General features: G+C 38.5%; 2 protein-coding genes across 2 annotated transcripts; one reads left to right on the top strand and one right to left on the bottom strand.

Annotated features, from left to right (window-relative positions):
* Positions 1-1,920: 1,920 nt before the first annotated feature.
* On the bottom strand, positions 1,921-8,370 carry tdrd15 (tudor domain containing 15; the record flags this gene model as incomplete). Its single annotated transcript, XM_083934563.1, has 3 exons — positions 1,921-2,104; positions 2,447-8,113; positions 8,315-8,370. 3 exons carry the CDS (start codon positions 8,368-8,370, stop codon positions 1,921-1,923), a joined length of 5,907 nt encoding a protein of 1,968 aa, XP_083790689.1.
* A 2,934-nt stretch (positions 8,371-11,304) lies between these two features.
* Positions 11,305-25,584, top strand: rfx6 (regulatory factor X, 6; the record flags this gene model as incomplete). The annotated part of the gene is made up of 20 exons (XM_083934023.1): positions 11,305-11,461; positions 13,315-13,474; positions 15,538-15,661; positions 16,150-16,211; positions 16,360-16,437; positions 16,772-16,799; positions 17,126-17,233; positions 18,049-18,126; positions 18,208-18,321; positions 18,852-18,901; positions 19,780-19,939; positions 20,045-20,189; positions 20,799-20,908; positions 21,022-21,139; positions 22,871-22,993; positions 23,229-23,435; positions 23,804-24,113; positions 24,239-24,606; positions 24,956-25,156; positions 25,406-25,584. The coding sequence occupies 20 exons, from the start codon at positions 11,305-11,307 to the stop codon at positions 25,582-25,584; spliced, it is 2,880 nt and encodes a 959-aa protein (XP_083790149.1).
* Between the last annotated feature and the right edge of the window lie 35,364 nt (positions 25,585-60,948).

Genomic DNA, 60,948 nt, shown 5'->3' with positions numbered 1-60,948 from the left:
AGACAGTTGGTCTGGATTTATAATCCAATCAGCCACAAAAAGTTGACAGAGGTCTGCACTGCTTTGACAGCCTTTACTGTTCCTCGCACACTCAAACCACCCTGGCTCAACAGCACACTCTAGTGATGAATCGTGAACTGGAATTTCTATTTCATTTCAGGATTTTTCTGACAAGTTATGACAAGTTATTTTCTCCAATGAATTGCCTTTTTGGAAACTTTTTTTTATTACAAAAACTTACCAAACTTCACAAATAATTCAGGAGTGATGATAATATTCAACAGAAGGCACTAATTGCGAAAACGTTTTTTTTTAATCTGGAAAAATTATTTCCTCTCAAAAAGTCATTACAACTCAAAATGAACAAAATGGACGTAACTGAAAAGTAAAATCAAACAAAATGTCTGCTTGGCTACTTTATATTCAGTTCACCTTATTAAAACAAACACTACAGATTTTACTGACTGACAATATTTTTTATGTATATATACACATATATAAAACAAAAATACTCTGAAGAGTTTTAAATAGACATTGCGGAGAAGGCTAAATTTAAATCTTAATAAAGAAAATGAACAGTTCACTAGCTCAGATGACTTGTGCTTTTAGGGACATAATGCTGCTCACTTTTAAATCTTCCAAGGTGCTCAAACTAAGTCAACAGAACAAAATAAATCTGTTTCACCATGAATAAAAACAAGTAACGTAACATAATAACATAAATCAAAGTGCTGAGCCAAAACATCCAACAAGTAGCATCTAACTGGGATTAATTGTATGCAGAGTGACTTGGCACGGCTGTGATGTCATTGCTCATTTTAGAGAGAAGATCCAACCAGACCGCCTTCACATCACAAAACCTGCAACAGGAGAGTTTGATTGGTTTAAAGAAATGCAAACAAGCCACAGCGTTTTTGCCCCTCTATCCCAGAATCAGGGTGTGCAATTAACCAGGAACTACAACAGAAAACAGAAGTATTTGCTACTGGCTATTAGATGGAGTAAACATACTTGTAAATAGAAAAAATAATAATGAATAAAAATGAATCATTCAGAAAAAGAAAAATGTAGACGACACGTATGGAAAAAAATTGATGAATGAGTGATATGATTAGTTTCATATCTACAGGTGGGCTATGTTGCGTTAGTAAGATTGTTTTGATTTGTATATATTAGTATTTTTTATTTTAGAAAGTGAGATAATAGTCTGGAAACAACACAAACATTTTTCCATACTTTCCATACTGCATAGGAACCTGCAGAACGATGAGCCGGTGTAACTATATCAGGATCTACAGCGCTGTGGAGTATGGTCAGGACATACCTGTACATACACTATGACCTATTATATAGGTGTGTGTTAAAATATTTGGAGAATATCCCCGTGTTAAAAAAGTAGTGTATTCATATTACTGCGCTATACATATTTTTCCATATTGCTGCATATTTTCATACTGTTTCCTTACTGTATATTAGAATATTCATATCAAATTGCTCATAATGTTAAAACCATCTTAGCCCAGGGTTTCCTCCAGCGTACTGCAAGCCCAGCGACATGCCATGATCAAAGCATCGGGTTGTTGTTTTTTTTAAATGTGTTATTAGAGTTGTGAACTCGTTTAAGGAATAACAATGCGTAACATTAGCAAGTGTGCGGTCAAGAGAGAGCATGTGTGACGACGAGTATGAAGTCAGTAGAAACATTATGTCCGTGAAAGCAACAGTGCGGTGTGTGTGTAGTTTATTTGTTGGTGATGCAACAACTCCTTGATTGCTACCTGCGGATTAAAGTGAAAGTGGTTAGCGACAACTTCGGCACAGGCTCACTTAAGGTGAACTAACCTTAAAGTGGACCAGCTTTTCTCACTTAAGTGACAAGTAGTTCCCCTGAGTCAATAAACAAAATACTTTCTGATGTGTTTAGAATATTCTCTTACACTGCTTAGATCCAGACACAACAGTGAGTGACATCTTCCCCTTCGCTTCATCAGTAGCCTCAGCAGAGAGATCTGACTTCCTATCAGAGCCTTCATCTTCCTGGTCACACTCTTCTTCACTGTCAGGTCTCTGAGGAGCAGCTTTAACAGGGCTCTGGTTCTGGAACCTGAATAGATCAGAAATAAGGTTAGGTTTGATGCATTTTCCTTGAAGATTCCTGTGTTGGCAGCAAATGTGTGACTTTTTTCCCCCTTATATTACAGATTTATCTTGAAAAATACCTTACTTTAAAAAAAAAAGAGCTTAAACTGATTTCCAAAGGGAATGACAAGTGATTGTTCAAGTTTGGTTGTTCAAGACATCTCATTGTATGCTTGAGGTTAACCTGCTAAAGAACTATGTTTTCATCAACCATTTTTTTTCTCAGCTTTATCCTACTAAATTAATCGAAAAATGTGAAAAACATGAGCTGAAGGGATGACTCTTGGGATGAGTATTGAAGGCCTACCTCAGTCCGAGCATGACGTCTATATACTTGGCGTGTCCAGCATCCACCAGCTCCTTGGCAACATGGACGCCATCTGCCAGAATGTCCACCTTCCAGTGTGTGTTTGACACAAACTCTCTGAAGATGATCTGGAGGTTCTTCTGGTACAAACACTGCTGGAAGAAGACTGCCGCTTCGTCAGTCCACTGTCCATCCACTCCAACTGGCTTCACCCCTCTCAGGATGCAGGGGTATGTCACTTTTGGGAGGTTTGTTATCTCTTCTGGAAGCTTCTTCAGCTTGGAGCAGTCTTCGTATGGGATGCATTCACAATGGCCGTAATCCACCAGGTTTAGGACCGCTGTGGTGTCGGCGTGTACCATTTCTGCTCTGCACCACTTGTTCTTAGTTTCTGATTTCAACAGGCAGCAGCAGCCAGGGACGAGGTGGGCTTCAGGAAGAGGAGACATCTGCCCAGGGAGGTCGTCCAACATTATGGACACTTTGTTCATGACCAGAAGCACATCCTCAAGAACAATGCAGAAGTCAAAGGGATTTGTCACTGCAGCAGCAAAGCCAGAATATACTTTGTCTATGTCAATGGGAGCAAAGACGAGTTGCTGAGGAGCGCTTGTGTCCAAGTTGGATTCCCCTGCTTTAGTTTCAGCAGATGATGGGAGCCTCTCTTCATTCATTATGATTTGATTAATGAGAAACAATCCATCCGTGTCTATTTCAACCTTCCACAGTTTATCGGCTTCTGAATAACACACAAAGACCAGCTTGACTTCTTTGCCGATGATCTGTTTGAGACACCTCGATTTGTGAGCACCCTCTACCTCACTGAACCCAAGGCAGTTCACCGTACACAAAAGTGCAAGGATTGGGATTTTTGCCACCTCGCTACACTGTCGGCGTATTAAGACACTTGAAATTTCTTCTGTTATTCCATGATCCACAAGGAGGACCTGGCATTTCCCCTGGCTTACATCTTGAACAATAGCCCTGTGCCACTGCCTGTCCTTGTGCACCTGAACTAAGCACTCAAGGCCTTGTTTGAAATCCTCTTCAGTCACCATCTCACACTTGTGTAGGTTGTCAGCTATACTACTTTGCAGTGCATTGAGCAGGTCACTGGTCTTATCAAGTCTAGCGTAAAAATTGCTGTTATGTAGGACTGACAGGATTGTACCAGTCTCTGTGTCTTTAGCTTGAATAGTCAGAGGTATGATATCATTTGCACAATCCCTTTTCGCTTTGACAGAGGAGCATTGATTCTCCTTAGAATCACATTTGTTTCTGGTGGGTGTTCCTCTATGTTCTCCTACTTTAGGTGATAGTGTTGCAGGTGTTGGTTTGGGCGTTAAGTTTTCACCATCAATGGTAGTTGTTTCGGATTTTGTTTCATTCTCACTCACTGCTTTTCTCAAGTGGTTCTGCTCGCAGGAGCTCGCTTCCTCTTCTTTTTCAAATGCAGGGGTCTCCTCTTCCTTTTCAGTTCCAGTGCTACTTTTGACAGCTGCTTCAAGTGCCGCTGGAGGACCCACAGCTCCATCAAGGATTTCAACCTTGACTTTCCAATGAACTTCATCATGGCAGACAAATTCAACCATGAGAGGCTTCTCCATTAGAGCTTCAGTGAAAGAAGCATCATTTTTGTACATGCTTGAGTCCAACAAGGTGCATGAAATGCTAAATCTTGGCTGAGAGAGATACTTCTTTGGTATGGAGTAGATCTTCTCCTTCCCCACGACTGCTGAATTTCCAAAGTCCACAAACTCAACTTTTAAACAGGAACCTCCTTCACAGTCCTTTACAGCAGAACGATACAGAGCGCCGTCTTCTTCATACTCCGCCAGAACAAGATCACTGATTCTCAAAGATGTGATAGTCTTCAAGGAATCTCTGAAGATACTCGAGTTCAGATCCTCACCCATTTTCAAGATTGCAGGTTCATCCTCTGACAGCTGAAGGTAAAACCTGTTGGTGGAGTCGATGTGGGAGATGAAACACTTTGCCCTGAAACCAGCACTCACTTTCATGCCGGGCAAACATGAGAGCTGAGGGATCTCTGTTTTCTCTGTAGACTGTGGCTGTTCTGACTTTGTGTTTGTATCACAGTTCTTTTTTTGTTGTTTTACTTTTGTGTTCTTTTTCTGAGCTTTCCCATGAACATAGTTTTTTGAGTTTTCTTTCTTTTTGCAACGTGCACTCCCAGCACTAGTGCATTTGTAGGTAATCGATGTGGGGTACCTTGAAGACTGCGCCTTACATTGACTCCTGCTTGTAGTATTTGTGTTTCTAGTGCGGAGAGTTTTATGTTTTGTCTTTGTGCTGCTCACAACTGTCGTCGGTTTTGGTGAAAGATTTAGAATGAGCTCCTTTACCTTCTCATTGATGTTAACATCTCCATCAAACAGTTCAACATCAAATGAACCATCTTCACTGTTTCCAACTATGACAGCTTTCAATTGCTTGTTGAGGAGTGCGCCATCAAGCCATTCTTTGACATCTGCGTAGAGCTCTTCCTTAGACACTGAAGCCAGGTGGCATTTCACAGCCTGCATGGGTGTGTGCAGCAAATCAGTAGAGTCTCTGGGGATAAACATGACATGGGTTTTCTCAGATATGTTTGAGTTTCCATAATCCACAAAAAACACACCGAGATGAAGAGGCGACTGAACAGGATGCGCCAACCCCCTGTACCATTTGCCATCAAAGTATTTTGCCAGGCAGAGCTTTTTTATGACTGCTCTCGTACTGGCTTGCATCATTTTCTCACTCTCCTTTGAGATTTTCTTTTCGAGCTCTTCAATGGTTTCATTGTTTCTCTCAATGTGGCAGTAGACCTCCCACTTACTGCTGATGTGAGTGATGTAGACTTGTTCTTCATTTCCAGGACTAAGATCATATGAAGAGTAGACAAAAGACTCGGGAAACACTGTTGAGAGCTGCTTTGTTGAAATTCCTCTTGGCAGGCCGTTTTCCAAAAGCCAATTTGTTATGCTCTGTTGGGTTTGGGTGTTGTAGAGTTCCACAACATTGCACAGCCCTTCGTTTTCCACATTCAACTGAGAGACAACTTGACATCTCAGACCACTGGTGCTGTCAAGGACAAAATCTCTCAGCGACTTGCTCACCTCTGGACTCCAATCCTCACTGTTCTTGGGCTGAGCAGGTTCGATCAGGTTATAAATGCTGCACCTGAAGGCTTGTCGTTCCAAATAAACAAATTCTGGCATTATTGCCTGAAGGTTGTGCTCCTTGGTTTGGATAGTTAGCCCATAGTCAACTAACATCACTCTGGCATGACCTTTCTGTGTCTCTGTGATGAAAGCCCTGTACCATCTTCCATCTTGAGGTGACTTGGCGACACAACATGAATCTCCTGATTGGAGGGGAACTGTGTGAGTTGAGTAATATTGATTAACTTTATCCATCAGTTCCTCCAGAGCTGGAAACTTATCCAGAGACTGGCACCAGAAATCTGATGGAGACTTGATCAAAGAGCAACACACACCAAAATTACACCCAGGTTTGATGCTTAAGGCTTTAAAGCTAACAGGGGCTTGGGCCTTATTAGTTTGAATTTTGCAAGTTTTCCCTTCCTCCTCACACTCCTTTGATTGCTCTGTATTCCCATTGATGTCTGATGCTACAGTATGTGTTTGGCACCTTGTTTTTTCAGTCAGAACTGTTTTTTTCCGCATTACAGGCTCTATGGCAATGTTGTTCCAGTATTCAGCTTGTTTTGAAGAAATTAGGAACTCGGTGAAACTTTGATTGCTGTCACTTCCTATCTGATAGAGGTCGACAACACATTTGTTTTTCCTCATTTGGACAACATGGACTAACAGGGCATTGTTTGACACAGCTTGTCTGAAAAAGTCAGAGGTGGCGTTGGTCCAGACTTCATCCAAAGGAACAACATTAACAAGAGAACAACAGAAGGCAAACGCTGATTTGCTGGCAAATGTATCGGGTATCTTCTTGATCAACATGTGAGGCACTTTCTCAATGTTCCCAAAATCAATAAAAAGAACTTCAGCTCCATGTTCAAGAGTGTCTGTCACTACAGCCCTGTAGAAATGCATGTCTTTCTCATAGAGCGCACAACACAGTGTCCCAAGCTCAGGATTCAAAAGCACGTCTTCATCCAACTTCACTTGACTGAAATGATCTGTCAATTTCGTCATCATTTCTTCAAAGTCATCATTGCGTTTTTGTGTTCTGATCCAGAAGTGGTTTGGATTCTGGACATGCTCGACATAGCCTACAAAGACTGAGTCTTCAAGCACTTCTTCTGCTTCCAGTGTTTTATCTAATGCTTCGCCCATGATTGTCTCATAGAATAAATACCCACCCTTAGAGGACAATTCTCCTGTCTCAAAAACTGCCTCAGCCTTCTTTCTAGGAAGCTCTTGAATGGGTTCAGGTTCCTTCACATGATTTTCGTCAGTACCAATGACTGTGATAGAGTACCGGTGCTGTTCTTCATCAAAACTTCTGATCTCCACATCTAGCACTCTTCCAAGCAAGCCTACCTTGAGAAAACTCAACTGCTGAGTTTTGGCCGCCTCATCCTGATCGCTCAGGGAGGAGAGTGAGCATGGGAATGCCATGATGGGTGTTGAAAAGAATTCAGGTGGCAACCTGTGGACGTTCTCAACTTTGATAGATTCAAAGAATCCGTAGTCAACTAACAAAACTCTAAGTTGAGAGTTGACTGGGAGAAACTGCACAAAGCCTCTGTACCATTTTCCATCTTTGCCTTTGACTGAACACAGTAAACCCAGGTTTTCTGGAGTCTTTTGACTGTGTTCTTTCGTTCGGTACTCATTAACTGCAGCTAGCTTCTTTGACATTTCCCAAAGATCTGTTTCCATGCTGGTCATCTGACAGTAAAACAGCCCAGGGTTAACAGCAGCAGTTACATGCACTTTAGCATGTGTCCCACAACTCAATCTAGGCCCACAGAATGACAGAATTTTTTCGTATCCCTGCAAACCAGCTGGTCTGAAGCAATATTCTTGTCCTCTTGGCTTTTCAATAAGTAAGTCAGGAACTGGCTCTATGTTTTGTTTGAGTGACACTTCTGTTAGCATCCCAACCAAGAGGAGGAAAGTATCTGTGTCCACATGCCTTCCAAACCCATGTCTAACAAGGTCAATGTTAATATCAGGGGCTTCCAATAAGAGCACTTTGTGGGGCAGGAAGGCTTGGATGTAACCTGTGACATTTCTTCCGATCAGGTTTGAAAAGTACACCTCCACCACAGAATGAGAACAACCTTGAAGCAGCAGTACATTTGCAAGAAATCCACAAACTATCTTTGGAGGAAGGATGAACAGGTCGTTTGAACAAGAAGATATGTGGTCGATGTCAACACTCAAGACGTTGCCGTGATCTATGAGGAAAACATCAAACAAGTCCTCTTTTCGGTTCTGAACTCGTCCTCTGTACCAGCGGCCTGAACTCAAATCTTCCACGAGGCAAAACTCTCCAATATCCACTGCAGCTTTCTTCTTTGGTAAGTTCTGTATTTCCCCTTGCAAGATGTTATAGTCAAGTTCACATATGGTGAGGTACTGTCCCTGGAAGTGTATCAGGGTTGCCTCAGGGTTCCAGTCCAAGTGAGTTAATCTGAGGTCCACTGGCCAAAGGGCACATGGTGCAGATGGACCAAACCTGTAAATTTCAGTGACATATGTTATTTACAATACATGTAAATCATTTGAGGAATTTATGACTGCATTAATTCAAAAGAGAGACATTCAGAGTCTGTGGTGGGATTGCGTCATATGTTCTGCAGATGGCCCTTGCCTCAGATGTCACAAGCAAATATGGAGGAGTCAGCATCACTTTATTTTTTTAATATTGATTGCTTACTTTTGATGTTCGTAGCCCAGCACTGACTGCATGGCTGAATCATCAGCAACTGTCATATCCAACACAGAACCTGAAAGAAATATGTTGGAATTTACCTTCTCACTATCATTAAAAATACACCAACGCAAAAACAGCACTGACGCTGACCTACATACTAAGCCTTTATAAACTTAATATAAACACAATTTTAATTGTATCAATTTTTCTTGTTTAAAAAGGGGTTTATTTTGGAAAGTTTTTCTTATCTAAATGTAGGGTCTAATGAGAGGGTTGGACCAACCTTCAGGGCAAGTTTGTGATTTTGGTGGGGAATAAATAAAACACCTAGGTGAAAGCAAAAAAAACAAAAACTGTTACTGTTATTTGTATTAATTACAATTTCAATTAACATCATGCTGATTTGCCAGTGTGTCTTTACGATAAAGGGAGAATCATATTTTCATAGACCAAATTTAAATTCATATTTTGAACAATGTCAAATTTAAAATAGCTTAATAAAAAACTAAACAAAAACTATACATTCATGCAAATCAAAAACAAATCCGGTAAATCAATGTGTGTTCATGATTGTGTATCTTGAATATCTTATCTCTTGATTTTATATTATTGCACTTATGTCCTGTACTTTTTTGTTTGTGAATCCTGTTTCTTGTGCCAACATTTGAACAATTTGAATGTTTTGACAAGTGAATATAGACCTTTTTAATGGAATTCCTTTGCTAGGCAACAACCTTGATGCTAACAACCATTCTACATGTGTCCTAGTTTATTACCTGTTGCGGTGTATGTCAATGACAACAACTGACAGGAAGTTAACAAGGATTAAGGCTGTTGCCTAGCAATGGAATTTCGTAGAAAAGGTCTATACGTTAGAAAAACCGTTTAAAATAAAAAATATACTTCCCTATAAAATAATGCTACCGCGCCTGTGCAGAACCGCCAAGTAACACATCTCGACAGGGAGCACAAATTGACTGAACATCTGCTGTTAAATTAGCGTAAGAGTACACATTACTACATGAGAACACAAGAGTAACACAATGCGAAAGTCTTCCATAACAAAAGTTATTAATACTAAATATCCATATTATATTTTATTCGTCTTGGTAGCCTAGTGACTCAGCGGTTTTTCATGGCGGTGCGTGGGTTGACAGCTGGCTGACTGAAAAGATAACGTTAGCGCCAAAAACTAGCAGGGAGCTAACACTGCTAACGTTGGTTAGTTAATCGGCCTAACGGTCGTCACGTTCGGTTAGATTTCAAATGACCGCTAGTGACCGTTAGTTTCCTCACTAACGGTTTCCTACCTTTTCTGCAGCTTCATTCCTGCGACCTGTCGATAAAGTTGCCCAGGAGGCTAAAATCCAAAGATGGAGAAGATGATGATGAAGAAGAAGAAGAAGAAGAAGTGTCTGATCCCACTTCCGCTTTCTCCTCCACTAACTTCAGGTATGAGCGTTCTCTAAATCATTCCCTAACATTCTCAAAGTTCAGTTAAATGTGTACATGGATTTATTGGCTCTTTCATTTTTATTTTTTTCTCTCTCGCTCTCTCTATCTATCCATCTATCCATCTTTCCATCTATCTATATCTATATATTAGAGAGAGAGAGAGAGATTTTAATTAATTAATTAGTTTTTAAGTTTTATTTTGAACAAAAAAGAATAAACAAAAACTAAAATACAAGACACAAAAGTAGTTAACTATGAAAAAAGAATAAAATAAGTATATAATACATAAGTACTGTTAACGTTAACGTTAGATTCATTGGCCCTTGTAATGTGCACAGTGAGTTTACTGTTATTAACCGTTATTATTTTGACGCAAATACTTTTGTATTTTTACGTAAGGGTTTAAATGCATGACTTAAATTTCTAACGAAATATTTCTAAACCATAACATTGTTACTTTTACTCAGGTTAATTATCTGACTTCTCTTTAGATTTTTGTCTGGATGATTTCAATTATGGTTATTTTGAATGATATGGTATATAATGAAATGTCCAATAGGATTCATGTTTTAATAACAACATAATATATGCCCTTCTTATAGTGTGGTGTTGTGCTGAAACAATTAGTCCATTAAAGGTATTAGATTAATCATTTAAGTCAATCATAAAAAAAACTGTCAGACATTGTCTAGTTCCAGCTGTTTGATTATGATAAATTACTGCTGTGATCTCTACATATTGTTGTTCTTTTTTCTTTTCTACTGTTTGTCGGGCAAAACAAATATGATTATTTTCAATAATTAGAACTATTTTTAGACATTTTAAAAACCAAACAATTAATCCTTTAACAAAAAAACCAATGTACAGATGAATCAATAATGAAAAGAATAATAGTTTGCAGCTCTAGTGTGGTGGATGCAGCTGAAACAAGCTTTCTTTTCCTTGATTTAAACAGGTAAAAGTCTCACTGAGCTTAAAATGAACCCGTAAACATGCTTAACAGCTTCCACACGTCAATATCCAGGTAAAATGACTATATACTTTTCAAAACTATCTAAATAAAATGAAAGCAAACTGGACAGTTGCTTCTATACATATATACTTTGTTTAAAGGGCCAGCTGAGTGTTGGAGGCAGGATAGATGGATGGACAGATGGATCAGGGTTTTTCTGTTAATCATTAATAACCTGGATTAGCCCCAGTCTTCTGTAAATATGATGAATGCATCCACGGCTTCATTAGCTGTGCCTTCCCACAGCACGGCTTTATTAGTCTGAGGCTGCTCTCTCAGGTTTATCAACAGTTGTTTCCACTTTTCTTTAGCTTCAGATCAGTCGGTTTGGACAAAAAAAATGCTGGAAGTGGTGTTTATGACCTACTTTATCTTTTCCTGGATTTCTTCTGGGAATATGGGATTGAGAAACAGCGTTTAAAGATTCACAGTCTTCAGGATAAATGAGCTGCAGTGGACTGCTTTTGTTTTTTTCTGTTTTTTTCTTTGTATTTGGTTGATTCTCGACATTTCTTTTCATGTGACTATGCCGATGAAACGCAGCAGTGAGAGTTCAGCCAGGGATGAAGTGTTTCTTATTCACTCTCTAACCAAGACTTTGTGCAGCTCACCAGAAGAAACACGCACAGACTTTAACGGACAGACACATTTCCATCAGGAGGATGATTCTGGGATTAAATCAGGTAATGTCAATTAATTAATGCTTCTGGGAGTTCAGATCAACAAGGCTGAAACATTACTGTTTTAATATCTTTAATATGTCTGAACCATCATCCTTTCCTGTTTTCTTGAAATAATCTTCTCTCAGTCTTCACTTTAAATCTGAATTTGATTTTGTGGCTAGATTTCAAATGTGTTCAGGTAAAAAAAAAAAGACCTTAAGTGACCAGATGATGGTGCTACAACAACAAGATCTTCACTTTTTTTGGCCCCACACATGTGAATAAGGATTATGATGAAGACATAAACAGGAGGGAATTAAGATTTGTAGTACAGAGAATTTGTGAAGAAAGAAAAGTAATAATATGGTCAGGTAGTATTATGGTGGTTTTGTGAAATGCAGCTTTAAGTTCAGACGGATACATGTACAATGTAAAACTAGAAAAAAACACACATTTTGTGATTCAACAGGAATCCTCATTTAAACAGTTTTTTAATGTTTAAGTGTTTTAGTTAATGGCCAAAATTGAGCAGCTTTCACAATCTAAATAAGAGCTTTTCTTCTGGTTTTCAAAAAAGATGCAGATTTTGCAGAAATACTCCATATGCTTAACACAAGAGCTATTAAATATCACAAACACACTGCATTTAGGATACGTTTTTAACTTTTTCTAATAGCAATATCAGGCAGCATATCATCAAAAAATTTCCAACTCTTAAGAAGTGAAATTGTTCCACAACAATGAATTAAATGATTCATTGATTCATTTATTTGCTCCAAAGGCCTCAACCCCATGCACGTGTTAATTATTACATTATGATTAAAGTCATTCACTCTCCCCTTCCTTTAATTGAATTAATTTCAGTTGTGCTGCATTGTGTTGCCTCCCTATTGTTTCGTTATTTATTTATTCATTCATTCACAAAGTTCATAAAAATATATCAAAAATATTGTTGAGCTGCTATGACTCACATACAATCTTGTAATTTAGAAAAAAAGTAATCTACAAACTCAAATGTTCTGTTCCTGTCAGCTCCATTAGAGATTATTCCAATGGATTGACTTTGGGTATATGAGCACTTTATTAAATTAAGTGTTTCATTTACATGAATATTGGTAAATTTATCCTAATTAATTTGGCCTGTTAGATTGGTCAGAATTTCCTTCTTATGTAGGAATTATGTTTGTAGTTTGTGTCATTGTGACATGAAATAATTAGTGTTCATATTTGGCTCTTTTCTCACTTTGGAGTGTCCTTTGTGTTTGCGGCGAGATACATTCTCAAAAAACAAATCCCTGAAAAACTCTTTGAGACCAAAAAGCACTCAAAACATTCTCTTTAAACATAAGATGCAGTTATAGTTCATTTCTCAGCTGTTAGTACTACATAGTGGCCCGTTATTTGATTCTTTTCTGCATTGCTCATGAAATGTATCGTCAAAGTTAAGTAATAAATGAAAGTTTAAATCACTTTTTCAATCTCAGAAAACGCACACAAAAATAACTTAATGTTGAGAGACTTCAAACTAATTTCATGACGGTGTCTTCAGAGCTGATGTTTGGACTAAATAGAATAAAATAGAAACTGTAGATCTTACAAGGTGATACTTGAGGCATGTGAACAGTCATGGGAGATTAAGAAGAAACACTGAAACTGAAATAAATGTAAAATTAAGTAAGTTATTCAACATTTGAAGTGTAAACCAACAAATTAAAGTTAATTACTAGATTAATTATTGTGATTAATAGAATAAAATATAAATACTTTATTGAATCCAAGCTGGGAAATGGCAGTTTTTGGGGGGATTGGTTTGTTTTTGGAACAGAAATACTTTATGATGATGATTTATTCTGTATGTCTGTGTGTTTTCTCAGAAGCAGAAGACAGTAATGAGACCCCATCGTCTGAGGAAGACCAGGACCTGGTGGACTTCAACCCGGACATGACCATCAAACAGAGCATCTCGTCCTCCAGGAAGTCCATCAGTCAGATCATCAAGGACAAGAAGAAACAGACACAACTCACCCTGCAGTGGTGAGAGCACTGGCAGCTGTATACTGCATCAGTAGAGATACACTAATACTGTATTCACTGTCTCCAAACCTACATGTCAGCCAGGAAGCTTAAAAGTACTAATCCCAAACGGCATTAATGTCTTTGTTTCATTTTCCTGCCGCCGATATAGCTTGTGCTCATTTGAACACCTTTATATCCTGTTGGGTAGTTTAATCTACAGCAGATCATCATATGCTTGTAGCGCTGCTGTCCTGTGAGAACCACCAAAAAGTCAACTTTTCATGTTTCCAGCTTTTTAAAGATCATTTTCTTAACTCATAAAGCAACCCTTCATCCTTCTGTTTATCCCAAACATTCAACATCAGCACATCTGGAGATACGTGGTTTTCATTAATGCAGTGCTATAAAAAAAAAAAATACAATATTTCCCTCTGAGATGTAGTAGAGTAGAAGTATAAAACTGCATAAAATAGAAATGCTGAAGTGAGTACAGATACTTTCACTTTGTACTGGAGTGCAGTACTTATTGTACTTATTGTAATTAGAAGAAGAAGATTTAGAAGAATTACTTTATTTTTATCCCACACGGGGAAATTCAATTTTTTCACTCTTATTATTATACATGTTACACACACACAGGCCCGAAATACACACATGCACAAACAGGACCTATACATGCAATTAAGGAGAGATGTTAGAGCGAGGGGGCTGCCGTTGACCAGCGCCCCCAGCAATTAGTTACATTCCATCACTGCAAGATTAAATAGGCCCCATTATGCTAGTTTTCAGGGTCATATTTGTATTTTTCGGGTTAGCTACAATAGGTTTACATGCTTCCATCTTTAAAAAACACACTATATTTTTCATATTGCCCATTGCTGCAGCACCTCTGTGTGGCAGGCTCTGTCTGAGTTTATGCCCCTCCCCTCCCAAAAAGCCCAGTGGGCTCTGATTGGTCGGCTGGTCCACTCTGCTGTGATTGGTCAACTGTTTATGATGCGTGTCAAGAAATGTTACCCCCCTTACCATATACGGAATCTGTTATCTCAGCAGCTGAAAATACTGTCTATCCGGCTGTTATGTTGCCGAACATGTGAACAATTATGATCACCTCTTTTGTCAGTTAGACATCTTTTTCATCGATAAGAAAGAGGTAAAAATGACAATTATGTTGTTTTCAGATAAGTTTAAACAACGGGGAACACAGCGTTCGGTGTTGTAGAAATACAAGGCTCGGAACGGCTTGGACCCGGAAATCATATTTGAGAGGGCGTTACGTCACAATTTAACAGCCGGATTGTTAACTTCCTATCAGCTGATGTCATTCACATACACTGCAACAGGAAATAAACTAGGACTGTTTTGGAATGTTGATGTCTACATCTTTGAAAAGGTCTATATGGAAGCTACCCACGTTAGCCGTGCAACATGCTAACATTAGCTTTAATAGGTTAACCTCCAAAATAAACACCAAAAAAGCATAAAAGTGACCGACCAGCTTACAGTTTGAGCCTGTGTGTAGCAGCATGACCAATAGGGAAGTGCAGCTTCTTCTGAGTACAAAGCTACCGACACCCTAGCGTTCAGAGCTGAGCACAGCCAACCCAGACGGTCGGCAGGGCTCACGTCTAAATGCAAGTACTTCATTATTTGATGCTTTGGTATTATTTAACATGACTTCAAAACATTATAACAACATTTAAAGTTCAGAAAAGTCAGACAAGTAAAATAGGTCCTAACTAAAACACTGTGTGCCATCATGAAATGACTTTATGACATGAAATGACTGGAAAGCCAAAATGTCTGCAGGTCATTAACGCCTTTGAAGGGACATTTCCAAATGACTCCTAACAAAAAGTATTCTGTTGGCTGTCAAGTACAGCTTCTCCTCTGATTCTTAAACCAAACAAAAATGACTTCTTCCTCTCTCTTGTGTTTGTTTTTTCCTCTAAAACACAAAAGTGAGTCAGACAAATTAGTTTGGTCTTTGTTGTGAGTATTTGCACTGACTTTTTCCGTCGACCTCTCCTACATTATTGTAATAATTATATTAGTGTTTTCTCGCTGATTTGTCTCAACAGGCTGGAGGAGAATTATATAGTTTGTGAAGGAGTGTGTCTGCCTCGATGCATCCTCTACGCTCACTACCTGGACTTTTGCAGGAAGGAGAAACTAGAGCCCGCTTGTGCTGCTACATTTGGAAAGGTGTGTGTGTGTGTGTGTGTGTGTGTTTGCATAGAAAGCATCTTCATGTCTTGCGTAAAATCAGAAACAGGTATCTATCCGCAGACTTCTTATGTTCTATTATATTAGTTTTAAAACAAGTGACAGCCAAAAAAATGAAACTGATGCTAATAAGTTCCAAAAACTGCAGTTCCTCAAGTGGCCAGCAACCAGAATTCATTCATGTCCCCTTAGCTTTTAGGCAACAAATGAAAACTCATAAGTTAAAAAAGTTTGGGGTGAATAAGACACGACAACTTTGGACATAACGATCCTAAACAGTCATGTTCCTTTTCAGTTAAATATACGGTGCTTTCAGTTACGTGTCTCATTTGTTTTGAGTATGAGAGTTTATTTCAGGTAGTTTTAAAAATGACTTCTTTTTGGTATCATAGAACCTGCATATGCCCTCAAAAATGAATGAAAATGAATTGATGTAACCAGAACTTTATTTTTCCTTTTGTCATCAGACGATTCGACAGAAGTTTCCTCTTTTAACAACAAGAAGACTGGGCACCAGAGGACACTCCAAGTAAATAAATAAAAAAATCACTTTCAATCTCAATCTCTCATAGTTTCATGTAACCTGGAGCTCCAAAATGTTGTATTGTGTAATTTGATTATGAATTTTTATTTCTAATCGTTGCACTTTGTGATATTAATATCTTGGCATTACACAGATATCATTACTATGGAATTGGCATCAAGGAGAGCAGCGCTTACTATCACTCTGTGTACTCTGGAAAAGGTTTGACCAGGTAAAACATTTTTCCAACAGTTTTCTGATTTGTCTCAGTCTTTGCAGGTTAAATTTACGTGTTCTGTTAAAGTTTGCAGACTCATGTTAAATACTGAGTTCTTCTGTTTAGTGCATCAGGAATAAATCTGGAAATATTTTATACAAATTACACAAAACTGCAAATGCAAAACACATACATCAACATTTATATGACAACTATAAATGTTATTACTTTCTGTAATACTCTAAACACATGGCATTTACTGTAGCCCTGTACTGTTTACTTTCTCTTTTAACCATCTTCACAGCATATTTATATTATAAAAGATCAAATCTGTTTTTTTTTATCACAGATTTTCAGGTAGCAAGCTCAAGAACGAGGTGAGTGAAAATGGTAACTCTTACTGCAAGAATAACTGTGCAAAGAAAAATTATATCTTGTTAACATGCCTTTCCTAATCAATAGACTTTATGATCTACCATAAATATAGTTAGAAACAGAAATATATAATTTCTAGTGTTGTTTTAGATGCTCTGTAACCACACAAACAATGACCACACAAACAATGGTACACTTCAACATCACTGCAGCAAATTCAGAAGTTGAAAGTCTGGAGGTCATTATTTAAGTTAAGTTACTCTTCAAATACAGTGCAAAGATCACCTAAAGGGGAAAACAGCGCATGACATGGTTTTGTTTTTTTCAGGGAGGTTTTACCAGAAAATATTCTTTGAGCTCTAAAACTGGAACGTTGCTCCCAGACTTCCCTAACGCTCAGCATCTTCTCCTGCAGGGAAATGTCCCCAGAGAAAAGGTTGGTGATGAATATATTGCTCTGTATATATATGTTTGTTTACTGTAAATAGAGACAGCAGAGAAAAAAGTGCTTCTGTACGTAGGTAATATCTAACTATCTCAAGAACCTGTGGCACAAACATCCACTTTGAATCAAGGATGAACTAGGGCTGGGTGATCGTTTATGGTCTTTCAGTGGAATCGTATTTTGATGAAAAATATATCCAGATATTGTGATACATAATTATGTCATTAAATTGATAATAAAAAGCATGGCTTTACTTTACCATGTTGACTAGTAAGCTGAATTACCAGAGAACATGCTACATCGTGATATATATTGTTATCAATATTGGATAGAATATTTTGCCCATGATTTGATTGTTATTAGAGGCACGACAACTCAAATGAGTATTATGACACAATAATCCCGGAGGGTAGCACATTTCCAAAGTGGTCCCATCGTCCAGCCCTAGGATTCAGTGAATCAGCACCTTTTTGTCCATAACTCAAGAATTCCCACACTCTGGTTGGATACTGAATTAGTGACACTCATCTGATTGTTTAGCTCTGAAGGTGTGTTTGCATGAAGCATCAGTTTCACCAAAAAATACACCTAATACCTTTAAGTTCCTTCAAAGCCTTCACTAGATACATAATGTATGTCTGGACAGTTTAGATGTAAACTGCAACTGTACTGGTTGGTGGAGGCAAACCAAAATGTTTAATATAAAATGAAATGCTACTTATAGCTCAATGTATTTACTCTTAATACTATTTACAATAGTTTCCTCCTAATTTGTTTCATGTCAGATCTTCATTGTGTCTTTGCAGGTGGACACTCTGATCATGATGTATAAAACTCACTGCCAGTGCATCCTGGACAACGCCATCAATGTCAACTTTGAGGAGGTGATGATTTCTGTCATTACTGAAGGGGAAAACCAGCATCGACTCAAACTGGATGTAACTCTTCAAATGTTTTTGTTTTAGATCCAGAATTTTCTGCTCCATTTCTGGCAGGGAATGCCCGACCACCTGCTGCCGCTGCTCGAAAACCCCGTTATAGTAGACATCTTCTGCGTCTGTGACTCCATCCTCTATAAGGTTCTCATGAAATATTGGATTTTTTCATTTCTGCAGAATGACAGCAGGAGTCCAAAGTGTCCCAAACTCAGACATTTATAGCTTGAGTTCCTGATTGGGTTCATATCTCGTTTTAATAAGCCCATTATTAATATAACTGATAGAAACTGTATTTTTTTTTTTTTGCACTGGGGCAACCTGAAATCTTTCACTCTCAGATTTATCACATACCAACCTTTCTTTTTTTTTGGTGTTTCATAAAATGAGAAGTTTTCATTTTTAACTAGACTTGAAGTGCAATTTACCAACCTTTTTGAAGAGGTCAGAAGCAACAACTAACAGTGCTTGGTTCTTTGCTTCCTACCAGCACCGGGGTAACTTCTGAACCCTGTTACTTTGGCAGGGACAGATAATCCTAAATTTAACCAGGTGTAGAGAGCATTATCCTGCAGAATAGAGGTTAAAATCACATCCCTCTCTGCCTATTGCTGAGTGATATGAATGGATTAACAGTGCATATAATGACAATTTGTTCCTTTTTTTCCCCTCAGGTTTTAACTGATGTTCTGATTCCAGCTACAATGCAGGAGATGCCTGAAAGGTTTGTTACTCTATCTTCACTTCATGTGATACCGTGAGTTATGATGTTTATGGGATAGATACATCGTCATTTCCATTTTAATCCTGGAAAAAGATAAGCAAGTTGGCAATTTAAAAAAAAAAAAGTTATATATACTGTGTGTGTGTGTGTGTGCGTGTGTGTGCGTGTGTGTGTGTGTGTGTGTGTGTGTGTGTGTGTGTGTGTGTGTGTGTGTGTGTGTGTGTGTGTGCGTGTGTACAGTATATTTATAATAATTATTACTTTTTTATTTTTACTTCATTTCTTTGTTTATTTTCACTCATCACTCACTTATCTCCCACCGCTTATCCGGGGTCGGGTCAAGGGGGCAGCAGCTTTAGCATTGGACCCAAAACTGACCTTTCCCTTTTTTTATTATTATTATTCTGTTTTTAAGGTTTCAACGAAAACAGCAAGTAACAGGTTAACTCAGACGTGTGCAGAAGATAGAGAAAATGATAATGATACAATTCAAATAAATAAAAATAAATGTTATTAAAAGTACAGTAAAATAACCCAATAATAATAAGAGGATGACAGTCATATTTTGAGCTTTACATTAGATCTCAAGCAAGCACTATGAAAAATCAGCTCTCCGGCCCCATTGAAATGAGCAAGAAATGGAACCAAGATAACAGAACAGAAACTGTCGATTAAGTTATTTCAGAAAACCTGAGTCTTTCCATCTGCATGACTAGAATAATAACAGCCATCCATGTCTGAAAGGAAAGGAGAGGGGTTTGTGGATTATGAGCAAAGGAATGCTGTCATTTGAAACAACTATGATGTAAAAAGAGATCAAAAACTTTCATTTATCAATTGGGAATTAAGAAGAGGTCTGTGTAAATTTTTCTCACCAGTCTGTTGGCAGATATCCGCAACTTTGCCAAACACTGGGAGCACTGGTTGGCCTCCTCCCTGGAGAACCTCCCAGAATGCCTCGCAGCCAAGAAGCTCCCCATAGCACGCCACTTTGTTTCCTCCCTGAAGAGACAGACGTCATTCCTACACTTGGCACAGGTACATCATCTTTACTGGAGAGCGGAAGATAATACAGAGATTATACTCGATGTGATGTCTCAGAATAAATGTGATAATGATTTCTGAGCCCTTTGTTTTCCCCAGATAGCCCGTCCGGCGCTGTTCGACCAGGCTGTAGTCACCAGCATGGTGTTGGATATCGACAATGTGGATCTCAGCAGCATCAGCTCGCAGCCTCTGCTCAGCATAAACACTACCGGAGACCAGGACCCTGACATCTACTCTGAGTGTATGACATCTACTGATCACCAGGGCTTTTTTGTATTTATTTATTTCGAGCATGTAAAATACAACAGAAAAAGAACCAAAAACAAAGACAACAACAGTTGTTGAAAACATATCCAACACAATAGAAAAAAAGAGAATTTCATTAGCGATTTACCTCAATGTACATGTGCGGAAATGAGTAGGAAGAAGCATAAACTTAACTAATTATTAATACATTAATGTGTTTATCACTTTAATATTGCAGCTGGTAAACTGGGAGGTATTTCTATTATTTTTATGTTTCGTCAGGTAGTTTAATCCAAATTATTCATCATAATTTACTAGTTTTATGATATTTTGTTTTATTAGAAACATCTAAAACTAATGGAGCGACCTGTGAAGTACGAAATATTATATTGTCTTCCAAAAGTACTTCTACTCTGAGAATAAGTATAAAGTAGCATGAAATGCAAACAAATAAAGTAGAAGTACAGTACTTAAATTCAATTTTTTTTAAAAAAGCAATATTCAGTGATTTCTGTCAGAAAATCCACAAACCAACGTGACTCTAAAAGTACTGATGCTCTAATGATAATCTCTTGATAATGAAGAAACGTTTCTTTCTCTCCAGATGACTCCATCACCATCTTTCAGGAGCTGAAGGAGCTGCTAAGAAAGAACGCCACAGTGGAGTCCTTTATCGAGTGGCTGGACTCTGTCGTGGAGCACAAAGTCATCAAGGTAACAGCTGTTCCACCTGGTGCTGCTTTATGCAGACTTGCATTTGTCCTGCTGTGTTAATGTCCTGTTTTGCAACCAAGCAGTCTCTTTGTTTTTCCGTGTCTGATCATCAGCCGGGTAAGCAGAGTGGTCGATCAGTGAAGAAGCGAGCTCAGGATTTCCTCCTCAGGTGGAGTTTCTTTGGTGCTAGAGTGATGCACAACCTCACGCTCAACAACGCCTCCAGCTTTGGTGAGACAAAATTGAAATGTTACAAATTTGCTGGACGCACCCGCTTCCGTCACACATATATCCGGCGCATGTACTGACACAACGATTTGTTAGAAAATTCCAGAGTAGTGTCCGAAATCTCGTTTGGTCTTTCCCTATATAGTGCACTATTTGATAAACACTATATAGGGAATAGTGAGTGGGTAAATAATGAGGGAATGATTTAGAACACAGCTAATGATCTCGATGTTGATGGGCATAGATTTCTATGGACCAGGTTAAGTTTCTGAGACTTAAAGTTGTACTCCATAAGAATTGAGATATCTGGTTTCTAGCGGCCTCTTTGGCAGTAAGATGTAACTGCAGCGGGACTGTTCTTTTAGGGCCTCCACCTTCATGTTCACAGTCGCTAGATGTGTTGAATTTTTGTTTGCTCTTTTGTAAACTTTATTGAAACACATTCACCTCTCTACTTCCAGTCCGTCCTACATACACACACACATACACACAGACACACACACTCACACGTTCCTATTAAACTTCTGCCCTCAGAAGTTGAAAAGTCACGATTTTCAATTACACGTGAAGGCAGAATAACCGTGACGATCTGGGCCGACAGACCAACCGCTGTCAGCAGCGTCACTAACATGACAGCTTATTTACATCTAGGGAGGAAATGTCCCCACCGACACAGAGATTGGAATACTCAGCAAAAAGGCAATAAATGCTTTTATTAGTGGGTCATATGATTAATCACTCTTTGATGGGTAGGAGCTTAAAAGACAAAAGTTACAGTTCAAAAGTGACAGGTTGAAATGTAAAGTTTGTTGTTGTAGCGCCCCCATCTGGCAAAATTGCACCAAACGGCAATACATCTGGAAAGTGTAAAGTAGATTGGATCATTGGTTCTTGAGATATGACAGTTGAACACACAGAGAATCCTTGCTTTTAGAGTTAGATGCTCAACCGTACTTTTCTGTACTAAGCTAGGTTTATCCCCGATGTGAGGATGCACAAGCCAGAAAATGACATCATCATCATTGTATTTTGCGTTAAGCACGGAAGCTCAGTAGTCACGCCGGAGGGACACCAGACGTTCTTGCCAGAGAAAATGAAACGCAACACAACAAATGAAGCTTGCAGATTCGTTCAAAGATAGCAGAAAGTGGGACAGGAAGCAACAAAGTTTATGGGAAATATGTTCTAACTGGTGCTAACAAACAACTGTTAATCAGAAAATATTAAAACGCAATTTATAAAAGCTACTAACTCAACATAATGACAACATGCCACCCTATTATTTGTGAAATTAATAACTCAGCTAATGAATTCTGTGTTCCTTTCTTCTCCATCATTCAGTCTGCAGACTCACACAAACAAACACACACACACACGGCTAATACAAGCCAGCTCGGAGCAGATTGCTACAATAGCGCCATAAATTGTAATGGCCAGGGTTGCCTTGATTAAACAAAGGCTTATCTGCGGGGTCGCGTGCTCTCTGTTCAAACACATGCACACACACAGTCCGTGTACGAGAATAAACACTAACCATTTGGTCTTGAAGAGTTCCAGTGAAGCTCAAACACACACAGCAGGTTTTCAAAACGCTCCAGGTCAAACAAAGAGCAGCTTGATCCTAAAGGTCAAACTGTAGATAAAGAAGAAGCCAGGTAGTCAGATGGATAAACAAAGTATCACCTCTTCATTTTATTTGGGTATAATTCTCTTCTTTCTCATTGACATTTACAGGTTCCTTCCATCTGATCAGGATGCTGTTAGATGAATACATCCTGCTGGCTCTGGAGACTCAGTTCAATAACGACAAGGAGCAGGACCTGCAGAACCTGCTGGACAAATACATGAAAAATGCAGGTATCAAGCATCGAAATAGACACTGAAGTTCAGCGGCTGACACACTTGAACTCAACTCAAATCTGTTTTTTCTTTAATTATCAGGGGCATAATAAAGGGAAAGTCTTGGAGCATTGAATAATTGTATTTATACAACACTTTTACACAATAACACAATGACAATGACAATAAATCATCATCCACTTAACTCAGTTCCACCTGATGTCGTTGTTAAAAACGTGATTTTCACTTTCAGATGCGAGTAAAGCAGCGTTCATGGCCTCTCCCAGTTCCTGCTTCTTAGCTAATCGTAACAAGGCCAGCGCTGCTATCGACCAGTCAGTGAAGAATGAATCTCTGGGAGAACACGCCTACATGTCTCTGTCCACCAATCAGCAGCAAAATCTGGAAACAAACACCGTCATCTACCAGGGGACGGAGTCTGCTGGGTTCACAGTGTCAGGTAGAACAAAAACTAAGTTTTTTGCTCTGTTTTTGGTCTCTACCATCTCCTGGGGGAAAAAAAATCTAGCTCTTTAGCTGCTAAATGCTCCTCTATGTTCACCAGCTAGTCTCTAACTGTGTCTGCCTGCTGTTTTATACGAAGCAGGTAGTGTACAGTTGGGTTTTAGACCGTTTTTTGCCTAAAACCTGCTGGAAACAAGGCTGATGAGAGATAACCAAAACTATTGAATTCAACCAACTCTCTGAGCAGAACGACGCTACAATGCTTCATAGAGCTGCAGAGAATATTAATAACTGCAGCTTTAAATGAAACATTCCTGTAATGTGAAGACTTCCTGTCCCTCTGTGTTTTTTCTTCACACTCAGGTGGTCAGATGGACTTCTCTCAGGTCAGCGGCCCCCTCATGACACCCCCTATTTCTCCAGCGACGTTAGTACACCGAGGCTCCGTCATCAACCAGGGGCCCATGACGGGTAGACCCCTGACTACTACTACTTCTCCCTCCACCTGCCCCTCCTCTTCCTCATCCTGCCTGTCCTCTCTCAGCGCCATGACCCAGCCCAATCCTGGCTCTTCATACCCAGAGAGCCTGTACCACTGCTTACCTCAGACCAGCTCCAGTTTCTTCCCTCCAGCTGGCGGCTCCTCAGCCTCAAACTACCAGCCTGCACTCAGGTCAGCTTCTTTTACTTTTATGATCTACTTGGAGTGTTTATTTTTATATAAAAGAGCCAAAGAGTTGGGTACTGAGCTGTCAAGTTCCCATCCATGTCTAAAGATTTGTTTAATGTGTGTTTTAGGCCTCACACTCAGTGTCCAGCTTTGGTTCAGTCTCAGGCTTCATCGCTGGCCTACCACCTCTCTCGGTACCCCTCCTTCAATGACCAACACCTGACTAAAGACGTCTTCTACAGCCACCATCACCCTTCAGTCCATCACTCATCTAACAGCACTAACTGCTCCCTGACGACTTACGGCTCTGCGGTCCGAGCCACATCCGGCAGCTACAGTTCAGGCTCAGATCCGGTTCAGACTGAACAGGGACTTGACGCTCAAACAGCTGCTCAGATTCTGGACTCAGCAGAAGGGTTCGGCTTTGTCGGGGCTGGACTGAACCCTGCGAGCAGTGGGTGTCAGGGACAGACGTACTCTGCTGCAGGACACAGTGGTAAGGACGACTTAGACAGTGGATTTAATGTTGAAAGAAATGCTGGTCGATCCCAGGACTTTATTTTTAGACAGCTTGAATACTTCTGTTTGATGAGCTGAGTTGAAATTTGAGTATTTTACTCAGAGTAATTGAGGCTTCAATGAAGAGTCATAAGAAACAGATACATATTTTGTTTTGTCACATTGCTCTTCACCAATAAATAGCCAGGGAAAAAAGAGCTTGTTACCCATAAAAATGAAGCAATTTCTATTTCTGGCATGAGCTTCTTTTGTAAACAGAATCCAAGAATCCAACATTGATGTATAATGGCACCAAATCAGTAACAGGAAGTCTTCTCCTATGACAGGTTACTACGGCAACAGCAGTTACCTGGACAGCCAGCGCATGACATCACTAGTTGACCAGCACGTGTCCGTCATCAGTACCGTCGGCAGTCTGCGTCCATTCCCTTCAACTTACTCTGAAGTCCACGATCCACTCAACATCCTGGACGAACCAGGAAGGAAAACAACGGGAGCGTATTTCACTGAGGCCGAAACGGGAGCAGGTCAGCCGTAAAACATGCACCGCTGATGGTGTTTGGGGGTGTGGGTTGACTGCAGTCAGGTGTTGGTAGATGTTAAGGGTTGCTGCAGTTTCAAACTGCCAGACTGCACCTGACACTCAGTCTTTGTTGCAGGTTTTTATAATTCAAATTGTACAGCCTCATTCTCCAGTTGTCCCCGAGCTCTACGGATCATTAAAGCAGCTACGATTAATATTTTTCCGATAAGAAAGTCTGTTGTTTCCTCCACAGATCATTCCCACACCTCATCAGGATCTGCTCCCTGCATGTTTGGAGTTCCCTCTCCGTTCACCTCTCAGGATGCTTTGCTCTCTCAGCAGTGTGTGCCATCTTCTTCAGAGGTGCAGGACCTGGTTTCTTCGTTGCCTCCCATCAATACTGTCTTCATGGGAGCTGGAGGAGTACAATGATGGAAGAAAATACAAACTGTCCTGATGTTTGGATTCCAGTTTCCATCAGATCCAGAATGTATGCATGTAATGAGCACAGCCAGCCAAATTCAAACCCAGAACATCCAAACTGTAAGGTACAGTATGAACATAGACTCAGGACACTCCTGCATAAATATATATGTAATATATACCTGCCAATTGTTTTTATTCCCAACTGTATTATAAATCGGACAGAGGAGCAAAGTAAAGATATTTATTTGTATTTAAATATGATTATTGGCCTTTAAAACATACAAATTATTATTAAGTTATATCCATAACTGTGTTTTTTCAGTTTGGAAATGTATCACAAACTTCTGTTTTTGTTCCTAAATGATGCCTGAGGGCTTCCACTTCCGTGTGCAAATTGTTGTAAATAAATCTTTGTTAGACAGAATGGTCTTCTATATTTATTGTCAAGACAACCAGCGAAACACAGCCGGGCGGCACAGCTGTTAGATTTGCAATAAAGGCTTTACTGGCTGCAGAGTTTGTTCATTCAGAAAGGCTGCAGACACTTTTCTAACGTTTCTTTGCGTTTGGTATGAAGCTATATTACAATTTCCTTTCAAGGGCTTTTAGAAAAGTTATTTTCTACCTTTCTGAAATTTGGTTCAGACATTCATGTTCCCCAGAATGAATTGTAAGATAAAAAGTGACTGTTTTCAGTATACTGTACTATACTATGACTTCATCATACTAAAAAGCCACCTTTCTCTTTCCGGGTGAGATGTGTACACGATTTCCTGAATTGAGAGAAACGCCTTTATATAGGTCTCCAATCTTGTTCAGGTTCCCCTCCAGCTAGGACTTTCACTGGAGGATGGATTATTCCAGATAGAGGCATTATGTTGTCTGTACTGGGATATCCCAAGCATCTGAGGGAAATCCTCTGAGCCAAGTCATTTAAACATTCAGTTGAATAGTAACGGTTGTCATGGTGATATATTTAGAAAACACAGTAAGATATCTCAGCTCTTCCCATAGTTTGTTGAAAAAAATCAAGAAAAGTGTTTCTTAAGAATAATCAAAAAAAAAGTCATGGTATGTTCGAAAAGTTAAAAACAAAAAAAGTCAAAATATGTCCCAAAAATGCTTTAATCAGTCATAAGATAGCCTGTCTAATGCCGTTATGGCATCATTTGAAGTCATAGTAGAGTATGTTGAAAAAAGACAGAAAAAAGTCATAGTATAGTATGTCAAAAAAGTCATGAAAATTCATGGCATAGTCATAAACGATCATTCAAAAACTTGGGCACCTTACGTTAGCTAAAGTTAGTCATTTTGTTGGACAATGTGGTGTGAGATGGAAATTAATTTTGAGTTATGCTAGTTCCCTATAACGACTATCATGACTAAATTAGCAGCTCTACTGGCCACAGTAAATGTTACCATGTTTCTTCTGTTTATTTATTAGCTGTAGTAATGGTGAACAGAACAGGGGACAGTCTGTTTTTGCTTTGGTCTTATTGACTCCCAGTCAATAATACACCCCGATAGAGTCCTTATCTCGCCTGATTCAAAGACTCTGTGTCAAAGCGCCAAACACATGGCTTTTTAATGGTCGAACTCTGAGATTACAGGATGGAATCACAATTGAAGACTGCGGAACAAAGTTGGGAGCTTTTTATTTGTAATTATTTGCTTTCTCCGCTGCACAATGGAGGGGCGACATGAGTCAGATAAAGGCGTTTCTCAAAATGTTCCGAGAACCCACACGGACAGTGGAAGAGAGAGAAGGCTGGTGGATGAGACTAAAGCTGTTAATATCACACCATGATGACCTCAGTAAAACACGGGAACATGTCTCCTCTTGAGTTTGTCGGTGCTGCCTGCAGCAGATGGGACATCATAAAACCATAAGATCAAAGGAGGCTGGAACAGGACAGCTGCTTTCCTCTGACAAAATATACTTCAGCAAAACAAACTCTGAGCTTTTTCCAGAATTATCTCTTGAAGTCACCAAATGGAGAAGAAAATCCTTCAGTTTTGCTGAACTCAACTGTTTTAAATAACTGACGATAAACTGTATGTTAAAAATGTATATTTAATATATTAAAATTCAATTTTTAATATGAATTTCAAATACTGGATCTACTAACCATTAAGTTTATATTTCTTCTGTATTTAATTTATGGCATAAATTTCACTTTTAATTAAATAAGGCTTTATTTTATGAGGCTGGGATTTCCTAATCAAATCTAGAATATTTCCTAGAAAGAACAATGTACCGGTAATTTAATAGTAATTATAGAGAAAATATGTATTTCCTCAAGAGAAAAGCATAATTCAAACCCATTCAAATAATCTATTATGTGGCGATTACCATTTTATTAACTTAATCCTCCACATATGTTGAATTGTCTTTTGTTCCCTATATTTTGTACCAAACTACATTTTTCTTTAATTTAGTGTTACTCCACACATACATTCATACGTTGTTTTCAATGAACAGGATGAGTTCACTAGTTATGTCAGTTCAAATAAATTGAGTTAAAAATAAGATAAGTTAGTTAAGTTATGGAGAAGTGGAAGGACAAGATCAGTGATAACTTCTTCCTACTCTTTTATTCTATTATGTGATCTATTTTTGTTGTCCATGAGAATTTGTATATTGACTTTGCTATATGTGTTCTACATTATATTTGTTATTGTGTGTTTATTTCATTTAATTAATAAATGGTATTCTTACCTGTTGTTTGTACATTATTAGACAATGTCCTCTACAAATGATGTCCTCTACAAAAGATGCCTTGCTTTTATAGTGCATGTTTTACTTTATTGGACAATTATAGTTAATAGTTTGGCTTGAGTGAGTAATAACTGCTGGAAGTCAATATATGTAGAATTGATGTGTCATGTGAGATATTTATTTTTTTAATTAATATACAAAAATGTTGCTAATGACGCCAATTTAATCGTTTTATTGATATAAACTGTAGTTGATGTAACGAAAATACTCAATAAGAATGTGAAAATATATATAAACTTACATAGGCCTAAATATCAGGCTAATTAAAGTGTGTTCATGGATAAAGCTGACAGAGCACTATTTAATACATTTAATATAAACCTAATAAATAATCCCTGGCAGAGTCAGACTGTTTGAGATGAATGGCAGTGACGTGGTCGTCCTCCCTCCTCCCTTCTTGATTGGTTTTTATACGTTATCTACTCAGGAGGAAAAATCCATTTCAGGTGCTCATGCAGCGGCGCAGGGACAGATGGTGGCATATGTAATGATTACAGAATCCCCATGTTAAAATACTTTAATTACTAAGTCAATAATGGCTGCAACAATTGCCGGACCTTTAGTGTAAAAACAACAGAAGGCGGAAAGCAAACTTTGGGCCAATGTTTAACCAGAACTTTGCATTAGAGCAGATCGAGACAGCCTCCATATGTGCAACCTCCGCCCTGTTGTGTCTGCTGTAAGAATTAACATTATTTCCTATGTTATAGTTGCAACCCTCTTATGAAAATAAAATCTGAATGAAAAGGAGGAATGTACGAACAAAAATCAGGTTTTATTTACTTATTTATATCTTATTTGTTGGATTTTTGTCAGCCCACAAATGCTAAAGTCTGGTTTGCAAAGGAAAAATTGGAAACTAAATGTTAAAACACTTAAAGGAGGAGAAAGATCTTGCATAAAGGAATATATTAATATACAAATTGAATAACAAAAAGTAATATTTTTACATTACCTTGTTGAAATCTAATAAATATTAAATTTTAGAGTTTTAATGTGCCAACAAATGCAAATTATAGATTAATTAATTTAAAATTTCTTTTAAAAAATGTATTTCATAATAATCGAGTAAGATTAAAAACTGAAAATGTTTAGAATTATTCCAGTTGGTCTGCACTGTTATAATAATGAATCACGTTGTTTACACGAATTCAATTCAAGCCTTATAAATGAGCATATGGTGAATAATACCAACCATGTGTGCAAAGTGATAACATACTTACAGTAACTCTGGGCTTCATGTATAATAATCTCAGTGCTGTTTGAGTTTCCCAGGTGTCACCGCATCTGTGAAAACAAAGGTGGCATATGTTAAAAATTGAAGTTATCAAGGAAAAGAGGCCTGTTGTGTGACTTTTTTTGGCCACATTTGTCGTCTTCTTTGTATTTATTGTCGTGTTTTTGCGACCCTCTTGAGCTGTTCTCTCATTAAAAGGATACTTTAAGCTGGTTAAACATTGTATACGAATATATAGTGTAAGGCAGAAACTGAATATGCACAGAGATGGTAGTTTAACTCTTTGTCCCGTGTGAGAGAATATGGATCTTTCACCATTTACTCAAGTACTTAAACACAACTTCTAGGTACTTGTACTTTACTTGAGTTGTTCCCTTTATACAGTTTTAAACTACGACTCCACTACATTTGTCTGACAGCTCTAGTTCCTTTGCACATGACAGTTTTCGTGTCCTTCCTTTCCAGTGAAAACCGTGTATCTCCAGATGCGTTAAGTGTTTAATGTTTGTGATAAACTTAAGAATAAAGTGAGAAAATTCTCCTCCTTCTTCAGCTAAATAAAGTCTTTAAAAAGCCTCTTGGATCAGTTGAAAAATTCATCGTCACGAAAGAAAAATGAGAACAACCTTTCACATCTACAGCAGGAAAATGCAACAAAGACATGGATGCAGCAGGAATATTAATTTTACTTTTTGAGGTATGAATGCATGAACTATACATTAGAATTCTGACTTCTTGCCTCTCTCTGGTTTGTGTGTCTCATCAGAAGCATGGGAGAGAAGGTGTTGTGCTCCAGATGTCCGTTAGAGGGCAGCAAACTCCCATCTTAAATATGTTTTATGTACATTCAGTATGTTGAAGGCTGGCGTGAGAGGGAGGAGATCTGAACAAAAGTTGATTGATTTGCCTTTAATAAAAGTCTTTGAAAATGTCTTTGTGCAGAAAAGCCAAGGTCTCCATTCACAAAAAAAATAAAATAATTTATAGATTTTCAGTGAATCTGTTGTGCTGAGGTTTAGACTTGAAATGCTTCCTGAGAGATGTCACACACGTCTGACACTTAGGCACTAATTAAATCAACAAACAATTCAATAATATGTCATTAATATTCTGCAATGCTATGAGTCCAAGGCCGCTCTTAATATTGCTATACTATATGTGATAAAAATATACATTTAGCTTTTTAAAATAAAAATATTGAGTTAAGTCGATAAAACATTACATTCCAGATGTAACCTTAACACAAGATGTTTTAGAGCGGACTTTTAGGAAAACTGACAATAAATTGATTTTCATTTTACATATTAGTGTTTTGTAACAGGTTTTTATTGATATTTCAGATTTAAACAGGGTTGTCTCTGTCTCTAAAGAGTATTTTAAGCACTGTTTTAAATATGAATACAATAATTAATTAATTATTATGAAGACAAAATATTAAATAAACACAAGATAAGATAACATTACTCAAATCCATTCCCTCTGTCCTTTAATTCACTATTTACATACATTAGAAAGACTGAAAGTGTTAAAGCTGCACCTCTCGGCTCCTTAAGTGGTGGAAGAAGCACACAATTGATAACTAAAGTAAAAGTGCATCTGCTACAGTGTAAAAATATCCCATTACCCGAAAAAGTTCTGCGTTAAGTATTAGAATCATCAGCAAATTGTGTAAGTACAAGTAAAATACTTATAAACTGTACACACAGAAGGCCTTGTGACAGTATGACATTAAGATGAGGTGAGGCAAGACAAGACACGAGATAACACAAAGATACGATAAAGATACGACAAGACACAAGATAAGACAAAGATACGATAAAGATACGACAAGACACAAGATAAGACAAAGATACGATAAAGATACGACAAGACACAAGATAAGACAGAGATATAATAAAGATACGACAAGACACAAGATAAGACAAAGATACAATAAAGATACGACAAGACACGAGATAAGACAAAGATACGATAAAGATACGATAAGACACGAGATAAGTCAAAGATACGATAAAGATACGACAAGACACGAGATAAGACAAAGATACGATAAAGATACGACAAGACACGAGATAAGACAAAGATACGACAAGATACGAGATAAGACAAAGATACGATAAAGATACGACAAGACACGAGATAAGACAGAGATACGATAAAGATACGACAAGACACGAGATAAGACAGAGATACGATAAAGATACGACAAGACACAAGATAAGACAGAGATACAGTAAAGATACGACAAGACACAAGATAAGACAGAGATACGATAAAGATACGACAAGACACAAGATAAGACAAAGATTCAATAAAGATACGAAAGGACACAAGATAAGACAAAGATTCAATAAAGATACGACAAGACACAAGATAAGACAAAGATACAACAAGACACAAGATAAGACAAAGATACAATACAGATACGACAAGACACAAGATAAGACAAAGATACAACAAGACACAAGATATGACAAACATACGATAAAGATACGACAAGACACAAGATAAGACAAAGATACGATAAAGATACGACAAGACACGAGATAAGACAAAGATACGATAAAGATACGACAAGACACGAGATAAGACAGAGATACGATAAAGATACGACAAGACACGAGATAAGACAGAGATACAGTAAAGATACGACAAGACACAAGATAAGACAAAGATACAACAAGACACGACATAAGACAAAGATTCAATAAATATACGACAAGACACAAGATAAGACAAAGATACAACAAGACACAAGATAAGACAAAGATACGATAAAGATACGACAAGACACGAGATAAGACAAAGATACGATAAAGATATGACAAGACACAAGATAAGACAGAGATACGATAAAGATACGACAAGACACGAGATAAGACAGAGATACAGTAAAGATACGACAAGACACAAGATAAGACAAAGATTCAATAAAGATACGACAAGACACAAGATAAGACAAAGATTCAATAAAGATACGACAAGACACAAGATAAGACAAAGATACAAGACCACAAGATAAGACAAAGATACAATACAGATACGACAAGACACAAGATAAGACAAAGATACAACAAGACACAAGACAAGACAAAGATACAATAAAGATACGACAAGACACAAGATAAGACAAAGATACAACAAGACACGAGATAAGACAAAGATACAATACAGATACGACAAGACACAAGATAAGACAAAGATACAACAAGACACAAGACAAGACAAAGATACAATAAATATACGACAAGACACAAGATAAGACAAAGATACAATAAAGATACGACAAGACACAAGATAAGACAAAGATACAATAAAGATACGACAAGACACGAGATAAGACAAAGATACGATAAAGATACGACAAGACACGAGATAAGACAAAAATACGATAAAGATACGACAAGACACGAGATAAGACAAAGATACGATAAAGATACGACAAGACACAAGATAAGACAAAGATACGATAAAGATGCGACAAGACACGAGATAAGACAGAGATACGATAAAGATACGACAAGACACGAGATAAGACAGAGATACAGTAAAGATACGACAAGACACAAGATAAGACAGAGATACAACAAGACACAAGATAAGACAAAGATACGATAAAGATACGACAAGACACAAGATAAGACAAAGATACGATAAAGATACGACAAGACACAAGATAAGACAGAGATACAACAAGACACAAGATAAGACAGAGATACAACAAGACACAAGATAAGACAGAGATACGATAAAGATACGACAAGACACAAGATAAGACAAAGATTCAATAAAGATACGACAAGACACAAGATAAGACAAAGATTCAATAAAGATACGACAAGACACAAGATAAGACAAAGATACAATACAGATACGACAAGACACAAGATAAGACAAAGATACAATACAGATACGACAAGACACAAGATAAGACAAAGATACGATAAAGATACGACAAGACACAAGATAAGACAAAGATACAACAAGACACAAGATAAGACAAAGATACAATACAGATACGACAAGACACAAGATAAGACAAAGATACAACAAGACACAAGACAAGACAAAGATACAATAAAGATACGACAAGACACAAGATAAGACAAAGATACAACAAGACACGAGATAAGACAAAGATACAATACAGATACGACAAGACACAAGATAAGACAAAGATACAACAAGACACAAGATAAGACAAAGATACAACAAGACACAAGATAAGACAAAGATACAACAAGACACAAGACAAGACAAAGATACAATAAAGATACGTCAAGACACAAGATAAGACAAAGATACAATAAAGATACGACAAGACACAAGATAAGACAAAGATACAACAAGACACAAGACAAGACAAAGATACAATAAAGATACGACAAGACACAAGATAAGACAAAGATACAATACAGATACGACAAGACACAAGATAAGACAAAGATACAATAAAGATACGACAAGACACAAGATAAGACAAAGATACAACAAGACACAAGATAAGACAAAGATACAACAAGACACAAGATAAGACAAAGATACAATAAAGATACGACAAGACACAAGATAAGACAAAGATACAACAAGACACAAGATAAGACAAAGATACAACAAGACACAAGATAAGACAAAGATACAATAAATATACGACAAGACACAAGATAAGACAAAGATACAATAAAGATACGACAAGACACAAGATAAGACAAAGATACAATAAAGATACGACAAGACACGAGATAAGACAAAGATACGATAAAGATACGACAAGACACGAGATAAGACAAAAATACGATAAAGATACGACAAGACACGAGATAAGACAAAGATACGATAAAGATACGACAAGACACAAGATAAGACAAAGATACGATAAAGATGCGACAAGACACGAGATAAGACAGAGATACGATAAAGATACGACAAGACACGAGATAAGACAGAGATACAGTAAAGATACGACAAGACACAAGATAAGACAGAGATACAACAAGACACAAGATAAGACAAAGATACGATAAAGATACGACAAGACACAAGATAAGACAAAGATACGATAAAGATACGACAAGACACAAGATAAGACAGAGATACAACAAGACACAAGATAAGACAGAGATACAACAAGACACAAGATAAGACAGAGATACGATAAAGATACGACAAGACACAAGATAAGACAAAGATTCAATAAAGATACGACAAGACACAAGATAAGACAAAGATTCAATAAAGATACGACAAGACACAAGATAAGACAAAGATACAATACAGATACGACAAGACACAAGATAAGACAAAGATACAATACAGATACGACAAGACACAAGATAAGACAAAGATACGATAAAGATACGACAAGACACAAGATAAGACAAAGATACAACAAGACACAAGATAAGACAAAGATACAATACAGATACGACAAGACACAAGATAAGACAAAGATACAACAAGACACAAGACAAGACAAAGATACAATAAAGATACGACAAGACACAAGATAAGACAAAGATACAACAAGACACGAGATAAGACAAAGATACAATACAGATACGACAAGACACAAGATAAGACAAAGATACAACAAGACACAAGATAAGACAAAGATACAACAAGACACAAGATAAGACAAAGATACAACAAGACACAAGACAAGACAAAGATACAATAAAGATACGTCAAGACACAAGATAAGACAAAGATACAATAAAGATACGACAAGACACAAGATAAGACAAAGATACAACAAGACACAAGACAAGACAAAGATACAATAAAGATACGACAAGACACAAGATAAGACAAAGATACAATACAGATACGACAAGACACAAGATAAGACAAAGATACAATAAAGATACGACAAGACACAAGATAAGACAAAGATACAACAAGACACAAGATAAGACAAAGATACAACAAGACACAAGATAAGACAAAGATACAATAAAGATACGACAAGACACAAGATAAGACAAAGATACAACAAGACACCAGATAAGACAAAGATACAACAAGACACAAGATAAGACAGAGATACAATAAAGATACGACAAGACACAAGATAAGTCAAAGATACAATAAAGATACAAGACACGAGATAAGACAAAGATGAAGTAACGATAAAGGAACGATAAAGATATGTAGCACCTTTATCCGATCGGGAGAACACACTATGACACCTATAATCTCTCTAGGTTCGGAGAGCCGGTAATAGGTATTCAAACACAATAGCATGAAGTTTATTGCTGCGGGTAAGTTTTATATATATATATAGTATGAGAATGAAAGAAAATAAAAAATAGAACTCTTTCAGAAAGATGAAAAATAATTAAATCAAAAAGTTCAAAAGAAAGTGTCCCTCCTTCTTTGTAGAAGATCAGAGTTCAGTTTCAGTTGTGTTCATATGGGTTTTTGTGTTATGTTCTTATCTGTATCACAGTTGGCCAGATCGTGCACCGCTCCGTCTGAGTCCCTCGTTCTTTCTGGTCGCCACCGAACCTCCTCAGTTGGGGATCTGAATCCTGAAGTCCTAATCCTTCAAAACGAAAAACCAGTCTACACAGAGTGCAGAACAAGTAGCCAGTACTCTCTATTCAGATCATGACATCTTTTTACTTTCACTTTTCACTCTATACATTCCATATCTATACCCAGATGCAGGATATACAGCATTCAAAGCATTGTAAATGAGTCTGTACACTTTATAGTACAGGATAAGTATTTTACCATGTCAATAACCTATCATGAACTCATATTTTCACATAAATGTACTATATATGATATTGATTTTAACGGTAAATTAACTGTATTAAATTATTCTTTTTAACAAAATTAATATTCAATCAATTTCAGTACAGTAAAACACATAATGCACATTACTTTAATCAAAAAGCACTTGTTTCCATCACAACTGCATCATGTCGACACATTTGCTTCATATGCCATCTCTTTCTTTGTAATATGCTATTAGCTTCGCACTAGCAATCTTTTTACAGTTACTTTTCAAAGTTCACAATGATACTGCAGGTTCCACGGTGGGTTTTTTATCCAAGAGCTATAACAGTGCTGAACACCGCAAACACCTTTACCTATGATGGTACATGATGCTCAGGGTCTCTGCAGTCTACTGTTCTTTGTTTGTCTCCCAAGCTGCTACTGTGTGCGTGTGTGTGTGCGTGTTGGTGTGTAAGCTTGTCATTTTAAATGTGTCTTTTAAAGGTCGAGTCTATTCTTTTTGATGCTTTTAATGTTAAATTATTTCCGCACTTTAAGGGATTGTACTGTATCATGTATCCGTATCATGCTAATATCAGCAGCTAACCTGGAGGCCTAGGCCCTTAGCATGTAGCATGTTTCTTACCGGGGTTCAGGCTCAACAGTGAAACCGGCTCCCCTCTCTCTCACGTTCACTCACACGACTTTCCCGTAATAAACAGAATATTTATCAGTAAACTGCCCGAGGATTACCTGTTTTTTTATCATGTTAAGTACCCCGGTTCGTGGCGCTCGGTACTGTACGGTACAGACTGACGTCACGTTCAGTGGCCATGGCATTGAGCACGAGGCTGATGCGCCACCATGTGGTCGGGCTAAGGTGCTACATTTAAATCACACATTGGTTTAGTAACCATGTGCAATAGTATGTGTGGGTAACATATAATAAAGATAAGATAAAGATACGACAAGACAAGAGATAAGACAAGATAAAGGAAAACATAGGATGAAGATATGATGTTAATCTAACTCGCCTAAGTACCTCAAAATTGTTCTTATGCACCACTTGAATCCACTCAGATCTGGTGAACAAACCTTTTTCTTACCTCATCTATCAGCTATCTCTTTCTCGGTGTGTTGCCGTGATTTGAGCTGCTGCTAGTGTTCAACTAATACTTCATTTGAATAGTCACTGCAGAGGTATTTCTACAAAAACAGGGAGGGCCCATTATTCGCCGTCTCCCCACACAGCCAGAAGCTTAAACAGGAATTTTAAGCCAAAGATGAATATTTTTTCATTCAATAAAGCGGGAAGTCAAAACACAGTGTGCAGCAGTGAGGAGAGTTAACAAATGCAGCACTTGTTTGTGTCATTTCTTTTGACTACTGTAGGTCAGTAACATGAATGAATTGCGATTGAGAGGCACTCAGAAGATGGTACTTACATTAACCGTCCCACATAATAAAGTACTCTGTTATTAAAACACGACCCTTGTTATCCTCTGCTGAAATGCATTATTCATTTCATATATTCATATTTCACAAAAGAGTGAAGAATTTTCTAAGAAGAATCAGTAAATCTCTTTTGAATGCCTATTTAAGTGAAATATAAAGGAGAAAAACAAAGTCACTACAAGATCCATGTAGCTTTTCTGGAGCTTTTGATGTTTAATATCATCTTTTTAAACCTCTTCGCTGCTTTCCAAATAAAATGATCATCATCTTCAATACTCATTAGCTGTGTGTGTGTGTGTGTGTGTGTGTGTGTGTGTCTGTGTGTGTGTGTGTGTCTGTGTGTGTGTGTGTGTTGGCCTGCAGGTATTTCTCTCCATGGTGGGAGAAATATGCAAACACTTAAAACACAACACAAGCAGCAGTCCACAGTGTGTGTTGTTCCTGTGTGGTTGGAAAATTTCAGGGCCACACATTTAACTTTTTTTTTTCATTTATCTTATTCAAATTTGGTTTGTTTTATTTGTTTTATGTCAATTTTTTGGTCAAAAAAGAGAAACTTTTTACTCCTATGTTGATGCAACTGAAACTGAAACAAAAACAAAGCAACATATTTAAAAAAAACAGTCTTTCTTTATATATTCTTTTTAAATTTCTTTATTTTTTAATTAGAGAGGAGATGTCACGTAGAAAAGGGCTGCAGGACGTAATCGGGCCCCCTTTTTTCTCCATGGTTTTTGGACAACAATGGAGAACAAGTCAAGTCTAATAAGGGAGATATCTGGCTGTAAAGTCATGATTTAACATCCTTTCAAAATACAATTTCCGGGTCCAAGCCTCAAATTTCTAAATTGTTCCCCGTTAAACAGATCTGAGTTAAAAAAAAAACACAAAATAATTGTAATTTAACTGTTTCCTGTCGTTTAAAGCCGTCTCAGTGAAGAAAGAAGTGATCATAATCGTCCACAGGCTCGGCTGTTGTCTGTTTTGTTTGACGGAGCGTTTGGACCGAGAAATTGTATTTTGAAAGGGTGTTACGTCAGACTTCACAGCCCCATACGATCTCTTTTTCCTGGTTCTGTGAGTCAGTGTGCTGCAGCACTCTGGAGTGTGGGAACTTATGGGGGGCGGCTTGATAATAAGGAATTTCAATAAGTAACAGATGCTCAGAATAGTTTGTATCTTTTCGAGAGGATGAATTTTGCAATAGTTGAAGTTTGAAGTTTGTTTAATATGGGAGTTAAAGGACACAATGTGATCAAAGATAACTCTGAGAGATGCCACGTAGAGATATCTTTAGGGACTGTGTACACAGGGATTAGGTATATGAGGCTTTGGATGTGCACAAACAATTATTGTAGGATCAGTGCATTGTTGTTTTTTCACAGGGTGGTTGAACAAAATATAAAATATACTACTACCTTAAAGGAGCTGTACTCCACATTTTTTAAATTGGTGCTATATAACATTAAAAGCAGCCATAGGACAATTGTACTGTTTTAAAACATGCAGGCATTAGAGCATAAAGACACGTACAGTACAACACGGGGGAATTGTTGGGTCTGTGTAAATCATAAATAACTCATAGAGTGTGGTCTTTACCTACTCTATAAAGTGTCCTGAGATAACTTTTGTTATGATTTGGCACTATAAATGTATTGTGTATACAATAGTAATGAACATTCAGAACATTAATACAGCAGCAACAGAATATTTTCTATGTAAAGACAGAGTGGAGTAATGGCGTCCTGTGCAGAGAATTAAGTCTCTCTCCCTTCTGTATTTAACGTATTGGGGAACGGTCCGTGAGAGTCATGTGGAGGCAATCCCAGCCCAGGTATTTCAAGTGCCTACAGCTCCTTAAAACAAAAAAGGAATTGCAAAACTGAACCCTCAGGTGGATGACTTCATGTTCTTTTGTGTTGCCCCCGATTTTCATTTATGTACAAAAAAAACAACATCATTTAATTTAATTGCTTATTCTCATGAAGTGATGAATGTTTTGTTTTTGAAACATTTTTCCTCATAGTTTTTATTGAAGGCTTTTGTCTGAGAGAGAGAGAGAGAGAGAGAGAGAGAGAGAGAGAGAGAGAGAGAGAGAGAGAGAGAGAGAGAGAGAGAGAGAGAGAGAGAGAGAGAGGAGAGAGAGAGAGAGAGAGAGAGAGAGAGAGAGAGAAAGGGGTAAGGTGTACTTGAGTGTAAGTGCGAGCTCGGATACAATTTTTCCTCTCACATACGTGGAGAAATAAATTCTTACAGTATAATAGAAACAAACTATTCACTGCAGTCAAGCCTGTCCCTCATAGAAAAGAACAGAAAAGACTACATAAAAGACTTTTGTGGCATCTGCTCTTATAAGACTCTTCCCTGACTTGGCTCACCTTGGCAAGACCAACAGACATTAATAAGGCTCCTAATTACGTCCTTATAGCTGCACCTCAATAGCTGCTTCATAACATCAAAGTTGAATCTCACTTTAAATTGTGGGACTAACAGTTGTTTTACACATATTCGGCCTTGTCATTTTTAAAAACTCTTCCACAAGCACATTCTCAAGTGTGTAATTAGCGTATGAATGCTTTCTTTAAGACTAAAAGCTGCTTTTGATTAAGACTGTGCATATTATTACTCAAGAGAAGCAATTTCTTTCACATTAATGAGTGGTCTGGTAAAACAGAGAGGCATCGTGTCATGCAGACACCCAGCAGAAGGGAATATAATCATGCAGCTCTTTGCACTTTATTTAACGCAGTTACAAAGCACACAGGCCATGAGAGGTAAATAAGCATTTCTGAGACAGTGAGAAATTAAAAGTTACAGAAAGAGAGAAAAGGAACTATTCTTTGTTTGCATATAGTTCCATTTACACCCTGCGTATCCAAACATCCAAGGTAAAAGCTCCGGCTATTCTTTATGGGCTTAATTGCATCTTTTCTTTGGTTGTCTGAATAAAACATGGTAAGTCTCTTGCCACACGTGTCAGAAACTTTGTTCCATCAGTGTGGTTTTGGGTCAGAAATTGTCCACGTGAAAAAAAAAAAACCCTATTCACAATAAACACCACAAAGACTACAGGTTGAAGGTCTGACTTCTTCTGCAACCACGCCAGACGGTGGACTGTAACGTCTACTCTCAAGTGTTCAGTTCAATTTCTAGAGTCTTTTTCTTGCATCCAGTTTCTAGGCTGACACCACAGCTACTAATACTAACAGCAATAACTCTCATGACTTTTAACTCAGCAGTAGTGCCTCCATTCTGGATCTACATGCAAACCACATGCATGTTTACGGCTTAATAAGCACACCTGCACACTTGAGTGAGTTGATCTGATAAACAACTGTCATCTCTTTGACAACCTTAAAAAATCGAATGCTTTCTCATCAAGTAGCTGTGAAAGAAGCAAGAATGACTTTCTTTACAAATGTAGTTGCAGGCCATCGCCATAACCCTAAGGTGTTATTCAGTACAATAAATTGTGTTGTGTTGTTAACTCTTCTTCTCATTCTGAAATACAGTCAAGGGCGCAGATTTCCTTTCAACATTGTATGGGGGGGCACGTATTAAGCGTCAAACACTGAATTTACTGCATTCGGGTGGATTTTCATGCACAAATTTGTAGTGGAAATTATTTTCCTCTGTAAGGGAACACACAAGTGACTCCTATGACAACCTATTCTTTTATCTCCTATTCAATTCTCCAAATCTCAGATTATTATATTTTTTTCTGTCTTTTTAGTTATAATTCTTTCAAATTTGCAGCTGTATTAAAGCAGCTTTTGCGTCAATTTTCACCTCTTCTTCTATTTCATCTGTTTGGTGGCATACTGCCCCCAACTTTACCGTAGGTATTGTTGCGTTTATTAAGCCCCATTCTAGCAGTTCTTCAAAATACAAGTCCTCTGCTACATTCATGTTTTTAATGGGGGCAACAAATGCTCAAGCTCTAAATATTGAGGGGGACATGTCCCCATGGACGCAAGGGACCTATCAGAGCCAATTTTGTTCAACCAGAAACAATATAGGGCATGAAATCGACAATCTTTTCAACAAGAGATAAATGGAAGTTCGCATGTGATTTTGTAATTTATTTCATTGATTTCCCTTTGTAAGATATAGTACAATATGGCCTTACTACATTACCTAATGCTTTTGTAACATTTTGTAGTGCACATTAGTTTCTTTTTTAATCAATGTTAATTGCAAAAGAGTTGAAAATTTCCATGTGAATAAGTGAGAATATGTGGGAATTCACAGGAATAAACTGGACATTTCAGGGTCATTTATACTAACTGTGATTAGATGAGCGCTGTACGTTCTACCATCACGTGCACAGAAAAGTAGCATCTTGAGGGCTTTATCCAGAAGTTTTGATTATATTACTGAAGCCGAATACATTTGCTCAATGATCATAACTCATCACTCATCTTCAGCCTCTTATCCGGGTTGGGGTCGCGGGGGCAGCAGCTCTAGCAGGGGACCCCAAACTCTCCTTTCCCGGGCCACATTAACCAGCTCTAACTGGGGGATCCCGAGGCGTTCCCAGGCCAGTGTGGAGATATAATCTCTCCACCTGGGTCTTCCCCGAGGCTTAATGATGTTTAAGTTATTTAAGTTAACTATAGCAAATACTAAATCAAAACATGTTCATGTTGTTCAATGAAGGAATCCATCAAAGTTCTACTTTGTTTATAGCAGCACTCCACCAGTCAATACGGATATGGAGTGAGAGAAATTTCAAGTCTGTCAAAAAGATTAACTATTCAAATTCTGTACATCACAACCTTGATGTAGCAACGCTTTCTACGTGAAGCACACACACTCCCAACCATTTTACCTCATTCATGCACAGAAACTTTCAAGTTCATGCATTCCTTTCACTGTTTTTTCTATATATTTTTCCTGCTTTCTCTCCTCCATGAAGACGCAGATCCTTTAATGAGCTTTCATAAGCTGGTGCCCTTCATGGAGCTGCAGTCAGAGTGCTTTGGCCTCTCCTTGAATGGCAGAAGGAGTGGTGGGATGAGCAATGGATTTCCTTTTACATGCACAGTTCTGATCTGCTTTCATATCTTATTAAGTAAATAAATTATTACCGTTTAGTGTGTGATAGTGTTTCTACTGTTTTTGATATTAAACAGCAGAAAGTACAAACATACACACACACAGGTAAACAGGTATACAAAGCAGCAAACTCTGGCAAAATAAGTGTACACCCAGTTTTTCAAACTGTTAAGTGTCTTTATTGAAATAATATAAGAAAATAGTTTGAGTTGTCAGATAATTTATATTTTTTTGTCATATTTACTAAATATAGTATACTTGTATAGTGTATTATATTTTATGTATATATATATATATATATATATATATATATACATATACATATATATATATACATGTCATCCTATATTACAAGTAATAGCCCACACTATATTCAACATGTACTCATCAAGAGGATCGTATTATATCTTAGGAAATATGACATGTTCTATTTAATGCCATGAAACGGCATCCACAAGTGAACCGGGACAGTTATGTTTTGGAAACGACAGGTGTAGGTTATGTTTAGGCATCAAAACAACTTTATTAGGATTAGAACAAAGGCGTGTTTCGGGTTAGTACTTCCTGGACATGAACACAATTTACCACCCCATCCTACCTCCCAAAATGGAGATTAGTGTTCTTATACCAGGTTACCTGATTTAAATACGTAGGATACACACAAATGAACTGTGCATTACTATTCGTAGTTATGATATGTACGAACAGTGAATGAGGAACAATTTCTCTCACCTCAACCACGTCCTTTGAGTGCTTAAACACACTCATACAACCCAAAAATTCATTATGCTTTAGGCCCCGTTTACACATACAGGGTTATTTTTAGAAACAGAGACATTTCCCTGCGTTTGTGCCCTTCGTTTACATGCAAACGGAGAATTTGCCTCTGAAAACGTTTCTTTCTAAAAACTCCGGCCGGAGTGGAGATTTTAAAAATCTCTCTGTACACTGACACCTAAAGGTTTGGCATGCTCTTGACGGCATATATACACGGGTTAGTGTAAACTAAAACTCTTCTGAAAATGGACAGGTGTGCCCAATGTAATGTTGAAAATGGAGACGGGGAAATGTGCATTTATGAGAATTGCCGGCCACGTGTAAACGTAGCATTAGTTTCAAAATTAAAAATGTTGTTGAAATCATTTTGGAGTTCAGTGCCAGACAGCCAACATACATTGAAATATGTCATTATTATTGATTTAAAAAGGCTCCCAAAACCTATTTCTTGTTGCAGAGTAATTGCATATTAATAGCTGCAAGGAGATATGGTGGAAAAAAAACATATACGGACATGAACAACGGGGAATAAACTCAGTCCCTTGATAATTATTATCATTGTCATATTCTATAACCTTAGCTGCGCTTGTTCCTACTATTCTGCTGTATTAAGTGTCATAACATATAAGTCATATTCACATTACTATAGATATTATTACAGTTACTGTTACTCTTTGGTTGCTTGCATGTCCATCTTTTCTCTCTTTCTCTCTCCTTTTCTTCCTCCCCAACCGGTGCAGACAGATGTCCGTCCTCCACAGAGCTGGGTCTGTCTGACGTTCCTGCCTGTTAAAGGGAAGGTTTTCGTTGCCACCGTACTTTATGGAGGAATTGTTGGGTCTTTGTAAATCATAAATAAGTCATAGAGTGTGGTCTTTACCTACTCTGTAAAGTGTCCTGAGATAACTTTTGTTATGATTTGGCACTGTAAATAAAATTGAATTGAATTGAATTAAATTGAATAAGATGAAGTGGTTGCAGGTGATGTGTGAGATACATTGAGATTTATTTCATATTTTTGCAATAAATATAAAAATACATTTGAGACGTTTTTTATAATCCACTTGAATTTTGGGGTCTCTTTTCGTTCATCACCTCAACAGGTGGGTCAACCGGGCCAGGCTCTACAAAAATTCACAGTATTTCTTTAAAGATAATCCACCACAAAAGCGCTCAGTAACTGAAGGATTTGACACATCTTCTAAACAGCCTTATGGTCATATGAACGCAAGAATGAAAAAAAATGACCAGATAATTCACTTAAGTGAATATTCAGTCGAAGGGCATAGAGAGAGTCCTGTTGTTTACTGGGCTTTCACATGAACGGCAGACAATACTTTCTGTGAAACCATTTCCCTTGAACCTTGAGCAAATTGTTTTCATCTCTGAATGCCACTTAATGCACTAGAAATACATTACAGTCCAACCTGCCCGTGCTAATGGACATTGAACCGGTAGACTGGTGATAGGAAAGTTATAAAAATGCAACTTTTTAAAGCCCTATATTTCATAGAAAGGATTTCCTTTGAAGCAACTCACTCACTAAAGGGAAAAGTATATATTTTTTCCATTATTTGTCCTTGAGCAAACAGCACTTGCCGGACGCAAAAAACAATAATAACATTATGAATTGGAATTTTGATTAAAAGAAAATCAAGCGGATAAAAAAATAATCAAATATGGTGGTGGAAAAGTCAGACTGGTTCAAAAAAGATTAATACTTTTTTAATCACTTTGTTAGGTGGTGGTTCATTGGTGGTGGTTATTTGTCATACGTTCTTGAAGAAAAATCACAATATATTTACATGTATTTTGAAGTGCATGAAGTCAATCCACACGCCTTTTTTCCAAATTGCCCTCCTTGGCTAAGGTCCTTGAGAAGTTCATTTTTCTTTTGAATGAAATGTCATTTAAGAATTTCACCTTCTTTTGGCAGAAAATTCAAGGCTCACCACAGCACAGAGGCTGCTTCACTCAGGCTGACTAAAGACCTCCTGATTGCTGCAAACAAATGGAACAGATTGATCTTATTTTATTAAGGAGCGCAAAACCTTAATGCATTTTTTTTTCATCAATCATGTTAAGTTTGGCTGATTTACTCTTAAATAAATCTTGGTTTTCTGATACAGAGTTACACGTTTGGGCATCAATAGTTATACTGGTGTTCCACAAGGAACAGCCCCAGGGCCTTTGTTGTTTCAACTTGTTTTTTTTTTTTTATAATGCATCAAAGTTTGCTACACCCGAAAATGTAATCGATAGATATTATGTGTGCGGATGAACGTACAGTTGACTGAACGTAGATTTTAAAGCTAGTCATGAATTAAGATCTTCAACGTATCCTGTAATTGTCATTATCTGTTTGTTATCATTTAACTTACATATAAAAATGCTTTCGCAGTAAAAGCCCTTTTCCTTACACCCGCATTTAAACGGGCAAAACTTGTGAACTAACAAATTCAAAACAAAACGATCAACTCTGCAACTGTGGCTGAGTGAAATAGTGGGTCGTCCTCCATTTGAGAGATCGGCGGTTCGATCTCCAGACCAAAAAATCTCTCCGCACAGGAGGCACGAAACCAAAGTAGTCAGTGTAAAACCAATGTACCAAATCAAAGCGCTCCACACAGGAGGAAAAAACAAAAAGGCAAAGTTAACAAATAAATCTCAAAATAAGAACACTCCGTACGGGAGGAATAAACATATACAAAGTGAACAAAATAATTAGTTAAATAAAGACGCTCCAACCTGGAGGAAAAAACAAAGTCACAAGTGAATTCAAAAAGGGAAAACTTACTTGGACCAAAATAAGGAGTACAAAAACCTGAACAAAAACAAAGATCTCAACAACATGGACAAGACTGTGGAACAAAACGCTGGATACATTCGACGCACGGTACGAAATAATCTGGCACAGAACAGGGGTAAAGACAGACTTTATACACATGAGGGAAGGGGAGCCACAGGTGGAAACAATCGGGAATCAGGGAATGACGTCAGACCGGTGACACAAGAGGAAGGGCAAGTAACCTGGAACGAGAGGAGAGTTATCTTTCAAAATAAAACAGGAAATTCACAAGACAAAAAACCAGAAGACAGGACAAACCTCACCGCAGCGTGACAATACCCCTCCCTCTAGGGCCGACACCTGATGGCCCAGGGAGTTCAGGATGAGCTTGAAAGAAGTCCCTGATTAAGCTAGGGTCCATGATGTGGCGAGAGGGAACCCACTGTCTTTCTTTGGGTCCATATCCATCCCAGTCCACCAGAAACTGTCTGCCCTGGCCCCGGTTGCGTACTGCCAGTAACTGCTTGACCTTGTAAACTGGTCCCCCGTTGATCACCTCCGGGGGAGGAGGGGGTGCCGCTGTTGGTACCACTGAGTTCATCTTCGCTGGTTTCACCTAGCTGACGTGAAAGGTAGGATGTACGCGAAGAGACCGGGGCATGCAAAGTCGAACCGCCGCAGGTCAGACGAGTCTGGTGACTGGGAAGGGCCCGAAGAATCTTGGGGCCAGCTTCTTGGAGGGGACCTTTAGCCATAAGTCCTTGGCCGACAACCTTGGCCGGCGCCCAGATGATGTTTTGTTCTGTGCGCAGACCAAACATGCCTCCACGTACTCCCGGACCTCCGGCTCCATGGATGGCCACCAGAACCGCCGGGAAATGACGGACATAGTCCTTCTGACTCCCGGATGACATAAAAGCAGCAAGGTATGAGCCCAATGAATCACCTGTGGACGCAACTCGGTGGGGACAAACAGGCGATTATCGGGACATCCACTAGGTGATGGGGCTCCACCATTAGCTTGCTTTACCTCAGTTTCTATGGGCCAAGTCACCGCTCCAACCACACGGTTCAGTGGAAGGATGGTTTCTGGTTCCTTGGCTTCAGGCTCGGGGTCGAACACTCGTGACAGGGCGTCAGGCTTGACGTTCCGGGACCCCGGCCTGTAAGAGAGGGAGAAAGAAAAGCTGTTAAAGAAGAGAGCCCACCTGGCCTGGCGTGAGTTTAGCCTTTTGGCTTTTTTGATGTATTCCAGGTTCTTATGATCAGTCCAGACTATGAATGGGTGATCGGCCCCCTTCAGCCAATGCCTCCTTTCTCCAGGGCGACTTTAACCGCCAACCACCCCCCGTGTGCCGACATCGTAGTTCCGTTCTGCCTTGGACAGCTGTTTCGACAGGAAGGCGCAAGGGTGCATCTTGCCGTCCTGCTCTGAACGCTGCGAGAGCACTGCTCCCACCCCTTCGTTGGAGGAGTCCACCTCCACCACGAATTGGCAGCACGAGTCAGGCATGGTGAGGATGGGGGCTGAGGTGAAGCGCCTCTTGAGGGTCTGCCAGGCCTTCTCTGCTTCCGGCTACCAGCGGAACTGCACCTGGGTAGAAGTGAGAGCATGGAGAGGAGCAGCTATTGCGCTAAAGCCTCTGACAAATTGCCTGTAGAAGTTAGCAAACCCCAAGAACTGCTGAACCTTCTTGCGACTGTCAAGCATAGGCCAATAGGCCACAGCGGTAACTTTAGCCGGGTCCATCTATACCTTTCCAGGGGCTACAATGAAGCCCAGAAAAGGTGTCGGCATGAAAAACACTTCTCGGCTTTGACATAAAAATGGTTATCCAGAAGTCGCTTGAGCACTTGGGTAACATGGCTCTGGTGGGTGTCTAGGTCGGGGGAGTAAATTAAAATGTCGTCGAGATACACGTAGACAAAGTGGTCAAGAAAGTCTCTAAGCAGGTCACTAATCATGGCCTGGAATACTGCCGATGCATTGGTGAGACCAAAAGGCATGACGCGATACTCGTAATGTCCACTAGGGGTGTTGAATCCCGTCTTCCACTCGTCCCCCTCCCTTATCCGCACCAGATGGTACGCGTTGCGGAGATCCAGTTTGGTGAATACTTGAGCTTGCTGAAGCTGATCGAATACCGAGGACATGAGGGGAAGAGGATAACAGTTCTTTACCGTGATGTCATTCAGGGGACTATAGTCTATGCAGGGTCTGAGGGATCCGTCCTTCTTTTTGACAAAGAAAAAACCCAAAGACAGGACAAACCTCACCGCGGCGTGACAGGCTGAACGACAAATCCAGTTCTAATAATACGCCCATGCCCTAAACAGATAAAGCTATCATAGCTCATTAGCTTTGTTGCTCTGTAAACTTTGATTTTTCTTTATTTAGTAGACACCAGATTTGAGGGTACAAGTAGCCTACCTCTCCTGAAAACACTGTGATAACTTATTATCTTGTTAGCAACTGAGCTAACTAACTCTGAAAGTAACGTTAGCATGTTCCCAACTGTCTAGCATGCTCCAGCTACAGTAATCGGCCAACTAGTCCTGTGATTACAGTCCCTGCATCACCAAGCCTCTTTGTGATTTATTTCATGAAGATTGACTGGATTAATTATGCATTATGCACCTCTTTCTGGGTTGACCAGACCTGTTTAAATCAGTTTTAATTAGTTGGCTAAATTGTTAGTTTTGACATGTACAGGGGGATCTGTTGATGAAAATAATAAAAAGATTGACAAGGATCCAAGTAAATAAATGAATTGCATGTGATTTCATTGGCATAAAACACTATTCCAGGTCGGACACTTCCTCGGTGTGAAAGGACAATCTTATTTATGTAACACACTCGCCTGAAATAATTGTTTAGTGCTTTTAATTTTGTGGTTGACAGAATTGTTTTGCTCTAATTTTCTATTTCAAAATAAATTAGTGAAACCCCGTCTTCGGATATTACCGTCAATATCAATAAATCAATTAAAACCCAATTATATGTATTTATACTGTGAGATATTTTATTTAACTTTCTGTGTCCTGGTCCGACACACACCTTGTGTGTATGTTTGTTGTGCATGCGTGTGCATCTGTCTGCCTACCTGCCTGTCTGTGGTTGAATAGAGGAGTATTCTGATTTCAGTACTGTCGTCTCCCTTCTCTCCTTCTTCTCTGACCTTCTATTGTGAGTTGCTTGGAGACTGACAGAAAAGAAGCGCTGTCTGACCCTTTATATACCTCCCTCTCTCCCCTCCTCTGTGCATCCCCCCCATTTACCTCCATGTCTCAAACCCTCTACCCCTGCACGTGTCTGTCTGTCTTTGTCTCTGTCTTTCCCTTCAGATATCAAATATGCCCTCACTGTCCCTCTAGTCATCCTCCCATACAATTTTTGGTGGTGTCTGAGTAATAGGGTGCACACACACACACACACACACACACACACACACACACACACACAACACACACACACACACACACACACACACACACACACACACACACACACACACACACACACACACACACACACACAAACCCTTTATTCACAGCTTTTCATTGTCCCCACTCTCTCATTCACACGGTGCGAGACATTGGCCTTGGGATGGATGCGCGTTAGACCCTCTTTGCCCTGTAAAACATTTGATTTCTCCTCGTCTGCCTCTCCCTACATGTGTTTATGCAACAATAAATTGAATCTATACAACTAAAAATTGGATTGATCAACTCCCCCAGCTGAGTGGCTGTCAGCGTTTGTGTACCAATACAAGCACCAGCTATACCGCGATTTGATTGATTCCCATTTGTCTGTTGTCTGTTTTGCACCTGTGTTGCTGGGAGTGAATGGGAGGAATATGCCACACAGTGATCTTTTTCCTTTTAACAAGCCAATTTATCAGGTGGCTCCTAGGGTCCTTGGTGAGCGTGGGTCTTTTCATTACCCCGGCTTCGCCCTCTTTTCCTCTCTCTCTTTATGTGCCAATTCAAAGAAAACCTTCAACAGAAGAAAAACAACAAAAAAAAAACCTTTCCTTATGATAAAGAAGAAGAAAAAACAGAGTAGATTACAATAAAGGCAACTCTCCTTTTCTTCAAAGCTGGACAATGTAAAGAGGGTGAGGATGATTCTTCTTAATTAAGGAGTGGGGGAAGATATAGCTAACGAGGCAGTTCTAATTAAATGCATCCTGCGAGGTGATGCTGAGAAGCCTCGAGAATTTTTTTTTTTTTCAGTTTAGCAAAACCGCAGAGAAGAACAAAGCTAAAATGTGAGAAATGTTCATCAAATGCTTTGCTTTTGCTTTGCATAATTACCAGTTTTATTCCGTTTGAATGGTCTGGATGACTTCTTAGTGCCGGACTCCTGGGTGAACCCTTTTTTTTTCTTCTGTCAAGAACCCGAGCCTGACACCTGGTAACAAGAATGTAGCTGCTGCCCCATCTGCCTTTATCCTCAAGACTCATTCAGCTAATCAACGACAGGTTAGATAGAGAGAGGTATGAAAGCAAGATGAGACACAGGGGTGGGCTGAGGAGATGTACAACAAGATGGATAATTAAAATAGCTGTAATCTGGGATCTACAAAAGAGCATCCTAATTAGCCTGTTTAGTTTATGTATTCAACGCGGATTGTCTTTATCTGGTTACACGCGTGGTCGGTGTCTGTTCATCTCTTCTCTCCTTGCCCTTATAAATAAATCTCTAAGCTTGTTCTATATATTAATTATTTAAAAAATGAAAATAAATTAGGTGGACCGTGACACCAAGGCACCATAACTACTGTTACGTGACCTGTTTTAGCCGTTAGTGTTAGGCATGAATGCCACTTGGTTGGGATTAGAAAAAAGGTTGTGATTTGGCTTAGTATGTCCGGGACATGAAATAGAACTGAGAGAAAATCCTCAAAGCAATTTCAGTCAAAAGCAACTGGACTTGGTTGTTTGTCTAGGAAGACGTTTCACTTCTCATCCAAGAGGCTTCATCAGTTCATGTCACATCTGACCAGGCTGTGACTTGTCCAACTAACTGAGAGACTGACTGAGAGAAAACCAACCAACTTACCCAGCAAGTCCTGTGTTTTACTTCCTGAAGTGTAGATTCACTATCTTATGCTATTAACCCTATCCGGACAGATCCGGTGTGACACAGTTCCCGGTGTTTTCGAGGGGGTTAACTGGGTGATCACCCCCGAAGTGCAAGTAGAATTTATTTATACACTTCTAAGAATCCACAAGTAAAATATCACATTTGTACATTGACATTTACATGTCAAATTATTATATGAAAGTGACGTTGATGAGAGAAAGCAGGAAGAACGTTTGGGCAACGCTCAGCCTGAGCGGCTCAGGTGGTGGTTTACATTAAAAATGCATTTAGGACTTTAAGGCATATTTTGGAGTTGATAAAGCATTTAATTTTATTGTGAAAGACTGAAGTTTGGTCCTGGATGTTTTGTCAGCATTGATCATAATGTGGATGACCAGCTAGGGCCGGTTAATTCACTGTGTTAGCGTCCTTTTGACCACTCTTATAAACACAAAGATAAATTAGGCCGTTAAAACCATATATGGTTACAAAGATAAGAAGTTAGACTTTAGTTTAACACCATTAAATTATCTAGTGGATTGCTTTCTTCAGTTACAAAAACTTGGAATACGCACAAAATAAATACGTGGAAAATGCACAAATTACTGCACATTACTTTTTGTTATCATGTCTACGATAAATGCATTAGAACACCCTGATTGATGAGGTTTGTTCCTGTCATGTCTCATTGTCATGAACACGTGAGGAAACATTAGTATGGCTACAGATGCTTTTCAATAGGACATGAACTCTAGTCCCCTGCATGGAAAAAGTGAAGAGGATGACCTCCATGCCGTTTTGCTTTTTGCCTACTTCCTGCTCAGATTGGTGACACTCAAACACATACTTTGTCCTATATAAACGTAATTCTCAGCTGAAACGTCAGCACCTAACCTCATTGTTCCTTTCAAGGTCTAAGATGATGAGTACAAAGCCAGAAAAATAAAAAAATACACCCTCAAACATTACTTGCAGAGAGATATGTACATATATCTCAATTTGCACCTCATGCAGAGACTATTGAGATTGCTGCTGCCACCACAATACAGTAAAAGTAAACTGAAATTTCACTCCTGCTGCTTGAAATAGTGACAGAAAAATACATTAAACGATTTTCATTCAAGTTACTTTCTACAAAGAAATGGTCCCTGTAACAATTGACCGACTGTGTGCTCAATGGATGAATGATGAATTTATCTAGCATTCAGCATATTTATATTATTTTCAAAAAATGTAAGTAAATAATAGACTAAAGCTGAACTCTTTTTGGGCAAATGAAGACAACAACTATTTGCAGCGATATGAGTCAACCATTTATCTCCCCCTTTTCATTGTAAACCTTCACATGACCTCTGTCTGTCTCTCTGTCTCTCTCACACAAGCAAACACACACAAATGTGCACAAACAACTTTCCTCCAGCCTCCACTTCCTAGTTTCTCCCATGTTCCTCTGCTGCCCAACTAAGATTTCAGTCCTGCTCTAACTCACACGCACACACGTGCACGCACACATGCACGCACACACAGGGCCAGATTTCAGTGACATTTCTAACTCGGGTACATGAGCTGAGGCAAGCCACATGACTCGTGATTCATGAGGACGCTCATAGAGCTGTCAGACTGGAGGCAGGTGTGTGTGTCTCTCTCTCTCTCTTACTCTCACACACACACTCAAACACACACACACACACACACACACACACACACACACACACACACACACACACACACACACACACACACACACACACACACACACACACACGTATGAGTAGAGAAAAAGGGAGTCTGACCTCATCCCTAAACACTGCAAGATGGTGGTTGAATGGCTGGCAGAAGAGTCTTGTTGCCAGTCACAGGACCTAAGCTTCAAACACACACACACACACACACACACACACACACACACACACACACACACACACACACACACACACACACACACACACACACACACACACACACACACACACATACACACACAGACGTAGAAGGTCTTTTTGAAAGAGTTGAAACCTGATCAAGCTGGCGAAGCTTCAATATCATATTAAAAGTTATGACTTGTCCGACTGATGGATGGCTTCTCTGTTTTCTCTGTTGTCACCATTTACTCACTGTCTGGCACCCATCAGCACCGCAAGGTGCTGCGTCTTACCATTTACACACACAGAGGTTAAAAAGATTCCTTCACCCAATAGCGGAACAAAACTCCTGTGAAGCTTATTGGAGACATCAACATTGCACCAAAAACGACTTGATAAGAAATTAAAAGATACATTGTTGTGCTTCAATTGTGCAGTGAGAGCATCAGAAGGATTGTGTCTCCGTGTTTAGTTAAAGGGATTATGTGGTTGAGGAGATTATTTATAAACTGTTGGTCCTGATGAGCTGGAGGTGGGGTTACATAAACCAACCAGGCAGCTGGTAATAATAGCAGCAGCAGCAGCAGCAGCAGTGAAGATCCTGCAGCCCTCAGTTCAGAGACAAGTGACACGGAAAGACAAGACCGTTGACATGACGTGTTGGTAAATGTACTTGTTAAATTCTTTAACTTTACTTCATTTTTTTATTATCGAGAAGGGGTAGGAAAGTAAACATGTCACTCTACTAGATTCAATTTTAATTAAATATTATTTTTAATTATAATTATTTTTTCCATTTATGTATATTCATGTTTATTGTTAATTTCATTTATTGTTATTTGTTTTTATCTTTTTTGTTGTCGTCTTACATGTTCAAAACAAAAAATAAAGAAATAAAGAAAGATTTTTTATTATTGTGTAGAACAAACTTATACTAATAACAATTTAATATCATTCAACTGAACTTCGAGGGACTCAACCTATCGTAAATAGACTCAATTTATTCTTAATTAATCGCTATAAACAAATATCTGTAATCATACGCAGGCAACGGGACAAGAGTTTGGTTTTGAAAGCGTTTTGATTTCTGTTTCTTTCAGTAGCATTGACCATTCGCGTCTGAGCAGGCTCTGGCTGCATTTGTAAATCATTAACAAATACACTTGTAACGTAACCACAGTGACGCAAAGGACACAAACAAAAATGATGGGACACAACATCTATATCAAACGCAGACGGCCGTGACAAATGGCGGTACGTGACACCCTGGAAATGAGAATGAGCTGAGGAAACAGTCCCTGTGGACAAATGGAAATCTAGCAGGAGCTACCACAGAGGTGGTTTTGGTGAATATGTTTTCTGTGGACAGGTTTTGTCATTGCAATGGCATCCCAACTGTGCAAGATACAGTCACAAAACTTTACGGGTGTGTAGTCGAGATCACAGTGAAGGTTGAGTTTGAAAACGGCTATGGTCTGATTAAACGTAACTCACCTTAACGTAAGTTAATTATCTTCATTCACTTTTACGACAACAACTATTTAAACAGTTGAAATAACCTTAATTAATTCTCTACAGCGCTGATACAGTCATACAGCCTGTATCTGGCTACATGAGAAGAAAACAACATAACTTCACTCAACTTAACTCAACTTACCTCAACTTAATTCAACTTAATTTAAGACAGTTAACTAACTTAAAGCTGCAGTCAGGAGGTCTGGGAGATTGAGTTGACTCAAATTTCAAATGTATATGTTATATCTCTCACGCCCCTCCCCCTCTACCATGGAGCTCCACAGCTTCCTCCCATAGAGTGCTCGTCAGTGCACGTGCACCAGATTCCTGTGAACGCACCTGTGTCTTCTCTCATCAATAAACAGAATTGAGTACACACTACATGGAGGAGGGCTGGCTAACTCACTCATAAATAGCATCTGCTAACGTCATTTAGCGTATGCCTAGCTTGAGGTGTGTTCCTCTGATAATGTAACATGCAGGAGGGGGGGGGGGGATCTGTGGCGTGTACACGAACGGTGGACAGGATGACACGGCCGCGCTGTGGATTTTTACAAAAGGGACAACAGGCTCTATGTGCACGTAGAGGCACGTTTTTTTTTTTCTAAAATGGGATGACTTATGTTGTTCTATCAGAGCATAGCGTCGGCTTCAGTGAATATGATCAAAGAATGTTTAAAGCTGCCGACTGCAGCTTTAAATAAACACATAAAGTTGACGCTGATATTAGCTGCAGTAGTGAAGTCCATCAGCTCTCGTTAACTGTGTGTATACCTTTAGTATTTACTATGTCTATATTCTATACATAGTACATAAGTACATAAAGTACCTATTCTATATTAGTGTTGTATATAGTAGACTATCTCTATCTCATGCTGAGTATTGTAATATTATTTGAACTATATTAAAGCTTAAATGTCCCCTTCCTGGCTCCAGTAGTTCATCTTCTATGATATTTATAGATGACAGTATAAAACAAGCAGTAAAATGATAAAATAAGACGTAGCCTTGACAATAGTGAGATTATGGAAATATTCTCCCCTGTCAGACTTCATGCATGTTAAGTGTCGATATGCGGGGAATATTTCCACAAAATTGCTGCATCTCTCCACACAATCGACCTGATCTGGAACAAGTGAGCGTGGAGGATCCAGCGGCTCATATTCTCATGCAGAAATGAACTGTGACAAGCCGTGAATTCCTCCCGCTCGCTTGCAACAGCAGAATTCCTCGTTCACTTTTTTTCTTTTTTTTTTAAAGGAGACAGCTACAGAGGATTTGTGTCAAGAATCCGTGTCACGCAGGACACAATCAACACGAGTTTTAACATTGCTGCTAAGGTTTCTGAACGTCCAGCCCGTCTCCACGCTGGTCCGCATTCTGTTACTTTCAGTTTACACCAACTGCTGTTAAGTCAAAGTTAAGCTGCCATGTCAGTTATATGGACCGTGTAACTGCAGGAGTGGAAGAGAGAGAGCAAGCTTCATAATTGCAACTAATGGCGATGACTGTAATTCAGCACCTTTTGTCAAAATGTGTCGTCACATACAAGTTAACCAAAAACCTATAGTATTACTCCATAATGTTAGATTTGCCTCATCTTGAGTAGAAACTATACATTTTGGGGAGTTATTTATATAATAATAATAATATAATATTATATTATAATATATTAATATAACAATATGAAAAAGTTTGATTTCACATGATGGTAAGAAAACAAACAAAAAAAAACACAAAAAAAGAATATATAAGTTTAACAGTTTATGTGCAAAATGTTGGTTTATCCTAAAATGAATAAACAAATAAATAAAAACAACTTCACACAAGTTTGACTGACAACATGATTTAAGAAGATAAATAAAACGGAGATGTCTGTTTTTGCAAATAAACCCTTGTTTGTTCGTCCATATAAGCGTAAATGTATGCACACCAATAAACAGAACATATTTTTACAGTTCATTATCTAACTAGATATGAAAGGTTCTGATTAAACACACAGTTAAAGTCTGAGTGCATCAACACCTGCTTTGTATTAACATGTTAACTGACTACACTGGTAAAAAACATTTAGAGATATTCCGATACCAATTTTTCCTTCCCGATACAACTCCTGACACCTGAACTTGTGTACAGTATCAGCCGATACTGTGTACCGATCGGATGACACTGCGTTTAAAAAAAGTATTACATATATTATAATAATAATAATAATAATAACTATTATTATTATTATTATTATTATTATTATTATTATTATTATTATTCATCAGCTGTATACATCTGACCCTGTATGGATGTGATACGATTGCTATTATTGTTGTAAGGCCTGGTTCACACAGAGAATGAATGCCATCTCATTTATTGTAGTATCTAGTTGGATATTCAGTTATAGCAGAAAAGAACATAAATGAAGCTCTTTATAGTAGATCTTCTTCAGGGTTAAGTTACATAGCATTCGATTGGTGCATAGACTTGCATACTGATATACTGATACCAACATTTTACACAGTTTTTCTGGGGCATTTCCAAAACTGGTATTGAAACAATTCTAAATATATTTCACAAGTGTGACAAGGCCTCACATTCACAAATATATACATATATATATATATATATATATATATATATATCTCATAAGAACAGTTTATTTTGTATTTAATTACCTACCAAACTACATTGAGCTGTTCTGACTTATAGTGTATTTTTTATGGTCAAATATTTTCTTGCTACTAAATTCATCATTAAACTTCCACTGTGTCTTCATCGGGGAGGTTTGTTTCTTTTGTACTAAAAACGTTTTTTTACTCAGACATCTTTTTCTGTGAAAGGTCCTGCAACTTGCAACCTGAATAAAACATTTGCTTCAAACTTCCTCACTTTGAAGTCTAGTGTTTTAAATGTAATGATTTGAATGTGCTTTATTGTTCTGTATCCAGTTTCTCTTCTTCTACCTCACTATTTTAATCTCATAGTTTCATAAAAGCTCTTCTACAGAAGGCTGTTGCAAAGTAGCATCTGCGAAAAACACTTTGATACTTACATCAGATAGCTGTTTTCAATTGTGTCTATGTCTACTGTAACAGTCCCTATCAAATAAACCATAAATAGATATACTACTAGCATTACCACATAGTGTGAACCTTCCTGTTATGTTTCCATTGGCCTCATCTCTTTACGTTACTTATCAGCTGGCATGGTTTTTATTTTATTTGGAAATCAAATTGCATGTAATACTGTATGAAAGAGGATTTATGGAATAAATATCGAGGGGAGCTTGATATGATGGTGAAAACTGTAACCAAGCAACTCATTCATACATATTTTGGTTAATTTAAAATATTTTCAAGTCGTCTGTTAAAATCATGACATAAAGCTAGATGACAGATTCTTGACTTTTTCTAGTTTAAAAGTGTATTTGGATTTGTTCATGAAGCTGATAGAAAAGGAAATGTACTCTTTTTTTCTGAATTATTTGACATTTTACTTAAATTGCTGTTGGATAGAAACACAGCTCTCTAAACCCACTGATGAGCGTGATAACCATGAAAGCTCGGAGAGAAGAGCTCGCCGCTCTAAGCAGGAAGATTCTCAAGATTCCCTGCAGCATAGCAGCCATGCTTCGCAGTGTTTCTGCAGCTTGTTAAGAGGAGATGCCAGGCATGGTTGTGCCTGCGTATATTTTCATTTAGTCTGAATGCTTGGCACACTGGGGGCGGTAAACGGAGAGGCAAGGTGGGCATAGATGGCATAGTTACTTTGCACTTGTATGTGATGAAAGAAAACATTCGTTAAGAGATCTAATTTACATTGCTCAGAGAGAGGCAGTGCAGAGGGGCGCGTGGCTGGACCGAGGGTCTGTGATTAACACCAACAACACACACACACACACACACACACACACACACACACACACACACACACACACACGCACGCACACACACACGCACACACACACACACACACACACACACACACACACACACACACACACACACACACACACACACACACACACACACACACACACACACATACACACACTCACATAGTTTGAAACAATAAATTGTTAAGCTTCAATACTCTCAATTTCTGTAACTGACCTCAAGACTTTGTGGAAGGTTGTAACTGCAAGCATATAATACTAAGGGACACTTGACGACATTATATTTGGAATTTACAGCTGCAGACTTTGACCAGTGTATTTACAACATGTACTCCAAATATGCACTCAGGCATGTCTTGCACTGCAATATACATATAAAGTGACTAGGTATTGCTCATTTCTTTACAGGACCCCGTGCCTAAACTTAACCGTCGCCATTTTACTGCGTTAAATAGAACATCAAATTTCGTAATGTTTCATATGAACCTGCTGATGAGATTATTTACAGCAGCAAAAAAATACTATTGTTTGTCGATTTATAAGAGAGATATTCAGATATAAAAAGCTGCAGTATTCTTTGTTTTAATCTTATCTGCGTGTACTGAAGACAAGCTCTGTCATTACTTACAGTACATGTCCCCCTATGTGTTTGTGTGTGTGTGTGTGTGTGTGTGAGTATTTGTCTGCTGAGCACCTCTTTTCCAAGTATGGTCACTATGAAGCAGAGCTGTCGCTTAGGGGCCTTTGGTGGAAATTAATGAGCTACAGCCAAGGGCAAAAAAAAAAGAGGAGACAGCTGGGCCTGTCAGCACCCAGAACAGGAGCTGCAGCACCCAGGGGCCCGAGGAGGAGGCGAGGGAGCAGAGTGAGAGGAGAGTCCCTCGGCATGAGGAGACATGTAGCAGCGATGAGCTGTATGAGCTGTATTGATCTCTTGGGGGAATCAATAAAATCTACTTTTTTGTTTTTTCTTCAAGAGAAATACATCAGAAAATACAATATAAATGGAGAATAATTACGTTATTGGTGTTATGGTTAATATAAAACGTTCAATCGAACATGCCAGGGGAAAAAAATAAAGGGTCAGTTTCCTAATTAAATGGAGGTAAATGGAACAACATTCTTGGATTTTGCAGAAGAAACCGTTCTTTTCTGGTAAGAGGGATATTTCTCCTGATTTTTGAATCCGTTTTGTAAGCACCACAAGAAAAAAAAGAAAAAAGATTGTATTGGAGGAAGAAAAATCCCAAAACTGGGGTTGGATGGGTCCCAAAACTGAGGACTTTCACCCGGAGGACCCTGGAAGTATGATTACGACCATTTTTTAATTCCTCACCAAGTCGCTTTGATGCCTAAGCGTAACCACCTCTGGTTGCAATTTTACAGCGTTAGAGTATCGTATTTCACAAGATAGCGTAAATGTAATTAGTTACATTACAGCACTGATTAGTAAGCTGCAGTCTTTTTATTCTGTTGTTTTTGGTTTTCTTTTATTAGCCTAAATGGTTGTGTTTGGGATCCATAGTGAAGCTGCTATATGAGATGAACTGTTTAAAAAAAGAGATTAAACACAGCCTTTCAAATATAACATTTTCTCCATTAGTATTCAGTAGTTAAAGCCAGGCTGCATCCCATTACCTGAATTGGCCCTTTATGCATTGCCACTGTGTGCAATCATCTAAAACTCACATCTTTTCATGTGAATGTCTTCATAGCCTTGTATCAGAGAGCGCTCTTTTCTCATGGGCTGGTAATGGTTTCTATGAAGGCAGTCACACAGAAAAGCTGTTTTCCTCCTCATGGCGCTGTAAGTGTTTTTGAAGTTTTGTTGAATGTAAACAGTACCGAGTTATAAAGACAAAGAGGGGAGCAAGTGAATGTGAATGCTAAAAGGAAAAAAAGAGGCTGAAAAGATCTGCTGAGGTATGTCTGTTTCTGTGTTGCTGCTAATGGCTTTGCATACACGAGGTGTTGAATTTAGCAACACTGGATGGTCAAGAGTGGTTACAAGAGCAAGGACGGCCACGGTGTACCTGGGTCACAAGTCTTCAACACATTTTGAAGAATTTAGCTTGAAGATTGGTGGTAACTTTTACATTCAACCATATTTTTACTAGTTATCCTGTTTTTTCTTTGTGGTGGTATAGACAACGGTAACCTGACTCCACCAGATGGACTGATTCTCATTTGCTCAGCAGATC

The sequence above is a fragment of the Echiichthys vipera genome (genome assembly GCF_963691815.1).
Source record: "Echiichthys vipera genome assembly, chromosome: 19".
Taxonomy (NCBI): Eukaryota; Metazoa; Chordata; class Actinopteri; order Perciformes; family Trachinidae; genus Echiichthys; species Echiichthys vipera.
Note: the sequence above shows the minus strand (reverse complement) of the source record. Positions and strands in the feature narration are given on the sequence as shown.